Source organism: Lepisma saccharinum, chromosome 27, assembly GCF_977018435.1.
Source record: "Lepisma saccharinum chromosome 27, izLepSacc3.1, whole genome shotgun sequence".
NCBI lineage: Eukaryota > Metazoa > Arthropoda > Insecta > Zygentoma > Lepismatidae > Lepisma > Lepisma saccharinum.
The window spans coordinates 32,148,967-32,221,055 of record NC_139255.1 but is presented as its reverse complement, the minus strand read 5'-3'; the positions used below and the strand labels follow the sequence as shown (position 1 = coordinate 32,221,055).

Here is a 72,089-nt window from a genome sequence, read left to right as displayed (position 1 = left end):
ATCAAATATGGATAATCTTTGATTGGCAAATCCATATTTACATCATAATAAATGTCCGTTGTCTTAAGCGAGCTGTCTTCATTAGATAGTTACAGAAAGGTGAATACATTAGTTCAACAACGCCTTGATTGGCGCGTTCATATTTGCGTCACAACATGTAGTATCACGGACATTAACAATGACTTGAGGTAACACTATATCAAATTTTCTTTTAACACGGAATTGCAAAGTTACAAAATAAGTAAGGTCGTAACAAATTTGATGTGACTGAAATGAAATTATATGTGTGAAAATGGTTAACATTCATTTTTCAGGAAGTGTCTCCTCCCCTTCCCCTTCTGGAGATCCATGGAGTCGTTTAAACTCCGAAATTATGTTACATACTACTAAATTATTCTGGGATTTTCATATTATAAATATGAATTTATAACAAAAAAAATATAAATTCGAATGGTTTAACCAACGGCATGGGTTCGACGTTATGTGAAAAGTTTGAGAAAATTCAACCACAACTAAAAGCGGCCTGTTGTTTTATTTATATCTCCAACTTACAAACGACTTTTTACACTTTTGCGAGATTTTGCACCATTATGCTTGGGTTGGCTTCACTGAATACGCACCAGCGAGAGACAGGTCCTGCAAGAGGAGGGGCTCCAGCGTTGTCGGGTATGAATGGTTGACTGCAAAGGAAATTTGAGCCGGTGGTGCTTCTAGAAGGTTTTTTTTCTTCCCAGGAACAGGGAATTCTGAAGCAAAAAACTAACAGGAAGGGGAAAAAGGAGAAACCTAGAAATGAGCGGGATACGGGAAAACTAGATACACATTGATGTGCTAAATTCTTGTTTCTGTTTTTCGCTTGTAGGAGAGCATAAATATTAGAAATATTAAGATCTCTGTTTTCCGTTTATGTGTGAACTCAGCTGGTAATAATTGAGCTAAAAAGTTAAATAAATAAATAAGTAAATGTTAATGAAAACTGAAGATTGAACCAATTTTACAAATTTCATGTCAAATGTGAACTAAATATTTTTAATTACATAATCCGTGATTGACACACTCTTCGAACAACGTACGAAAAGCCTGTTTATGATCTTTTAGGTGCTAGATTTGCTTTTACACTATCCTAAGAAAGTACTTACATGTCCTTTGATAGACACTTCTGGATATATCCCTACAATTTGTGAGCATTTCTTTTATATTGTATTTTTTTTTACTAAATATAGGGAATTTTAAGGCAAGAGAGGGAATTTTTTATATCCGAAAGGGATATTCCCCTCACAGTCCGAAAGATCACTGCTTTCAGCAGTGACCGATTTTGAATCTGGTTTCTTTTTGTTTCCCCGTTCTTGTTGTCGAGGTATTGCTTTTGCGAATACCATCTATTGAAAGCGGACTGTCGGCCCTGTGCTGTGGTGTGATAGTGAAGTGCATTATGGAATAAAATGAGTGTGATTGTGCGGTGGGGTGGAGAACTTGTTGAAGACTCCGTTTTCCAGCAAGGATTTTACTGCCAAGAAGAAACTTGTGGATGTAGGTAGGTCCACCCCTTCCTTCTCTAGCAGGCATAGTAACAGAAACGAAAAATAAAGTGCGCCGATTTTGTGATTCAGGGTATGATGCTGATACTTGGTTATGCGGTTGTAAAAAGTATTCAGCACTTTTCTGTTTCTTTATTATTATTATTATTATTATTATTATTCATTTTATCTAACTTTGCATTTTTATCGTTACGTTACTCATTGTGATAGGAATAAGACTGACTTAATTATCAGTTGAAATGTAGGAGATACACAGCCTAGCAAAGAAAACACCAATCCCAGGGTTTTATCCAGAATTTTTAATTTTGTGAAAAATTCCAAGGAAGCGTTCTGAAAAAAATTGGGGGGGGGGTCGATGTGTGTGGATAAATCACTATACCGCGTTTGTTACAACCTGTCCCGGTTCCCGCGCTAGCTGGTCGCTGGCTTTTCTCCGTGCTGGGAAACAGTGGCGTGCCCAGGATTTTCGAAAGGGAGGGGTTATGTATACCTTTTCTTGGTAGTCAGCCCTCATTTTGTCATATTTTCCTACCTTTGACGTTATTTTTTTTAGGAATACTGGGCGAAAGGGGGGTTATAACCCCCATCAATCCCCCCTTGAGCACGCCACTGCTGGGGAAAGTCAAAGCCAGGCAGCGAATTAAAATACGCAACGTCTCAACAGTGTCTACGTAAGCGCCTCTCTTCTGGCTTCCATTCGCTCCTCGCTGCCCAGCAGACGATTTTTTCCTCGTTTCTCATTGGCACCGAAACTGTTGAGCGATCGCTAACGCGGGAAACGGGACAGGTTCTAACAAACGCGGTATAACCATGTCAGCCCAAAAATAAGCACAACGGGAAATAACCTTCATCATGATAGGCTTACACTGTTGGAAAGGTCACGCTCCGCCACGGAGAGGAAGAATTGCTTCCGCCCTTAAGGCGATCTCCTACCCTGGCGAAAAGTTTGAGCATTTTCCATGTAAGCTTATGGGGTAATTTTGGTCACGATTATCTCGAGAACCAATCGACAGAAGATTTTCAAATTTTAACTGAACACTGAGAGAGGATGTTTCTAGAGAACCACTGACTGATATTTTCATTTTCTACATCAACGTCCAGAAAATTAATTAATTCATTTTACTCTTGAAATATCGTATTTTTTCACTTTTCTTGACATGGCAAAACGGCTGGCAGCCGGTGGGCTCCCTGCAGGTGCTCGTACTTCTTTTCGTCATGCATAAACCAAATCAATCAATCAATTCTTTTCTCACAAAGTGTGTGAAGACCACAACTGTCATAAATTTAGTTGTTTAGATAAAATTAGGAGTTCAGATGAAATTTACTGTTATTAAAGAAAACCGAAAAAAACATACGCAAATATCGCGTATGGTACTCTTGGAAGAAATAAAGTGAAAAAATTCTGATTTGAAGTCAACATACTCTGTATAATGTTCAACGAAGCTAGATCTAGAGTAGAGTAGATTTTCGTAACGAACAGTTACGCGAGTGTCACTGTGGTGTTTATTCACGCATGGAAATGCAGAGCATATAAAGTTTTTATTACTATAGGTGCAAATTGATGGAACGATATTCACTCAAGAATCCGTCATCGCCGTGAAGGTGCCATGATAACGATCTAAAAAAAAATGAAATTAATCACTATTAAACTCCGCAAATTTTCAACTATCTCTGGTAGAACCTCTTATACCTATAGTGTGTATTTTCCCCAGTCACATTTCGCTTTCATAGGGCATATACAAAGCATTCCCTGACATTCACTACGAGACTCGGCGGCAAGCGGCCCGGCATCAGCGCTTGTCTTTCCCGGTGAACGGTTCCGCGACAGTCGCTAGAGTCGGCTATTAAAATTACAGTTTTCATATTGTATACTAACCTTGACTACAGAAGGTGTTGAAAATGATGTCCCTCTGCTGCAACACATTCCTGGCATCTCCGAAGGAAATTGGCATTTACACGTGCAAGTTCGTCTACTGTAATTCTCCCGATTTCTCCTACAATACTCTCTTTTAACTCACGGATGGTGTGCGGATTGTCTTTGTATACTTTATTTTTTAAATTTCCCCATTTTTTCCCCACTTTTATCGAAACTGACCCTGTTACTCTAAACTTTTTTACGAGGTTTAATATAGTGGTCCTATGTGAAACGGGAACACCAGGGAATTGCAAAACGTCGTCGCACTTCTCCACAATTCCTCTTTCCGAAGTAACACTCGACAAGATAAATGCTTTGTTGTAATGTAAACTTTTGTGGTGCCATATTAAGCCACAATCTTCAACACACGGACACGACACAACACAACTTCCGAGGGAGGATTATACTGGCGTCAGTCTGCAACGTCTACAGAAAGGGAAAGAGAGCGAAGGCAGGGAGAAAAAAACAGACTGTAGCGTGCGACTGTCGCGGACTCCGTTCACCGGGAAAGACAAGCGCTGACGCCGGCCCGCTTGCCGCCGAGTCTCGTAGCGAATGTCAGGAAATGCTCTGTATTTACATCCCTTCCCCAATTTATCCACACAAAATAATATAGAATATTAATAATATTTTAGCTATAAAACACAATGCTTAGGGTGAACAAATAAATTACAGCAGGAGGTGGTATTTTACACCCCCCTCAACTTCACAAGTCTTGATATATAAATAACTCTTGGTTAGATGTTTCAGATTTGAGACAAAGTTTTCATGAGAATCAGATCGAAGGCGCAGGGAGCGATTGTTCCCCGTCCCCCACACCGAGATGTTAAAAAAGGAGATCATACCTCCTCAACAATTAAAACTAAAGATCACCCCTCCTGAAGTAAAAATAAATTACCCGTGAACATAAGAAAAAATGACGAAACTTCTTTCTGATGTCTAATACTAAGTGATCAGTCAGCCACATTTAGACACGCCGTCTAAAAACTAACAGTAAAACTTAAACGAACCTAGCAGGCGAGAACTAAAAAAAGGGCCATCCACCAATGTCATCACTCATCCCCATCTTCGCAAATTAGCCAAGAGGCACAAAACGCGAAGTAAAATAAACTAAATCAACCAATCATTGCTATATGTTAGAATGTAAACAACTAAATATACACTTCAAGTTTGCAGCACTAAAAACAGAGTGCAGATAAGGGGTGCTATATTGAGATGGTACTTCGTCTCATCCTTATTGTTCTTCAACACAGAAACATAAATTAAGTCAATAAAACGCAAGGAGAGAAGTACAACTTACCAATCATATCCGATATGCCATATGGTGAATTTTCAGGAACCACTCCATCGTAGGACACTTCACTGTGTTAAAGCCGATCCCACTGCTATATGCTTCAAAATAGACTAACCCCTCTCCCCTAAGGCCCTTGATGAGGAGTCACGAGCGTCTTCCGCCGAGAGCCTTATTTTATCTTTCTCATAATTTGAAAAATATTTTGCCCAGTTGGAATGAAATGCCAATTTCCCACAGCCGCGGTGGTGGTCTAGTTGGTCTAGGCTGCCACGCGGGAGACCCGGGTTTGATTCCCGGCGTGGATGATCAAAGGTCGGAATTTTCTGGCCTTGTTCCCCTATAATAGGCTCCGGGCTTACCCAGCCTAGGGGCAACCCTATATTCCTTTTCCGGAATGTCTGGAGTAAGAGAATGCACACGCGTTCTGGGCTCACGTTGCGGCTATGTGCCTCGTCCAATGAACGCGCGAAGGGGAGGGGACCGCGCGGGAGGGGGCGACTCGACTGGTCCAGTAGTTCTGTAGTAAACATGACAGCTCGCAAGCCTACTAGGGGAATTCTGCATTCCGCACCCTTCCCCACCTAGTCTTGCCCCGCCCACAAGCTTTCACCTCTGCGCGTCGCTACTCCAGACATTCCGGAAAAGGAATATAGTTGTAAAGGCGGTCGGAGCGTGGTGCTATCACATCACCTCCAAAATGTCAGAGATCCAGAATGTGTGGGGCCCTACTGCAACATCCCCTAAATGTGCCTTCATGACACGGTGCTACATGCACGGGGAGTGAAATGCAACACACTATAACCTTTTAAGACACATACGAGGACGCAGTAACAATATCCTCAATGCATCGATCGCAATTTCTAGATAGCTTTCAAATTTCCGGAGAAGCAGTTAGGCCCGGGGACTCCTGTCCTGACTACGATTGCGGCCCCAGGCGCTGAAAGATAAGGTAGATTAAAGTAATTTCCAGAGAGGTTATTGCCAAAATTGCTGAAAGAGTAGATAGGCGAGTGTGTGGGGCGACCACTTTCACCTGTGGATCTTGTGTAGGTGTGTGTTTGGGTAAATCTCATTCCCAGGGAGGCTTCTTCAAATTTCTCCGATACTGATAAATAATTTGCACGGCTAAATTAAATAATAGCAAATACTGTGACATTTTACGACACGCAGGTAGGGCTGTAGTTAAGGGGCATAGGCGCTGAAATTTCTGAGGATGGGGGGCTAATGACTGAAACACTGAAAATAACTTTAGACAAGTGGCAGAGATGATCGAGGACGAAAGAAATATATTTTTTCTGTTAGGTTCAGAAGGGGGCGATGTAAAGTTGTTATTCCGCCACTCAGGGAACAGCACGTACGTTATCGAGATGGTACTTTGTCAGTCTCTCGTCTTGTCTTGAAGGAGAGATTTACATCCTTCTCGGCCTTGTCTCCAGTTGTAAATGCGTAGTGGGCCTCGTCTTGATGTATAAGTACCCGTTCTATTCGCTTCTCCGTCTAGATTTTACAGAGGTCCGTCTCATTTTTGGTCTCGTTTCGACTAGTCTCGGAGGACCTAGTCTCGTCCCGCATTCGTCTCCACTTTTCCATCTTGAACTTTTTCCTTAGAAGGCTCAAGTTCTATCTGCCCCCCTTGTTCTGAGCCAATGAATCCATGCAATGTACCTAGTCTTACCATAAATACTGTCCCAAAGTTTTAAGTAAATTGACACACAATGCTGAGAGATATTGTAATATCCTAATAACATTACTGAAATGGATGCATGACAAATCAAAATCACAAATCATTATTCAAAATGGGCACGCTTAGCACGCACACATTCCGTAAGTCTTTGTGGCCACGCATCAATCAAATTACGTAACACATCGACTGGAAAATGAGCAACTGCCTTGAGAAGAGACCGCTTTAAACTTTCAATATTGGGATGTCTCTTCTTGCAAGCCATCTCCTGAAGCTTGGACCACAATTTGTAGTCCAAAGGGTATAGGTCCGGACTTGGAGAAGGCCAATCCGAAGTGGAAATTATGTCTGGTACATTTGCCTCCAGCCACTGCTGTGTTGTTCGGGCCCCATATGTTGGGGCTGAATCCTGTTGCAAGCTAAAGTTCTGACCATGGAAGAGGGTGTTGTTGACATTCTTGACTAGTCTCTCAAGCACTGTCTGCTGGTACACTTTGGCTGATGTTTTGACCCCTTTTTCACAGAAATACAGCGTGCAAATGTTCCAAACTTCATTTCCACTTCAGATTGGCCTTCTGGAAGTCCGGACCTATACCCTATGGACTACAAATTGTGGTCCAAGCTTCAGGAGATGGCTTGCAAGAAGAGACATCCCAATATTGAAAGTTTAAAGCTGTCGGTCTCTTCTCAAGGCAGTTGCTCATTTTCCAGTCGATGTGTTACGTAATTCAATTGATGCGTGGCCACAAAGACTTACGGAATGTGTGCGTGCTAAGGGCGGCCATTATGAATATTGATTTGTGATTTTGATTTGTCATGCATCCATTTCAGTAATGTTATTAGGATATTAAAATATCTCTCAGCATTTTGTGTCAATTTACTTAAAACTTTGGGACAGTATTTATGGTAAGACTAGGTAGTTGTAGATGAGATTAAGAATTAAGCTCTTCTCAGTCCCCTAGGTTTACTGTTTAACATCGACCATGCCTCTACGTACAAAACCTGGTAAAAACAGGAAACAGAAGCAGCGGGATAATTCCACGTAAAGCCCACATCACACGGAACTGGATTTCCAGTAGGTGCCCTAGTTGGCGCTGGACTGGCTGCCAATTTGCTAGTTTTCGCCTCACACGATACTTATCAGCGTACTTGTCGATAGACTTTTGTTCCCATACGAGGGAAGTTGTAATGGCGGCCGCGTGAGATGTAAACAATCACTTCACATTTTTAAAAGCCGATAACTATTCAACCGAAAGGAATAACGTTTCGTATAACACGTTATTAGTAGGGACATTGAATTTTCGCGATGCGCGAAATCGCGAAATGTGAAAAAAAAGATGCAATTTTGAACATTCTGCACCAGGGGCGGCCGCTCATAAGGACTATACGGACGCCGCACTGCCGTGTGTAACCACAAGTGAACAAACATTACATTGACATTTATATATTAGCTTTTACATTGTCTTAATTGCAAATATTCCATTGCTTTTAGATCGTTGGTTAGTCGGTTCTGTATTCATTTTTCAGCGACAATTGCGAACTTTGCACGCCACCGTGCGGGGGAATACGGAACTTCCGAGAGAAATCTGGAGGGGCGCCGTCCTCCCACTTTACGAGACGTAGAGCATTCTCAGGCGCGGTCGCGAGGGGTAAGAGGCGAGGGAACTGGCGGAATAACACGTGCGGGATCTGTGGCTGGAAGGACGGAGGGTTTGTCGTCCGAAACCAACCCCCTAGGCGAAACTGGCCCTCTCTCCGGAGAACGGTAAACAATGAAGAGTTGCCAGAAGCAATGGTTAACACAAGAAGGAAAATTACCAACCGTAGAAAGAAATCATTCTGTATTCCATAGAGCAATAAATAATGCAATTTCCAATGAGGAAAGAAAATATCGGTAACTGAAAAAAGTACAGACAGGTGCTTGATATTTGTTATTTATCGTCGCTTTCTGCTACTTTTCGGTAATCACGACGATGAGGATAAGTGATAATTAAATGATGGAATGTCCAGGCCGGGATTCGAATCCAGGATCCATGGCTTTGCAATGCTGTATGCTAGCCACGGAAGTCGGCTACAGCTTCGTGTTACTCACAAAATTAGATTTAATTACATGTTTTGATTAGCACGTTTTGAAAAAACCCTGATAGTGTGACAACATTTCACAATTTCTTTTCGAGCCGGCTGTTAAATAAATTAGAAACTAGTCATCTAAACTCACCAAAAGCCGCTACGGAAACCTGTGTACTACGAATTTCTGAAAATTTGGCAAAATTGTCTGGCAACCGTGAGACAATAAAATGACTGCATGGGTAGACGATAGCATTGACACTTGTTGCAAAGAGAATACTTGATTCTCTTTGCTTGTTGTTTCTTCGTTTTCCATGGAAAAGTGAAGCTTTCTCGGTAGTGTGCTGTAGTTGTGCGTTTGTTGCGATGAGCTATGTGGAGAACTTGTTGGTGCGAAGTTTATCTACCAGAAGTCTGGATGAATAAAATAAACATAAAAAACCTAGGCCGGCCTAGACCGAATTTGAATCTAGAAGAAGCATGTCTGAAGAAGACATCTGGTAAGTTCGAAGTTTTTTACTGTAGAACTTGAGCTTCTGGTAACGCAGATATCACCTTTCCAGTGAGATTACTTTGCTGCCCTATTTCATATATCAATTAGTCATGTTGGACAGGAAACGTTTTTTGTGTAACATTTTTACTAGTAATTTTCACGTTCAATGCACGTAAATATTTGTCATTGTGCTTATCAATTTTCCCATCTGTTAAGTTAAAAAACAAACAACTAGATCTGTTAGAACTCTATTTCTTCTTCCATCTTTCGTAATCTTCGCATTAGTGTTAAATAATTATTAATTTATCATAATATGTGCAAACGTGCAAAACATGATATTCGGTAAAGACGAATATATCAATTTCTTATCATGTTCGCTGTTATATACGAAATTAATCAATTAAACTCACAAGCAGAGCAAATTTGTGAGCTGTCGCCCCCCCACTTTGGTTCACCACGAGCCGCCACTGGGACGAAGTGGTGTTTTAAGTCCATTTTATGTACAACTAGCTGATTACCCTGCGTTACCCAGGTATTTATTTGTCCCAATCTTCTATTAGACAGGAAAATAATTAATTCTAACTATTGTCCAAAATGAACTTGGAGTTGAACGGCATTGTGAGTGTCACTATTCATCTTAGCGACCCCGAAAACTATGGATTCCACATTAATATCGGTCGTTTAACATATCACCCCTTCCCACCACACCCTTAGTGGTGCCAGGGGTGTCTTGGAGTTGAACGGCATTGTGAGCGTCACTATTCATCTTAGCGACCCCGAAAACTATAGATTGCACACTAATATAGGTCGTTTTTTTATTATTTTTACATGTCACCCTCTTCATACTCCCACCCCTATGGCTGCTGGGGTGTGTTGGAGTTGAACGGCATTGCCAGTGTTACTATTCATCTTAGCGACCCCGAAAAGTATGGATTCCACACTAATATCGGTCATTTTCGATTATTTTTATGTCCCCCTACCCACCCCACCCCTAGGGGTGTCTTGGAGTTGAACGGCATTGGGAGTGTCACTATTCATCTTAGCGACCACGAAAATTATGGATCCCACACTAATATCGGTCGTTTTCGATTATTTTTGCATGTCACCCCCTCCCACCCACACCCCTAGGGGTGCCAGGGGTGTCTTACCCTCACAGTATTTCTTTCGAGATTGCAAGTGATACGTGTTCCAAGTTTGGTTGAAATCGCTCAAAGCGTTCGAGAGTTATGCTGGAACACACACACACACATCCATTTTTATATATTAGATAAGGCTAATCGGAACTAGACCTACAGTTTTAAGTGGGACTCTGTGGTCATCGAACCCGGGACCCCTTGATTACAAGGCGACGACGCTACAATTACGCCATCGTGGAATCTCCGTAAATAGAACAAAATTGGTATTTACTTTGGAAGACATCAAACCTAATTTCCTTACCACTACAGAACCAACCCAACGCATGCCGCACTGAAAGCGAAAGCACAGCAAATTACAGAAATGATCTCAAACAAATGTCGACCCATCATTCCCAGTTCAATTGTTGCATCTAAACAGCCTTTTGTCGAAAGTTTCATATGTATTTGATTTGGGAAAACTTCAATTCAATTCTACTAACTTTCCAGAAGTATGTCGACCTTGGTGGCGGAGAGGTTCGTTGTGAGTATCCCTTCATCAATTTCATTGTATCACCACTCATCAACGAAGTTGATGAACTAAAATCAAATCTCTACACACATACAATGAAGAAACTGAATAATAGCAAAACCTTCGACATTTTCTTTCCCAAGCGCGTTCATATAGAGCGGGCCATTCAGGCACTTAGCCAGGGGAGGGCTCGGGGGCTGAAGCCCCACCCGAAATCCTACAAATATATAATTTAACACTGCATAGTGGTAATTAATTTTACTTCGATTACTTAATTTAAACATCTTGTATAATAAGTTGTAATGTACTGAGAAATTCATCCTCAGGAATTCTACCCCCCACAATTTTTTTCTCTTTAGATGTCGGCTGCTGCCCTCCCCGAAATAAAATTCTGGCTACGGGCCTGGGGCCGTTAGAAATATTTTGCAGGAGGGCCCAATATTTGTAGATCCTGCACTGTTTATATATAGTAATAATTTCAAATTAAAATTCAAATAAGCTGACATGTAATACGGAAGAGATGAGAAGTTCTATTTTTAGAATAGCACACACGAATTTGCTGTTTTTATTTCTTCAGACTTTTATGGTTATTTGAAAGATATAGTATTTTTTAAAGCAGTTGATATGGTTCGGGGTGAAGGACTTGGTAATGAGGATTAATAACCAGACGGTGAACAATTAATACATTTAATATACACTGGACGTTATGTCCGAAGCATTCAAATACATTGAACCATGATATAACAAACATTACACAGAATATATCTGCTTATGATTTTTTCTTCTTCTTGCCGTGAAGACTAAGCCTTGTAGCCATACCTAGACCGTATCATCCCTCCAGGTGTCCCATAAAAAAATCAGATATGCTGATGACCGTATCGATCTGGTGGGCGGCGAACCCTGGTAGACCTTCTCGGAGATGAGTGAGGTGTGCTAGGACTTGGTCCTGGGTATCCGGCTCTGCCTGGGATAGGTTCTGGTACCGTTCCACCGGGGTTTGTTGAATTTCTATTTGGTATTGTAACGTTGAAGTCGTCGTCATCTGCAGTGTCACGTGAAACACGTCTCTTCAACCACCTGGGATGTACCACTCGTTTGATTCCATCTTCCAACATTATCTCGTAGAGGATGCTATCCCCAATTCGACGAATGACAACTCCTGGGATGTAATTTGGAGTACCATGCTTAGGTGATTGAACCCAAACTGCTGAGTTGATGGTGAAAGTACCATATCTCGATGAAGAATCGTTCTGAAATTTTGCTGACTTCCTCGGCTTGAACGGAGATTCACTCGACAGAGGCAGATTGTTTGGTTCCCACCAAAATCTTGGTCGGTATTTCAAGACCGAAAGTGCCGGCAGGCTTCCTTTTCCGCCCAGTCGCGTGTTCCGAAGGATGAAAAGAAGGTTGGCGATCCCCATATCAAGTTCAAGCGTGCTGAGATTGGGTTTGTCAGTTATAAGCTTGACAAGAGCGGTTTTGACAGTACGAACGTATCGTTCGGCTAAGCCGTTGCTAGGGCTGTGATAAGGCGGTGAAGTAACATGTTTGATGCCATTCTTAAGGCAGAAGTTACGAAATTCGAGAGAAGTGAACGTTGGGCCGTTGTCGGATACGATAGTATTTGGTATCCCTAGCGTGGCGTAAGATTGCATAAGCCAGCGGATCGTTTCCTTTGTGTCCAATGTGTGTAGAGGCCATACTTCCGTCCACTTGCTGAAGGCGTCTACTATCAGTAGGAACTTACGCCCTGCAAAGAAAAAATGGTCTACATGCCATCTCTCGTTCACGTACGAAGCGAGAGGCCATGAAGAATCGGGTCCGTTTCGGACCTTAGGAGCGTTTGCTCGGCATGTATTGCAGCTCGCTACAAAATCCGTAATCTCTGCTGACATGCCTGGCCACCAAAATCTGGAAAGACACAACTCTTTCATACGAGTTGAACCAATGTGTCCATCGTGTAAAGCTCTAAGAACTTCATTCCTTTTAACTGTGGGAATGATAAGTCTACCCGACCACATGAGCGTTCCCTGCTCGTACGTTAGGTGAGCTCTTCTTTCGAAGAAAGGTGCGAGCTTCTTCCGTTCGGTAGACGTGTCGTGTTGATCTGGCCAACCATTTACTACACAGGAGACAACTAATGAGAGCAGTGGGTCTTCTGAAGTGGCGTTCTGTATTGAGTCTCGAGAAAGAGGAGCTACAGCGTCTTCAATGGACCCGAAATATGCATGAAGTTCTTCTTCTCCAGCTGGTATTGTGTCACGTGTTTGCGTAGGCAACCTGCTTAGCATGTCAGCTACTTCTACCTTGCTGGAATGAATTATATTATATTGGTATGAAGATAAAAGTAGAGCCCATCTCATCAATCTATTGGATGAATGTTTTGAAATGGCTCGATCCGGAGAAAATATAAACTTTACAGCACGTGCGTCTGTAACAATCTCGAACTTGGATCCGAGTAAAAATTTGTGAAATCGCTTGATACCGTGAACTATGGCTAGAGCTTCTCTCTCTACCTGGGAGTATCTGCGCTCCGTCTCACTGAAGGTGGTAGAAGAGCAGGCGATGGTCTGTAGACCGCTATCAACTCGATGACACAATTGTGCGCCACAGCCGAAAGGAGAGCCATCAGTGATAAGTACCGGAAGATTCGGTCTCAATTGCTCCAGAAGGTTCGGTCTCAATTGCTCCAGAAGGTTCGGTCTCAATTGATTCAGAAGGTTCGGTCTCAATTGATTCAGAAGGTTCGGTCTCAATTGATTCAGAAGGTTCGGTCTCAATTGCTTCGGAAGATTCGGTCTCAATTGCTTCGGAAGATTCGGTCTCAATTGCTTCGGAAGATTCGGTCTCAATTGCTTCGGAAGGTTCGGTCTCAATTGCTCCAGAAGGTTCGGTCTCAATTGATTCAGAAGGTTCGGTCTCAATTGCTTCGGAAGGTTCGGTCTCAATTGCTTCGGAAGGTTCGGTCTCAATTGCTTCGGAAGGTTCGGTCTCAATTGATTCGGAAGGTTCGGTCTCAATTGCTCCACAAGGTTCGATCTCAATTGATTCACAAGGTTCGGTCTCAATTGCTCCAGAAGGTTCGGTCTCAATTGCTTCGGTCTCAATTGCTCCAGAAAGTTCGGTCTCCATTGCTCCAGAAGGTTCGGTCTCCATTGCTTCAGAAGGTTCGGTCTCAATTGCTTCAGAAGGTTCGGTCTCCATTGCTCCAGAAGGTTCGGTCTCAATTGCTCCAGAAGGTTCGGTCTCAATTGCTTCAGAAGGTTCGGTCTCAATTGCTCCAGAAGGTTCGGTCTCAATTGCTTCAGAAGGTTCGGTCTCAATTGCTGGCCCAGCTTCATCACTTATGCTTCTATCCATCTCGCTCTCTTCGATACTTGGCAGAGATTGCTCATCACTTGACCTGTTGTCCATAGCTTCACTGTCTTTTTCTCTTTCGATCGTGAATATCTATTCTTTTTCTTGCTAATCGCAAAATATGCGTATAGTGCTAATTGATTTTTTCGCTGCACTAATTCCATGGAAACTCTTTATCGATTTTTAAAACATCAACAATCAATAATATCCATGGCATTGCTCCTTCCCTGTGCAAGATAATTGGGATGTCTTCCAATGTTTCGAAGTGTTAATGTCGGGAAAGTATAAAGAAGGGGAAGTTTAAAGTTTTCTCAATCGGTGACAGTGGCTTTAAAAGAATTTAGTCTTCTTAGTTTACAGGAAGTTTCTTCCAGTTCCAAACCCTAAATCCGAAATACACACATATATACACGCACACAAATGTCTTAACAGTGTTATTTCTGATTGACGTGTATATATTAGTTCGGCTTACCTATAAATAGTCAGATATAAATCTGCTTAATACGTTTGAAGAAGTTGCATAATCAAGTTAATTTTGTTTAAAGTCATTTTTGACATCATCTCGTAATCAAGGGGTTCCGGCGAAGGAACATTGCAGTGTTTCGTGCACCATTTTGAACTGCAGATCCAGTCCCGATTAGCCTATCTGGCCACAAGGTGTACTTAACAGAAAACTGGTCCCGGGTTCTAATCCCCACCTGGGTATGGATGTTGTTTGTGAGTGTCCCTTCATCAATTTCACCATATCATCAGGTAACATGCATAGGAGGTAAAAATGACGTGATTGGCCTCCCTCTTGGGGTGTGTCTTCAACACGTAAGGCTTGTAAGTCCACCTTACAAGTTGAAATTATTGAAGAAAACGTATTTCATTCCCGTATTTATCGCTTGAACACACACAGAAATAACAGACTGCAAGTAGAACTTTTAACCAAACAATTGAGGACTTGTTTTGATTCGAGTTGTTTCTCTGTAAGGCTTCTTGAGAGGACTTACGTGCGGGTGAATGGAAGAAATGATTTGGACTCGCCCATGGCGGGTGTGTTTGCTTACTTAGTATCTTCTCAACCAATCACAGGGCGCCCCGATTCTCAGGCACTGTAAGGCGCATTACCAGTGGGTGCTAACTGGCGAGATTTCTGTCCTGCGTCTGCGTCTGTTTGCCACGGTCGGAAGAGAACCAAGAAAATCGACTCCCCTGTTGTTGCAACGATGCTTGACGGGAGGCGTTGCTAACAAAACAGGTGTCATTTTAAATGTGTAAACTAACTATTAAGTTCACAAAGAGATGGTTTAATGTTGGATATTACCTTCATTAGAAGCAGCGAAGTTAAAGATAAAAGAGGAATGTCTTGCAATCCTAGATCCGGCAGCGCGCGCAAAGTTAGGCGCGTGCATACCAGTTGCCCGTAATGTTAAAAGCATACGCGTAATACTTAGCGTTATGATTTACAGATTTGTTTTACCTTTTCCTTCGACTAAGTTGCTTGATATGCTTTTCAAAATGTGCGCAAATATCGTAACCATGATAATGAGTAATATTCTCGAATGCATTTGAATTTGCAAATTGTATCCTACTCATTTCCCACAAATGGCTTTTCAGTGAAAGAAAAAGAATAATAAGAATAAAAATATGACATGGCTTTTCCAGAAGAAGAGTCTGTGTCCTTATCTAAGCTGTATGCGAAATTTGTCAATTGCTACCAGTTGAAAGTTTAGCTACAGGTAATTTATTCTGAAGCCGAATATCGAGTAAAGAGTGTGTTTGAACTTCATGAGTACCTGCGTACTACCCATTTGAATGAAGCTGTTGAACAAGTGTACAAACTAACAGAATTCTTCCTCACTGTTACTGCCTCAAGCTCGTCGGTGGAAAAGTAGTTTTCTGCACTGTAGAGGATTCATACATTTCAACGCAGCACACAGACACAAGGAAATCTGACTTGGGACTGATATCCATTGAAAAGGAGCTGCTAAAGAAATTAACCAGAAACTCCCGATTCTACGACGACGTGATTCAGGTGTTCAGACTAAAGGATCGTTGGATCGAGTTACAGTATAAATGAGAATTTTCATTAAGTAATACATACATATGCTATTATTGTTAACATAGAGTGTGTGCATTTTGTGTTTGAAATTGAGTAAGCCCATGCGTGACTTACATTCAAATAGATTCTATTTAGTTAAAATATCTTTGGGTTTTCTTTATCCAATATTCAGATCAGGTTTATCTAAGGAAGCCTTACACCTTTCATAGAATCACGCTACGCCACTGGTGTTCAACCACTAGTATCATAACAGTAACAGTGTACAGTTAGTTGGTAATTACGGAAATTTTTGTAATTATTATAATTACTATGCCGAAAGTTTGCTCAATGATAAAATGTATGTGTGACACACGTCCAATTATTGTTTTTTTTATTATTGATGGTCATTTATGTAATTATTATAATTAATATATAACTGCACATATTTAAATAACAAAGGAAGCGGTGATTCAATGCCAAAATGGATTCTTGAATTTTAGTGAAAGAAAAATGGGTGGACCTCTGTGAAAATATTCAATACTTCATGTTGTCATGTTCTCTTTCTTCGGTGTTAAAATTCAACATCTCAGTAGCTTTGTTTTGTCTGCGAAGTTTACATGAATGTTTTCATGTTCAGACATAATTTATATACTAGCATATTGTAACACATCCCCTATAACACATCCATAAAACCTTCTATCTTTCAACTACGGTTTTGATTTATAACTCTTGACTGGGGCGTTTTCGGACTGGACTTCGTTATCTCGTGTTGATGCTTTTGTCTCCCTCCCCATCATCCCTGAACTTTTGTTACAGGCAGGGGCGGCCGGTCATAAGGACGATACGGACGCCGCACTGCCGTGTGCAACCACAAGTGAACAAACATTACATTAACATTTATATGTTAGCTTTTACATTGTCTGAATTGCAAATATTCCATTGATTATAGATCGTTGGTTAGTCGGTTCTGTATTCATTCTTCCGCGACAATTACAAAGTTTGCACGCCACCGTGCGGGGGAATACGGAACTTGGAGAGAAATCTGGAGGGGCGCCGTCCTCCCACTTTACGAGACATAGAGCATTCTCAGGCGCGGTCGCGAGGGGAAAAAGGCGAGGGAACTGTGGGAATAACACGCGCGGGATCTCTGGCTGGGAGTACGGAGGGTTTGTCGTCCGAAACCCACCCCCTAGGCGAAACTGGCCCTCTCTCCGGAGAACGGTAAACAATGAAGAGTTGCCAGAAGCAATGAAGTTAACGTAAGAAAGAAAATTACCAACCATTGAAAAAAAATATTCTGTATTCCATAATCTTATTCATTTACGAGGGTCACTATTTATATTTTGAGCCTTGGCAACACTGATTGAAGTTAGGCGCAATTTGACGTTTGCACGGAATCGTCTGGCATTGTTGACCATAACGTACTTCAAATGTTTTGTCAATAGCTTCATTTGTGTTGTTTATGTTGCCTTGGAGATTGCGCGACAACAATAAAATGGAATTAACTCGTCAACATTTTCGTGCGATGATTTTTTACGATTTTCGACGTGGATTATCAAGACAAGAGTGCATCGATCAACTTACTTCCACATTTGGCGATGAAGCCCCATTCTTTGCCACTGTGAAACGCTGGTATAACGAATTTAATCGTGGCCGCCATTCGCTCACCGACGAGATTCGCGAAGGTCGTTCAAAATCAGTTGTTGTTCAAGAAAACATTGATGCTGTGCAAAACCTAATAATGCAAGATCGTCATGTGACATACTGTGAGATTGAGGCAACCATAGGCATTAGTTCCACCAGAATATATAAAATATTACATGATCATTTAGCTGTGAGAAAGGTATGTTCTCGTTGGATCCCACACAATTTGACAAAAACTCAAAAAGACGCTCGCGTCAATTGGTGCAAACAAATGCTCAATAAATACAATCGTGGTGCTTCAAAAGACGTATATAAGATTGTAACAGGTGACGAATCATGGATATATGCATATGAGCCGGAACGTAAACAGCAGTCGACTGTATGGGTGTTTCAAGATGAACCCACTCCAACAAAAGTTGTTCGCGCTCGAAGCACATCGAAACAAATGGTAGTCTGTTTTTTCGGGAAAACTGGTCATGTGACAACTGTGCCTTTAGAGGAACGTAGAACGGTCAACTCTGAATGGTACACAACAATTTGTTTGCCAGAGGTCTTCGGTCAAATACGGAAAACAAACAAACGCCGTCGGATCATTCTTCATCAAGACAATGCCAGCTGTCATATATCTCGTCTAACAACCGACTTTATGAACAGTCAAAAAATCGAATTGATGGGTCATCCGCCGTACAGTCCTGATTTGGCACCCAATGACTTTTTCTTGTTCCCGAATGTCAAGAATAAATTGCGTGGGCAACGATTTTCGTCGGCGGATGACGCCGTTGATGCGTTCAAAAACCATATTATGGAGGTGTCTCAAGAAGATTGGAAAAACTGCTTTGACAAATGGTTCGAACGAATGCAAAAGTGTATTGACCATAAAGGAGAATACTTCGAAAAACAATAAAGCAGTTTTCAATGCCAAATTCCTGTATTTTCATTGTTAGGCTCAAAATATAAATAGTGACCCTCGTATGACAAGAGTAGAGCAATAAATAACGCAATTTCGAACGAGGAAAGATAATGTTGCTAACTGAAAAAGTACAGACTCTTGCATGATTTTTTTATTTATCGTCGCTTTTTGATACTTTTCGGTAATCACGACGATGAGGATGAGTGATGGTATAATGAAATTGATGGAGGGGCACTCACAAAGAACACACATACCCATGCCGGGATTCGAACCCAGGAGCCCTGGCTTTGTAATGCGGTATGCTAGCCACGGAAGTCGGCTATAGATTCTTGTTACACGCAAAACTATCGTGTAGCTATATGCGTTGTATTTTTTTCTGAATTTAGTGAAAAGTACATTTGGATTACAATGATGTGGAGTACATCATGTAGATTTAAATACATGTTTTGATTAGCACGTTTGAAAAAATTCCTGATAATGTGACAAAGTTCTCCAATTTCTTTTCAAGGCGGATGTTAAATAAATTAAAAACTCGTCATCTAAACTCACCAAGAGTTGCTACAGGAACCTGTAAACTACAAATTTCTTAAAATTTGGCAAAATTGTCTGGGAACCCCGAAGCAATAAAACGACTCTTTGTTTTCCATGGAAAAGTGAAGCAGTGGCGTATGCTGGTTTTAACTAGTGGGTAATCTCAGACACTTGATTCATCCACTCACTCCTGAAGTCTCCCTGCAAATTTACCTTAACATTCATATAGGATTTACGAATGTATGTGTGAAAAATGTTACCTTATTGTTGCGACCACTGTCGAATGATTGTTGTGATTGCACTTGCAGTTAATCTACGTTTAGAATTTCAAACAATAAAACAAGATAATATAATAAATCTATAAAAAAACCTGTAACAAAGAGTATGAAAGGAATTCGGTAGTGAAATAAAAACCCTCAATATTAATTGAAGTGTAAAATTCAAGTTACCCCAGTACCCAGTTACTCGTGCATTCCTGATTTTTGTTTTTATACACGGAAGTTTGAGTTCAAGACCTGTGGTACAAGAGATTCTACTGGCCTACCTACATTAACTATTTGCAATTTCTCCGGAAAAGACCCCTTTCCAAATATTTTCACACGAAAATATTATATTATATCCATTGCCTTTAACTTTAAACACAGCACTAGCACGAATACTAAACCACTAACAATTCAATTCCCTGCGCCAATCTTCTATTGTGGTTCCATGGGCGTCCGGAAGGGGGGCAAGGGGGGGCCGTGGCACCCCCCTGGAAAACGAAAGTCAACCAAAAATTACATATAATTTAATTTCAGCCACAATAATGTGTGTTAATTATTGCATGAACATGATAAATTCAAATTTAAGCAATGTTTTTTGAGGGATGAACACTATTATTGGGGAAACTATACCATGTTGCCCCCCTGGAAAAAAAATATCTTCCTTGCCCCTCCCTGGAAAAAATCCTGCGGACGTCCATGTGTGGTTCCTTATTGCTTGACACAGACTTCATATTCCCTGCGATGCGCGAGGTTCTATAAGTTGGAATCATTGCGTTTTTTGTTTATATATTTACATTCAAACATCTTTTATCATTATGATCATTATTAATCTAGAGAGGGGGGAGAAGCAACTTAAATTACCTAATATATGTGTACGTATATATATAATTTATTTCTGATAGCTTTCCCTTTTAAAAATTATTCATTTCTGTGAAAGAAATACTCTCACTGGTTTTGAAGGCTACAAAGAAAGTAATCACGCATTTTAAAATACAAAAATGAATAAAAGTAAGCATATAAATAGTTTAATTACTTCATTAATCGATTTATTAAATTGTTATTTGATGTCGCTTTTCTGCCACTTTTGGCTAATCACTACGAGTGATGATATGAAATTGATGAAGGGACATTTACAAAGAGCACCCATGCCCAGCCCGGTATTCGAACTCTGGAGCTCTCGTAGGGAGCTGTGGCAACCACTCCGCCACAGAGGCCGGTGTAATTTCTTGAATTTCTAGTTAAAATTTTAATTTATTTAATTACCGTCATCTTCAATATTAAAGCTTTTTTTTTTTTCCTATGACAATATCTGTTGAAATAGCAGATATCAGGAAGACAGAAGCAAATGTAAAATGAGAATTAACATAGAATTGGTTCGCAAATGTTGTTCACATTTTCCTGTTTCTCGCGCACTTTCAGATGTATTTTCTCTACTTTCCTTTTCAGTACGTAATTTGCGAACCCAGAATTCTGTTTCCTGAGAAATTTCCCTGTCGTAAACAACACAGCTCCTACGATACAAAGGCCACCGGGGAAGAATGGCAGAAGAGGTTGCCAGCCGAGGGAACGGCAAAGGCTCTGGGGTGGAGAGTGCGACCGATGCACTCTCTCCAGAAGGAGCTTACCCTTGCCACGGAATAACCGCGCCTGAGAAGCAGTGTTTCCTTCCCCTCCCGTCAAGGGATTTAAAGGGAGCCGGTGGAATCTCACCCTGACGTCACCAGATTCCACCAGCTGGAGAAAGTGGCTGAAAGCCTCTCGGACATTCAGCGGCAAACGTTTGAAAAACATTCGCGCGCTGGAAGGAAAGAAATATGCGAATCAAAGACTGGTTCGGAAGAATATTGCGAAGAAATAAAAAACAACTTTTTTTAAAAATTATAGTCGGGTCATCTCCGATTACCTAGGTGACCCAGAGTATACGCCGCTGAAGTGAAGTGAAGCTTTTTCGGTAGTTGTGCATTTGTCGCGATGAACAGTGTGGAGAAATTGTTGATGCGAAGTTTTTCTACCAGAAGTCTGGAAGTCTGGATGAAAAAATAAACAAAAAATCTAGTCCGAATTTGAATCTAGACAAGTGTCAAAGAAGGGAGGTCGTGAGTTCACTAGCAAATTTCGCGTTGAAGGACAGAAGGATAAATTTCAGTTACAAGCATGTCTGAAGATTTCTGGTAAGTTTGAAGTTTTTACTTTAGAGCTTCTGGTAACGCAGATATCACCTTTCCAGTGAGATATTTATTTTGGTGCCCTATTTCACATATCAATTAGTCATGTTGGACAGGAGACATTTTCTGTGTAACTTTTTACTAGAAATTTTCACGATTAATGCACGTAAATATTCGTCATTGTGCTTATCAAGTTGTGTAAAAATTAATATCCCTTCTTCTGAATTTTCCCCTCTGTTAAACGACTAAATCTGTTAAAATTCTATTTCTTCTTCCATCTTCTTCGCATTACTGTTAAATAATTATTAATTTAAAACGTGTAAAACATGATATTCGGTAAACACGAACGTATCAATTTCTTATCACGTTGGCTGTTATACGAAATTCATCATTTAAACTCGCATTACTAGTAGAGCAAATTTGTGCCGGCCCCCGTGGCGGGGTGGTTAGCACATCGCGCTACGACGCCAGGGATCCCGTGTTCGAATCCCGGCCTGGGCATGAATTTTGCGAGTGTCCATTCATCAATTTCATCATATCACTCATCCCCATCTTCGCAAATTAGCCAAATGTGACACAAAAGGCGAAGTAAAATAAAGCAAATCAATAGAGCAAATTTGTGAGCTATCGCCCCTCCACTTTGGATCACCACGAGCCGCCACTGTTCTGCACGTAACTACACCCCCAATGATGAAATATGCACGAGTTTTATTCGCGAAGTAATGCGAAATGTGTGCTTTTGCACGAAATGAACGCTTTTTCGCGAAATAACCGTGAAATATCATCAAATTAAGTAGAAAACACGCAAAAACCGGCAATCGAGGTTGTGCGCGCAAACTGTCGATTTGTACACTACGCTTGCAGCTGAAGAATGTTTTTTCTTCGATCACATAAGGAAGGCGCTGTAAATTGGGATTTCCCATGCACATAATCTCAGTTCGAAAACTTCGCTCCCTGTCAAGCTGCATTCCTTTCTTCCCCCGAATGTCTACTCAACTTCCAGTTTCATTGAACTTGCTAGCTGTAGCAGCGATAAGGTTAGTCTGTTCCTGCACATCAAGGGAAACAATGGTGTCATTTGTGTTCAGTAATGAATGAATTTTGTTTATCATTATGTGATTTTCAACATGTGTTTGTGTATGTGCAGTAGTGATTACTCTTTATTTTATTTGTTGGACAGCAAGGATATCCTTTAAATACGAGGCGCATCCAGAAAGTAAGTTTCCCTATTTTTTTTAAAAAAAACAACACAGTTTCAGGAAACCATTTATTGGCAACAGGTACAGCAAAGGTTCAGCTATTTTTCAACATAGCAACCACCAGAATTGAGACACTTGTCGTATCGTGGTATCAACTTTTGGATCCCACTGTCGTAGAACTATGCCGCCTGTGAATGGAACCAGCGTGTGACAGACGTCTTCAGCTCTTCGTCGTTGCCAAAACGCTCACCGGAGGACAGGAATTTCTTGAGGTGCAAGAAAACGTGAAAATCGCTGGGAGCCAGATCAGGACTGTAAGGTGGATGATCATATAACTCCCAGCCAAATTCCGTCAAAACAGCTGCTGTGCGCAGAGCCGTATGTGGACGAGCATTGTCATGGAGGAGCACAACACCTGCAGTAAGCATGCCACGCCTCTTGTTTTGAATGGCACGTCGCAATTTCCTTAGTGTTTCACAGTAATGGTCAGCGTTCACCGTTTCACCTCTGGGGAGGAAGTCAATGAGCAAAATGTCCTTCCTGTCCCAAAACACGGTGCACATCACTTTCTGTACCGACAGCGTCTGTTTGAATTTCTTCTTGACCGGAGATCCACTATGCCGCCAATGCATTGACTGCTGCTTGGTTTCCGGGGTGAAGTGCGAAATCCACGTCTCATCGCCCGTGACGATCCTGTCGAGGAAATCATCGCCGTCATCATGGTACCGTTGCAGGAATGTCAGTGCTGCTCCTGAACGTTTCATTTTGTGTTCGGGTGTCAGGTTTTTCGGCACCCACCTGGCACACAATTTTTTGAACAGCAGGCGCTGCGTGACAATCTCATGCAACACGGATCGCGATATCTGCGGAAAAAGGCTACTCAACTCCGTAATCGTGAAGCGACGGTTCTCTACGATGCGCTGCCGCACCAGCTCAACCAGATCATCAGTGATGAGGGACGGACGCCCACTGCTCTCTTCATCATGGACACTTTGACGACCTTCCGAAAACTGCCGACACCAGCGACGCACCATCTGCTTACTCATAATGTTCGGCCCATAGACCTCACAGAGCTGACGATGAATGTCAATTGGCGCAATGCTTTGTGCATTCAGGAACTTTATCACCGACCGAACCTCGCATGCGGCGGGAGAAGGAATACGAGCTTCCACTTCGGACCACTGCTGCTTCGCTACTGGCGCCGGGCGGGATCTGTCCGCCTGGCATATGATTGATACGTCTTAGCTCTGCTGCCCTTGCGCAATTTACACGGCTCATTATGTTTACTTTCACGGGAAAAAAAATAGGGAAACTTACTTTCTGGATGCGCCTCGTACATACAATGAATAAATCACTTGAGATATGCAATTTAGAAATGAAGTGATTTTGTGTTGATGTTTTCTTTTTGGTTGGACAGCTAAGTACTTGTGTACAAGTACTTGTGTATGTGTACAGTATATAAAAATGAAGTAGTTTATCTATTTATAGCTCTTTTGTATGTTGTTTCCTCTCATAATGAAAAAGTGTGTGCCAATTTTTTTTCCACCGCTGGTATATACCGCTGATCTAACATTTTATTTACCGCTCTCCTCAGTTTTTATTTACCATAAATTTGTCTCCCTAGTTATTAGATACAAAACAATTCCGCTGCTTAAATACATACTTTACAACGTTTACTGTACAATAGGGTGTATCGAAAAAAACTTTTTTTCGAAATGTTAAGGTGGCTAGTGCGGAAAAGTGGCCATTTGTGACCAAAAACACGTCTGATTTTTTCAGATTTTTTGGAGGTCGTTTAGGTGGCGCGCATCGACCTTGAAGTTTTGATAGTGATTTGGTTATGCAACACGCACAATTTCATAAAAATGTCATTATTTGGCTATTTCATGTGTTTCTTCTGCATTATGGTCGTTTATTGTTTTGTTTATGGCAAATATGTTACATTCGTGCCTTAGGGGTGGTTTCCTATGCTGTTTACGTATGCTTTGGTCAAAAATTGTCAATTTGAGGCTAAAAGCTCCATATTTTTCTATTGATGGTTTCCAATTGGTTTCGACTGTGTTTTATTCGAAGGTTTTCCGATATAAAAGACTAAATAAAATATTTTGGCTTTCTAATTGCTAACAGTTCCTCAATTACTGTCCAGCGCTTCGCTTATTTTCATAGCTTATTATGCTTTGAAAATAACCCAGAGCTCACCACGAGGAGGTGGCTGGACTGCGAGCTCCACCCACCCAAATGATGTTGGCAAACATAATTTTACTAAGGGGCAGGCCAAGATTTTCTTCTAGTTTTCTCCTTGAACTTTATAGTTACTTTTTGTTCGAAATGTCGGCATATGTTCTCTAGATTCCAATTTCGCTTTGATGTAGCCATCACGTGCGCTGGCGCCGAAAACGGAAGAAGCAGCCTCTGTGATAATTTTCACAAGTCGCTCCACTCCTTGTGTGTGGCAGGGGAAGTCTTGAATTTCCGCTATATTTTTGTTTTTATTGTAGTCATCCACTTCTTCATTTGTAATATTATCGGCCAACGTAGGCTCGTGGAGGGAGCATGAAGCCTAATCAACCATGTCATCAAATTCCAGAGGTGTCGGGCTCCGTCAGTTATCGATTGTTCCTTCTTGATCCCAAAGCACACCGGAGCGTACACCTTCATTATGTAGTATGTGGAATTTGATCTACTTGTCCCGATTTCTCCCACACCACTTGAGAGATCTGATTAATAGGGTCATTCAACAAAACGCATTCTTCGCCCATCCTGAAAATCTCCTGCTGGCTTTAATAACCGACAAAATCCCAGAAATAAGAAAGCAAGAGGATTGAAAAAAAGGCAAAAGAATTCGCACTTTTGTTTTACCAATCATCAATTTTAATGCAGACCAATACTATGACATGGTTGATTAGGCTTCATGCTCCCTCCACGAGCCTACGTTGGCCAATAATATTACAAATGAAGAAGTAGATGACTACAATAAAAACAAAAATATAGCGGAAATTCAAGACTTCCCCTGCCACACACAAGGAGTGGAGCGACTTGTGAAAATTATCACAGAGGCTGCTTCTTCCGTTTTCGGCGCCAGCGCACGTGATGGCTACATCAAAGCGAAATTGGAATCTAGAGAACATATGCCGACATTTCGAACAAAAAGTAACTATAAAGTTCAAGGAGAAAACTAGAAGAAAATCTTGGCCTGTCCCTTAGTAAAATTATGTTTGCCAACATCATTTGGGTGGGTGGAGCTCGCAGTCCAGCCACCTCCTCGTGGTGAGCTCTGGGTTATTTTCAAAGCATAATAAGCTATGAAAATAAGCGAAGCGCTGGACAGTAATTGAGGAACTGTTAGCAATTAGAAAGCCAAAATATTTCATTTAGTCTTTTATATCGGAAAACCTTCGAATAAAACACAGTCGAAACCATCAATAGAAAAATATGGAGCTTTTAGCCTCAAATTGACAATTTTTGACCAAAAGCATACGTAAACAGCATAGGAAACCACACCTAAGGCACGAATGTAACATACGTATTTGCCATAAACAAAACAATAAACGACCATAATGCAGAAAAAAAACACATGAAATAGCCAAATAATGACATTTTTGTGAAATTGTTGTGCGTGTTGCATAACCAAATCACTATCAAAACTTCAAGGTCGATGCGCGCCACCTAAACGACCTCCAAAAAATCTGAAAAAAATCAGACGTGTTTTTGGTCACAAATGGCCACTTTTCCGCACTAGCCACCTTAACATTTCGAAAAAAAGTTTTTTTCGATACACCCTACTGTACAAGTATGGAAGACTATTTTAGTTGTTTCAAATGTAAACACCGTGCATTCAGCATAGATGGTGTAACTCAACGTGCCTTTCATACTATATACGTTATACATTGGTGGAGTAACACTCGGAACCCACAGACAAAAGCGCACCTTTGCACACTCACAGATTATCTTCACATGGCGAAACTTTGCTCTCGTTGGCTGTTCCACAGAATCCAGTCGAGGAAAGCAAGTAGCAATTAGAACATGTCCTATTCCTCCAAACCAGTCAAGCAGTCAGCCAGGCGGCCATGATTGCTACCTAGAAAGTTAGTTCAGTGCCAACTAGGGCATTCCTACTAGAAATCCAGTTCCGTGTGATATGGGCTTCACGCTTGATTTCTGAGACGTGGCTGCGATTCTAATCCTTGCATCACGTATCTCTTGCTGGTAGCGAAAACGTGGAATTACGTTCATCTAACTAACGCACAAAATATTTTTCCAATTTTTCTCGTAACGAAAGGTATGTTGGAAAAAATATAGTCTCATTTCTAACACGCGACCGGGGGGGGGGGGGGGAAGTCGCCGCCTGCCCCTCCGGTTCCGACGTCCCTGACCGTTCCAGCAAAATTGCATTCAGTGCATCATCACCAAGTCTATTTCATTTCTTATTTTTGACATCGCCCATCCAAGAAAATATTCGTTCCCTATCTGCATTTGCCTGAGGAAGTGAAAGACAAAGTTGGGCAACTTGACTTACTTTTGAGAACAAAGGGTTGTCGTCGAAGTCTGTCATTTTGGAAATTTCGTAACACATTTCATCTACTTGCTTTCCTTTTAAATATATTCTCTCATTTCTGGACTGAGAGCAAATGGTAAATTTCGCCATCAATTGCTTGCTTGGTTACCATCAGTGGCGGCCGATGAAGCCCCCCCAAACAAATTATATTTTGTTGCCATTAGTGCAAAAATTATATATTCATACTCCCGCTATCTTACTGCGTCCCGTTGCGCTGTGTGGAGCTTTCAAACTCATTTGGCGCGCGACAAGCGGCAAACTGGTATATGAACCCTCTTCCCACTCGGGGAGTGCCAGTACATCTCCATGTGCCTCCCCGATGGCGCAGTGGTAGCGTCGTCGCCTTGTAATAAAGGGGTCCCGGGTTCAATACCCGGTGGAGGCACAAGTGGTTCGGATCCCACTTTAAACTGTAGGTCCAGTCCCGATTAGCCTTACTGTGCATAAAGTGGACTTAAACAACAAATCAAATAAAAAAAAATCATCATCTCCAAGTGAACTCCAATGTAAGGTAAGCACTGCTTCCACTTCCCTCCCTGTTAGGCCCTTGTCAATGCTAAAAAACGGACTGCATTCACTGCAATGTACTGTGGTGCTGCCAAGTGGTAGAAATTGAAAGCTCTCACACTATGATACGGCAACACTGCGCATACGTAAATAGCTATCACTCTCCCTTTAACAACAAGTGAATCTGAACGCTGCTTCTCGACACTGAAAAGGGTTAAAACATTCCTCAGAAACACCATGGGAGAAGACAGACTAAGTGCACTGGCTATGTTGTCCATAGGAAAGGGAATGAATGAACATATCCCAGAGTTCAATAGAAGAGTGATTGACAAGTTCGCTACAATGAAAGACTCCCGCATGGAGTTCATCTTCAAATAGTTAAGGCAAGGTATTCTTTTTTTTATGAATGCAGCCCTCCTAACAATAAGTAGCATGAGCCGCCACTGGTTACCATCTACGAAAGTAGGAAATGCATCGCACACGCTGGCAATGATAGGCACTATGTCCCTCCCTTCAGCACAGAGGGCTATTTCAGGTATTAGGAATGAAAGGGACTTGAAGAAAGGCTCGTTATGTGGTAACCTCTTTTTCATTTCCGTAACTGCTGTCATATAAAAGGACAAACAACGCCGTCGGAACGCATCTTTCTCAGCTTCCCTCCCTGGAATCCTGTCCAACTTAGATTGGCATTCATCCCCCAAGTTAAATCTGCCCGAGGGGAAGAAATATCCCTGGATCAGCTTCGTGTATATTTGTGACATCCTTCTTAAGTTCTTAGCTGATTATGTAATTTTGGCCCAGCTGCTTTATTATGCGTTCACTCTGTTGGTGCATAACATGCACAAGCACTTTTTTGGACTGGAAAAGAGCATTGAATGAATTAAACATATTCAATGCATATTTGAGGAAAAAGAAGTAGGCTTTTGTAAATGGATTTGTAAGGTTGCGCAAACAAAGCAAAGCACTTAAAATTGTGTCTGCTTTTTCCGCAAGAATGAAAAAAATGTTCTAAAGCAGTCCACTGATCAATATACGCTTTACACAGTTATGTAGTGCTAGCCACCGTGTCTGAGAGGGTTTTAAGAGCTTTTGCTGTAATCAAATGTGGCAGAAAGGTGAAGTAAAATAAACCAAATCAGCAACAACAATTAGAATGCGTGTTTTCTTGCCCAAATTAATACATGACTGTTTAGCTTACCCATTTTTTTTATTGTAGGCCAAATTATTAGTATATTTAAATAAAACACTACTAAAACGGGAGCGAGAGAGAGCATGAGCAAATATTTGTTATTTAATCATTATATATTCCATATTTGAAAAAAAGAAAATAAACCATAACACTTATGTCTGCACATAATACAAGTACGTTCCCATTCATATACAAATAAAACTACGTACATCCCATATTATACAACATTTAAAAGGTTGTGTAAATACAGAGAACATAAGTATTGCAGAAAATTTTCCCCTGAGTTCTTTAGAGGATTTACAAAGAAATCGAAGGGAAACCAATCCTCTATCTATCCTATAGGAGATAGACTGGAGGACCTGAAACCACGGGCTTTCAACCATGGGAGCGGGGGGCGAGGTGGCAAGGGAGATACAGGCAGAAATCTTCCCTTTCATTTCGGGCTGTTGTCTATACCTGGATCTGATAAGGCAGAAGAAGAGCTAGGGTATTCAGCCTTGCCAGTTGATCATATCGAGGAACGAGAAGCACGTGCAAAGAAGTGTTGCATATGAACTGAGGCTTGAAGATAATAAATATTGTGATTTGAAAAAAATTAAGAGACGTGAGATTGATTGATCTATCACTGCTAGACTAGCTACTCCTCAGTGCACGTCACTGAAAAACACCATTGTGTTGTGTTATCCAAGAAAAATCAAATTAATTAAATAATATTATCTACACTTTGATGAATTGTGTAAAAATTTGTAACACATTTTTTGTAGGCCTACTTGCTAAAACATTAAAACATGGGTCCCTACTCCATCACGGATTCAATTTGCTTCAAATGAAAGACTCTTGCATACGTTAATCATTGTGCAAAATATTGTGTTGTTGAAATACATGTGTTTCACATCCGAAAAACAAATAGAATTCCCTTAATTGATCAATGACTTCTTGGATTAAGTGTCATCATTAATATTTCATATGAAGTTTTCTTTACATTATGAAAAATACCTTCCTTAATGACTATCGTACTAAACCAAACGATATAAGGGCCTCCTTCGCCTTACCCCATTTCCACGGAACGAGGTCTCTGGGCCTCTTATCGTCACCACTTTTTGAGCAGAAGCATACAAACCCCAAATATCAGGGTTTTTTTTATGCTGATACTGATTTCTGCCAGTCACAGAATGGCTTAAGATATATGAATAAAATTAGGAGAGTGCACTCCATAGCAGAGGAGTTGACATAATTATTTGTCAAAAAAATTAGGTTGTGCCTGAGGTACTTAGACAACGTCTGCTACAGGCACAATGTATTGTCATTTTCTTGAACCTATATTCATAGGGTGCCACCTGATAGCACAGACAACTTTCACAGCACGTACAGGACATCACGGCAAGCAACTTTTCTCAGTCACTATTTGCTCGTGTAATTCTTCTCTTGATGTTACAAGCAATTGAAATATGGCATCTTCTGTCCTTAATGTATGCAATCCCATTGATAGCTTCGCAGTTGCAAATGTCATTTACTTTTACTGCCGTTTAAAATTCTGAGAGCAATATACAAGATGCTATGGAAACAGTCAGGGTTAAGACTTAACTTTTCATTTATAAAATGGATATCATAACACACACCTATGTTGCTTATCTTATTTGTGTATGCAAGTGAAGCGAGCAAGAAGATTTTACGAAATGTACTTTTATTTGTATAAAATTTGAAATCGAGGGGGCAATTGGCCATCTGTGCCCCCTGCAAGTGCCCTTAGCCATCTGAAAGAAAAATGCAAGAAACACTTGAAAACTAATTCCATCTTGAGTATCCATTTGTCCTGCTATTCTTAGATTCTCCTAGTCATGTTTCTTTACTTCAATGTTTGCCCCCCTAGATTGGACGTCAAGAGAGTTACTGAAGATTAGGCACACACAGATGTACTACGTAGAAAATTTCAGCAAAAAATGCAGGCTCGACCAGGACTCGAACTCGGGTCTCTGGCACACTGTGCCATTGCTCTACCACTGAGCCATCACCCCCTTAAACTCAAGGCCATTTCGGTCAACAACCTCCCCGGGTCGAGAAAAGGAGGGTGGAAATTCTCCACACCCTGCAAAAATGATACTTAGTTGAGCTTCTAGCTGTGTACTGTGAACGTGTGCTTTTACAGATGGATGTGCTTTCGCCTTACATTTAGTGTTTTAGTGGGTTTTTTGTACAAGAAGTAAACTTTTGAGGGCATCATACCATTTCGTAGTTGTGTGCCATATTGAAAAGGCAATTACCACAATGAGTCAACAGTGACAATGTTTTTGTTTCCAAACCATCCAGAAAGCCGAGAAAGATGGATTAGAGTTATCTACAGGAAATATTTTTCTCCAACAAAAACTTCCAAGGTAATTTCAAGTAGCTAGTGTAAGATGCATGTTTTGTTTGAAATGGCATTTTCAAGTTGCCTTTGTATACTCCTAAACAGCTAGAAATTTCTCTCCTTCGTTTAAAATTATTACATGAGTAATTAACTAGACAAGAATCTATGTTCTATTCATTCTTATAGACAATACTACTTTTCTCTAGATGTAGTTCTCTTTATGATATTCCTCCACTTGCACATACGCCTATGCTTAACTTAAATAAACAGAAACTCACCCTTGACATTTTTTCTCTTCCCTATAGCACCCTTGTTTAGGGAGGAGGGGCATATGAATTTTATAATGTTCAGTAAAGCTAAGAGACACATCATTTCATCGTGACACTTTAGCAAACATTTTTCCAGTCTGAACAACATATTAGTTGTTGTTGATTTGTGCATTATAGTCGAAATATTCCACTTGAGAAAATTTACTACACTGTCACAAAATACAGACTTACAAAATTTAATATTCTGTGTCCAAACAACAACAGTGTGTTAGTGTTTATCTTGTGTAGTAGTTATGCTGTCTAATGTGTTTCTGTTTGTCTTGTGTAGTATCGGTGGTGTGTATGTACGTATCTTGTGTTGTAGTTGTGCTGTCTAGTATGTTTGTGTAGTAGTTGTGCTGTCTAGTATGTTTGTTTTTGTCTTGCGTAGTAGTTGTGGTGTGTAGTTTGTTTGTGTTTATATTGTGTAGTAGTTGTAGTGTGTTTGTGTTTATATTGTGTTATAGTTGTGATGTGTTTGTGTGTGTCTTGTGTAGTAGTTGTGCTGTCTAATGTGTTTGTGTTCGTCTTGTGTAGTAATTGTGCTGTCTAATGTGTTTGTGTTTGTCTTGTGTAGTAGTTCCTCCATTCATATTGGGGGTTAGGCGTAGAGGTGACAACTCTGCACTGTAAAAAGACATGTCAAGAAACAGAAATATAAGGCCATGGATGTTCCCAAGGTAGTCCCCCGTTCAGATCTCTGGGTGGGGACTACTTTGGGAGTCCCTGGACTAAGGATAAGATCTACATTAGGAATAAGGATATTAAATTAGGCACCTGGAATGTTCTGAGCATTTACCGGCCTGGTTAATTAAGTTAATGAGATAGTTAAGTATAAATTAGATGTAGTAGCTGTCCAGGAAGTTAGGTGGCCAGGAGAAGGGAATTGTAAAACTAAAAATTATACTTTTTTCTATGGTGGTACTGAAAATCATAATTTTGGAAGAGGCTTTTTTATAAATAATAGAATTATTTCAGCTCTTAAAACAGTAGAATTTATTAATGATAGGATATCATATGCAGTTTTACAGGGTAGGTGGTGTAAAATTATTTTAATAAACATACATGCACCAACGGAAGATAAAGATGATAATACTAAAGATGATTTTTATACAGAGTCAGAACAGGTCTTGGATAAATTTTCTCAGTATGATATGAAAATTCTGTTAGGTGACTGTAATGCACAGATTGGCAAAGAAGAGACATTTAAACCCACGATTGGTAAAGAAAGTCTTCATGAATTAAGTAATGATAATGGTATAAGATTGATTACTTTTGCAACCTCAAAGAATTTAATTGTGAAAAGTACCACTTTTAAACATAAAGATATCCATAAATATACCTGGTCTTCTCCAGATGGTAAAACTCATAATCAGATAGTCAAAGAATTAAGAAAGATTACCAAATTAAACTGTCAAATAGATTTGATGTTTTGCAGGATTTAAATGATGATGATGAAAATATAAATCAAACAGACGTAAATAAGAATTGGGAGCACATACGTAATGCAATAGAATCAGCAGCTAAAGAAAGTATAGGATACCATAAACCGAGAAAAAGTAAGCCATGGTTTGATAATGAATGTCATAATCTAATAGAAATAAGAAATCAGGCTAGACTTAGGTGGTTAAATAACTCTGATGATACAAATCTAAACAATTATAATAGAATAAAGCGAGAAGTTAACCGCACGTTTAGAAGTAAAAAAAGAGATTACTTGAAAAGCAAAATTAACGAAATTGAAACAAAAAGCGAAAATAAAAATATCAGAGATTTATATAAAGGTGTAAATGAGTTTAGAAAGGGGTGGCAACCTAAAGTAAACTTGATAAAAGATAAAGACGGTGATTTTCTAGCTGACCCAAGCGATATTCTAAATAGACGGAAGAACTACCTTAATGACCTTTTAAATGTCCATGTAGGAGATAAATCAGAAGTGAATGAAGTACACACAGCAGAACCTTTAGTTCCAGAACCTAACTTGAATGAAGTTAAAGATGCTATTAAAAGGCTAAAGAATAACAAAGCACCTGGCATTGATCTAATACCAGCTGAGTTAATTAAACATGGTGGAAATTCATTAATATGTCAAATTCATAAATTAATTTGTTTAATATGGAATAAAGAAGAAATCCCTCAACAGTGGAAAGAATCCATAATTGTTCCTGTGTTTAAAAAAGGTGATAAAATGAACTGCAATAATTACCGTGGAATTTCTCTACTCTCAACAACATATAAAATATTATCTAACATTCCTTTAACAAGACTAACACCATATGCTAATGAAATTATAGGTGATTATCAATGTGGATTTAAACGTAACAGATCAACTACAGATCAAATTTTTCACATCAGACAGACACTTGAAAAAAAGTGGGAATCTGCTCAAGGTCCCGGGTTCGATCCCCGGCCGGTTCAAATCCGGGAACTTTTCTAACGGTGAAAGCGGCCCCGGCGCCCACCCAGCGTCGAATAACATGGGTACCTGGGGGAAACCCTAGGGGGTAAAGGCGGTCAGGGGCGTGATGCTGATCACATCACCCCCACTCACGACCGGATCAAGAAAGTGTGGGGCGTTACCCCCACACCCCCTATACGCCTTCATGGCGTGGTGCTATGCACAGGGGAACACTTTACCTTTTTTTATCTAATCAAAATGTCCATCAGCTATTCATTGATTTCAAAAAAGCATATGATTCGGTCAAAAGAGATAAATTATATAATATATTAGTAGAGTTTGGAATACCTAAGAAGCTTGTTAGTATGATAAAAATATTCACCAGTGAAACAGAAAGTAAAATTCGTGTGGGTATTAATATGTCTGACAAATTTACAATTCATGATGGGTTAAAACAAGGAGATGCATTATCTCCATTACTCTTTAATTTTGCCTTAGAATATGCTGTTAGGAAGGTAAAAGAAACTAAAGAAGGACTAAAATTAAATGGTGTGACTCAGTTGTTAGCATATGCAGATGATGTAGACTTACTGGGGGATGATATGAATACAATTAAGAATAATGCTAAAATATTTTTCAAAACTGCTAACGAGATAGGTTTGGAAGTTAACAAAGAAAACTAAATATATGCTTACAGGCCGAAACCAAGTGTTAGGTAATAATCGAAATCTAATTATTGATAACAACTCGTTTAAACCAGTTTCCAAATTCAAATACTTAGGAGTAATATTAACAAATGAAAATTATATTAAAGAGGAAATAAAAAGTAGGCTTAATTCAGGAAATGCATGTTACTTCTCTCTCTTCATAAACTTTTGTCTTCTCGTCTAATATCTAAGAAACTAAAAGTTAAAATATACAAAAGAGTAATTTTGCCTGTAGTATTATATGGATGTGAAACTTGGTCCCTTACATTGAAAGAGGAACATAAATTGAGAGTATTTGAAAATAAGATCCTTAGGAAAATATTTGGACCTAAAAGGGATGAGGAGACAGGTGAGTGGAGAAGGTTACATAATTTAGAACTACATAATTTGTATTCATGTCCAGATATTATTAGAATAATTAAATCAAGAAGACTTAGGTGGGCAGGCCATGTGGCACGAATGGGAGAGGAAAGAGGAGTTTACAGGATTCTTGTTGGGAAACCTGATGGTAAGAGACCTGTAGGAAGGCCAAGACGAAGATGGAGGGACAATGTTGAGATGGACCTAAGGGAAATCGGTAGGGATGGAAAAGAGTATATAGAACTTGCTCAAGATAGGGAAAGATGGAAGGCCTGTGTTGCTGCAGCCATGAACCTTCGGGTTTATGAAGGCTAGAGAGTTAGTTAGTTAGTTCCCTCTAATATTTAGTTGGGTAAGCTTATAACAATAAAGACAATCTAGAATAATTTTGTACTTTATAAAAATGCTACGTTGCTTTTCAGACTCTCTAGGCTAATCACGATGATGAGTACAAACAGTGAATTGATGAAATATATCAACAAACAAGCAGTGCTTATGAAGCCAAGGACAAGTCAAACTTTTCCAATTCGAGAAGAAACCGAGAAAGAAACATTCATTTCAAACTCGTGGCGAAACCTAGAACGGCCCAACATTTTTGCAGTTCATAAAGAAACTGAGAACGAGACAAACAATTACAACTCGAGACTAAACCGAGAGTGTAACATTCATTTCAAACTATTCCGATGCGAAACCAAGAAAGACATTTGTTTCAAAGTATGAAAAAAACAAGAACGAGACAAACATTTTTAATTCGATATGACACCGAGAAAGACGTTCCTTTCAAAGTATGAAAAAACCGAGAATGAGACAAACATTTTCAATTCAATACGAAACCGAGAAAGACATTCCTTTCAAATTATAAAAAAACCGAGAACGAGACAAACATTTTCAACTCGATACGAAACCCAGAAAGACATTCATTTCAAACTATGAAAAACCGAGAACGAGACAAACATTTTCAACTCGATACGAAACCCAGAAAGACATTAATTTCAAACTATGAAAAACCGAGAACAAGACAAACATTTTCAATTCGATATGAAACCGAGAAAGACGTTCCTTTCAAATTATGAAAAAACCGAGAACGAGACAAACATTTTCAACTTGATACGAAACCCAGAAAAACATTCATTTCACTATGAAAAACCGAGAATGAGACAAACATTTTTAATTCGATACGAAACCGAGAGACGTTCATTTCAAACTATGAAAAACAGAGAAAGATGTTTCTTTCAAAGTATGAAAAACCGAGAACGAGACAAACATTTTCAACTCGATACGAAACCCAGAAAGACATTCTTTTCAAACTATGAAAAAACTGAAAACGAGACAAACATTTTAACTCGATACGAAACCCAGAAAGACATTCATTTCACTATGAAAAACCGAGAATAAGACAAATATTTTTAATTCGATACGAAACCTAGGAAAACATTCATTTTAAACTATGAAAAACCGAGAATGAAACAAACATTTTCAACTCGATACGAAACCCAGAAAGACATTCATTTCAAACTATGAAAAAACTGAAAATGAGACAAACATTTTCAACTCGATACGAAACCCAGAAAAACATTCATTTCACTATGAAAAACCGAGAATGAGACAAACATTTTTAATTCGATACGAAACCGAGAGACGTTCATTTCAAACTATGAAAAACAGAGAAAGATGTTTCTTTCAAAGTATGAAAAACCGAGAACGAGACAAACATTTTCAACTCGATACGAAACCCAGAAAGACATTCATTTCAAACTATGAAAAAACTGAAAACGAGACAAACATTTTAACTCGATACGAAACCCAGAAAGACATTCATTTCACTATGAAAAACCGAGAATAAGACAAATATTTTTAATTCGATACGAAACCTAGAAAAACATTCATTTCAAACTATGAAAAACCGAGAACGAGACAAACATTTTCAATTTGATAGGAAACCAAGAAAGACATTCATTTCAAACTATGAAAAACTGAGAATGATACAAACATTTTCAGCTCGATACAAATCCGAGAAAGGCATTCCTATCAAACTATGAAAAAAAACTAGAATTTAATATGTTTTTAATGTAATTGTATTTTACTTACATTGCGTAATTGTGCTTTATTTTTGTGAGGGGGCTGCTTAATTTAGGAGGGAGGAATCTTTGCGTTTAATTGCGTGAGATTATTCTGAGATTCTAACATTTTGCTTAGAGGTGATTTATTTTTTATTTAATCTGCTTAGTTTTGATGTAATTGTAGCTTACTTACATTATGCATTTTTGCCAGTAAATTTGAGAATGAGCTCATGAAACTTATGTTCTTGGTGTTTTAATTTCCATCAGACGTTTTGAGGTAATGACATTTCAGAATGATTTTATTTTTTTATTGTGATTTTAAATTTTTTAGGCGGTAGATGTAGATTTTAAATGACCTACTGGAATATAGTCAGCCAGGGTGGGTAAATCCAAGTGACACATGAATGACTTTGTCAGTGAATAAGTTAGAGCCATGCATTGCAGCTAGGTTAAGAAAAGTGTAACCTATATTAATTACACTGTGTACGATTATTATTAACGAAGTTTTTGTTATAACAAACAAAAGATAAGCAATTACTTTAAATTTCAAACATACTTTACTGAGAATAATATCGAAAACACACAGAAATTAGTGCAGTTGTGAGTATTGAATTTATTCTCTCTCAAGAGATTGTTAACAAATCTACATCAATACACACAATAAAAGTAAAATAAGAATGCAATACAATAATAACTATGAAATCTAATTGATTTATATTAACATAATGCACAAACTAAACAAAAACTTGCACATAATAAAACTACTTGAACTATTTCATAATTTATTAACACCCTTAACCAGTTGTTAAAGAAATTAGCTTCTTTGCAATATCTGATATGTATGAAAGTAACAAATTAATTTATTTTATGTAATTAATATTAATAGTATTATTATTAAAAATAATAAATTTTTAATTGAGTAATTTATGTTTACTTTTATTAACATTACAGGGTTTGTCCGGAAAGTAATAGGACTGATTTTTTTTCGCCGCGACTGTACTTCGGAGCGCGCGCGCAGTGACTGTATTCGGTAGAGGGGGTTCCTACCTAACCTACAAGCGGCTAGTCAGTTGTCTCCGAGCACCCGGAGAGTCAGGACAGGCTGTACAAATATATAAATTGTATAATATACACGTATGTTTGTGGGTGAGGGGATTTGAAGATGAAGAACTTTTTCCCCCCAATAGTTTTCAATAATTTTGCACCCTGACCCATGCCCAGACTGGAATTTGAACCCAGGACTGCTGTGTTGTAGCAAGATGTGCTAACCACTCTGTCACATTCTATGTGTGAAATACACCACAGTGTAAAGACATTTGTTGATGTTATCTTGAATACCCTCTACTCAAAAATTGCCATCAAGAGCTAAATTATGTGGAAGTTCTGTTCAATGTTTGACCACATTTTGAGATTTAAAATAAATGTGCATTTTATGCAAAACTGTACTCATGCCCTCAAACAAGTGATTGAAAATAAAATAGTTTTGTGCAAATAATATTCATTTAGGATGTTTCATGTCATAGTTGTAATGCACAGTCATAACTAGCAGAGATGGTTCAATTTTTAATTGACATGTTTTGGAATTTCTTAGTTGACACACATGTACACTCATGTCCATCAGTTAAGGGATTTGCGAGATTCACTAGAAAACCTTGGGTCCTGCGATAATGGATGCACGAAAACATGCCCCGGCAACACAAACACATGACACACACATCAAGGCAGATCGGTACGATGCTAGCTATGTACAATACAGATTCGTGTGGCTGGAACAGTCCGTGTGGGAAGAGGTGTTAAGTAAATTGTTTCTGACTGCATGTTGTGTGTGTTTAGCCCACAGTATTAAAGTTGTAGGGAAGCAGGAAGGCACAGCGAACACATTTGGATGACATTACCCGTGGCTGTTTCCTCGGCAGATTAGAGGCTTGCTAAAGACAGTGAGAAGTGGGTCAGGAGTTGAATGTCACCAGTAACATCATTTCTCGTCCGTGGAGATGCTTCCAGGCAGATAGAAACTTTCAACTGCACTATGGGCATGGAAGACCATGTGCTACAACCCAGCGCCAGGATTGTTATCTTGCTTTAAATGCCCGAAGATATCCAACCAGCACAGCACCTGCCCTGGCTAGAGACTTTGCAACAGCCTCTGAGACTGTGTGGGCATGTTTTCGTGCATCCATTATCGCAGTGACCCAATGTTTTCTAGTGGATCTCTCAAATCCCTTAACTTATGAACATGAGTGTATAAAAATTGTACGTAAGAATTGATCAACTTGGATCCACTTCAAAAATAAATGTGTTATACCTATGCTCCACTACTATTGATGAGATATGTTATGATTGTAGATCCAGATGCCGGGTCTACTATGTGGAAATGAGGTTGACTTTTCCAAAAGGTCACTCCTTACATCCCCGTTCAGTTTAAATGGTAGCGACTCTGGTCCCAGATGGAGACCACAATTGACTCTGTGTCTGAAATGTCAGGTAGTTGGAGCAATGTACCGACATGCCACTAAATGAAATATTGCTTGCTCAATTAAAGTGATTGCAGTGTCTCGAAAGTAAACTAACTGCCTTCTGAAAGTTTGCAAACCCACTTCAAGTCAATTATGTCAACAGTTTTGGAAGCTGTTCATAATCATGTCATTTTCCCTTTCCGAATTATTTTTAGATACACAATGTTTAATTATAAAGAAAATATATTTAAGTGTAATCTCTTTGAAACTTAATTTATGAGAGGTAGTTTGAACAAAGCAGAATATTGGTGACAAATAGCATTATGGACATGAAGAAAAAAATACTGGCTCTATTTATCAATGTCCCGACTTGTAGCAGTGTACCAGCTGAGAAAGCTCCTCATGTGAAGTTCATGCCCTGCATACCAAAAAAAACTAATTTCACATCATCTTTGCTGGTGTACCCAGACAATACAACGTGAGCACAAAAACACTCCCTGGTTTCAAGATGTCATAAAATTAATAGTTACTTGAATATTTTGATAAAATTGATATCCAAAGCTCAGTTAACTCAAAATATTTTAATCTTTCTTTTCAGAATCGCTAGTTGTGAATTCGGTAGCTAGAGGGCAGTAACATCGAAAATGGCGTTCACTCCGCAGCAAAGAAGCTGGTGCATGTTAGAATTTGTCAAAACAAGCAGTGTTGTGAGAGTGCAGTGTGCATTTAAACGGAAATTTAATGTTGATCCACCTACACACAAATCCATTCTGCAGTGGCATAAAACATTTGTTGAGAGAGGATGCATTTGTGATCAAAGAAAAGAACATTCTGGCCGACCGTCCATCTCTGAGGAAATTGTGGAGCATGTGCGAGAAGCTTTTGTACGCAGTCCCAGAAAATCAACACGTCAAGCCAGCAGGCAGTTGCAGGTGCCACAAACTACCGTAAGCAAGATTTTACAGAAGCGTTTGCGTTTTCACCCGTACCGGCTGCAATTGGTTCAAAAGTGATATCCACATGACAAGGTAAAGTGACGTGAGTTTTGCGAGACTATCCACACTTCTGACAAAGATAATTTTTAGTGATGAGGCGACCTTCCACTTGAGTGGAAAAGTGAACAGGCATAATGTTAGGATCTGGGGAAGCGAGCATCCGCATGCCACTCTTGATGTGGAACGTGACTCACCCAAGGTGAATGTTTTTTGTGCAGTGTCAGAGCGTCAAGTGTACGGTCCGTTCTTCTTTGAGGGGCCAACAATCACAGGTGAAAGCTACTTAACAATGCTACGTGACTGGTTAATTCCTCAACTTGCTGCAGAGAGAGGTGACTTACATTCTACAACAAGATGGAGCGCCCCCACACTGGCATCAATCTGTACGCAGCTTTCTGAATGACAATCTCCCACACCGTTGGATAGGACGAGCTGGACCCAATGATCAAAATCTATGCAAGTGGCCCCCACGATCACCGGACATGACAGTTTGTGACTTTTTCCTTTGGAGGTTCGTGAAGGACCAGGTCTATGTACCTCCACTACCCACAACCTTGAATCATCTTCAGGAACGCATCAGTACAGCTGTCAACTTCATCACACCCGATACTCTTGAGAAGGTGTAGTTGGAGCTGGATTATCGTCTCGATGTTTCCCGCGTAACAGGTGGCACGCACATTGAGCATTTGTAATTCCAATGAACACCACAAAAACTTTATGAGTTTTTACAACTACTGTGAACATTTCTGTAGAATACTACTTTTGGTATTAAAGTTATACCCTTTCAAAACCAGGGAGTGTTTTTGTGCTCACGCTGTACATTCAAAGTTTGGAAGAACTAGAAGTCACCAGGTGCCATGTCTGGAGTCTGTTGTTCTCTGTGTATTGGGAATACTAGTCAGCAATCACCTTTCATACCATTAACACAGTACAACAACAGAATCCCTTCATCTTTACCCATGTCAACTTCCACTGCAATAATGTGTGCCTTCTTCATGGGAGTAGCCCACTTCTGCCTGCAGACAAATGACCAGATGACTACCTGTAACTTATGATGGTATAGTTCCCATTCGTACATTGTATTAACAATATTAGAAATATTTAAAACCTTAAAAAAGACTTAACGTTGGTTAAACATATAACCGATTAATGTAAGACTTTTCCTCCGGAACGAATGAGGATAAAGAATACTTCACTCCTCTCTTAAGTAATAGACTGTTCTGGACTTTTGGCGCACAAAGACTGCAGTCGGCAGTTAGATGTTATGATGTTGCGTCTTTGCGGTTCGTGTTCGCGCGCTCGTTGCTGGCAAAACTTGGAAAATTTGCAGTGACACGAGCAGTTGACATTTTGATATTTCGTTACGTTGAAATGCTGAATTGAATAGTGAGTTCGATCCCAAAAACGAACTTGAACGGTGAACTTGCAGCCTGGAAGAAGGAAGAGTTGCAGCGTAACCGGATCGGATCGCCTTCTACAGACTGAAGCGGAATGATCAGGAAGTGCATTTAAGAAATTAGGAAGATACGTCAACAGTGGTTTTGTTAGTGATAAGTGAGCCTTATTTAAGTGTCGAGAGCCCTCGTGAATATGGTTTATGGATTATTAGCGTCGATCAGTATAAGGTAACAAGTACAGCGCTGAACTACAAAAAAGCTAGCTAAAACCGTGAGTAATATTTCCAATGTGTTACATTTTTTTTATTTTGTGTTCATTTTATGCAAGGTTTATACATTGAAACTTCACCGAGACAATCAGGGCATTCTCTGTATATCCCTGTATCTGGATTTTCCGGTGTAAACCAGGTGAAGGAGACTTAACAAGGGCCTCCTTGCGCTTGTTTAAGTAAAAATAGAATTTGAGTAATAAAAACATGTGAAATGTAATTTTCATCTTTGCTTCATTCATTTAATCAGGTTTTGTAAAAAACTGAAAAATCCTGCTTGTATCTTGAACGAAAGCAGGCAAACACATTTCAAAACCAAAATACTCTTTTTAATGTTATAAACAGTAACATGTACAGTGTTGTTGTATTTATCAATGAGAATGACTTGTATTTTTTTTAATGTTGTTCTTACTGCGAAACAGTGGTTATATGAATACTCGAGACATTTTAACCTAGTAATTATGTACATACTTTTAAAAATACCAAATAAAAAAAAAACATTTTATGAAGTCACTTATATTTCAGGTACTTTAATCACAATTTGTTGACATACACACAAATACACAATTTACTGCAATATTATATAAAGTCTTACCTCACTGGAACGTACTATCGCCTTGTGCTAAAAGAAGTTTCGCTTGTGTCCACTTGGACCCCTGAAGTAATTGTATGAAAGGATGGAAGAACAGGAGTGACTACAGGTGGAGGAATCACAGGAATATCTTTGGCATGGTTCAGTGCTTCCGTGTAAACCATACTGTTCACTAATTCCTTGATCTTTGCTTTAACTAACGCTGAACCGACCGTGGACAACTGCTTCATGTGAGACACAACTTTCCTACAGAATTCCATTTCCTCACATTCATCAGGAAGTGGCTGTGGAGAAAGAGATTTTGAGCGTGGTTGAGGACAAGATTTTCGACGTAAACCATCGTCCTCTTGTGTTCTGCTGATACCAAAACATTCTGATGAAGCTGATCTTGGTGGAACAGACAATGTTGAATATTGTTCAGGCACATCAGAAATATTATGAACAACTTGTGCCATACCACTTAGTGGGTTATTTTGTGTTGTAACCCCAGATTGATACAACGACCTATCAGGATCCATCTGATCATTTCCTGCCAATTCACTTGAATACTGAACCTCAAATAAAACCTGCTGGATTCTGGTTTTGGCTAAAACTTTAGCTTCTGGAGACAGAGTTTTAATAATTCTTGCAATATTTGCACAAAATGCATCATCGTCATTACCACTGTACTCACCACTTACCTCACTTTCACATTTAACAAATGTTTCTTCACTAAACGTACTAGGGTCATTCGCATCAGCATCATAGATAGGACTTTCTTCCTTCACTAAAGCATTCATCTGAACCGCCATAAAAGAAGCTTCTTGTTCATCAGGACTCCCATCATCATGTATAACAGGCAAAGAGATGTTATATGCATATGGAACCTCAGAAACATCGATAAATTCTGGTTCTTTCATGAGATCCACTTCACCTTTTGGTTGACAATGAGTAGAAGATGCTCTACCTTTCCTATGGAGAGAAAGAAAAAACTTGTTATCATGAGATTTCTTGGTCATCTACAGCCTGTAAGATATCATATATGGTGACAGAATATCAAGACTTGTTTGTTGTCAAGGTAGATTCAGTTTTGTTGATTTATAACTGATATAATGCGAATGAATAGTAGGGATGGGCCAATATGAAATTTTGGTCGATACCGATAAGTTCCGATATAAAATTCCAATGGTCCTTGAAGAACCTGAATGGATCATTGACAACCTATATAAATGCATGTTTCGAATGACTGCAGTGCAAAAGAAATTGCATATTTAGACATTTACTTACTGTATTAAAAAAGTAGGGCATGGAGATTATCTTTAGAAATTATAACAAAATGACAGAATTTTGCACTAAATTACAAGATATTTATTCTTACACGGATATGCCTATATCAATGTGGCAGTTAGCAAATCCTAACTTTGTAGTCCAAAATGGTATGTTGGTAATGCCGAAGTGCAGAAAAATAGGGAATCGATCTGCGCGCAATCTATTAGAGTGCGCGTCAAATCTCCTGCATATGACCTTGAACGACTGAACAGCACCAGCGAATCACGGACGTGCAGCGTTGCCTAGTTCAGAAGCTGTTTCACCTCGCTACTAAATCGTGTACCTGGCGCTCGGATATAAATAGATTATTTCAAGTGTCAGTAGTTCAACAGATGGAAAGATAATGAATTTGCGAGTATGTACGAAAAACAAGCATGATTGTAGCTTATACCGTTCCCTCTGTAGAAGCAATGTTATTATAAACGTATTTGCATTGTATCCTTTTTGCTCTCCCTTCGTTCCTGTTGCATTCTGAAACTTTCCGATTAGCTAAGGGAACAGGGCACGTTCGTTCCCAGTGATGGCAGAAGAAGTTGACGAAGAGGATACCGTCATTGTTCGTTTTTTTTTTTCATGTGTTTAGTGGGTGTGTGCAGCATGTCGTTGAGTAAACCAAGTGGTAGTGATGGCGAGAGAAGAGGGAAAAATACAGTGTTGTACGAAGCCAGGCACGACAGGTGATTTTTCAGGTGTACATTTTTTTTAAAAAAAAAAAGTGTTCGAGTGACGAACAAAGAAGTAAAATTGACTTTAAGAAGTGCCAGGATCTAACAGCTCAAGCGTGTGGTGTGAATCAAGCTACCGTTTCTCGGATATGTTCGGGGGCAAAACAATGTGGATCGGGGCCTGCTCCAATGTTTCAATAACCTAGACTAGAAAGCACATTAATATACCGAAAAGAACGACAAATTTAGATGACTTTGAAAAAAGACGTAGTTCGTAGAACAGTCTTTGAAATTTACGATCGTGGCGAATTTTCTACTACCAAAAAGATAACGTACTCTTTACGGGACAAAATATCTTACAAAGGCTCTACAACTTCCACCTTGAGAATATTGAAATAATTATGCAGTCCCTAATCAGGTATGTTCTTTTCTCCCATTATGTTTATTATATGTTATATTATCTAATGTTCCGTGCTCTCCGTGACAAGGCGTTTCGCTGTCTCTTTCCGTGTGAGATTTCGACATGGCACCGCTGCAGTGCGCTGCTATTGGCTATCGCCATATGCAGGAGATTTGACGCGCACTATAGTATAGTTTCAAACCACGTCGGTTGACACACAGGCTGGTGTTTAAATATAGAACTACAAGCGCGCCCCGCTCGAAAGCACATTATTGCATCAGAAACGATTGGAACAATGGCTGCATATCCATTCTGTATGCTTACGAAATAAATTAACAAAAGCAAGCACTACAGATTTGGCTTTCTTCCAATAAAGGTCAATTCAATTCCGTGTGGGGAAAATGCTTTTATGAGTAAGCGCAGATACTTTGTTGTAGAATAACTCTTGAAAAACTCGAAAGTCAAAACATTAATAATACCTGTCTATTGATATAAACACTATTAATATGCAGATATTGTAAATTTGACTCCATGCTTTGTACCTCTCTTGCATGTTTGTTGAGCAAAAAATTAACATGTTAGTGAGCATGCTTTATAGGTCAAGTTCTAGAAATATGAAGGTATGAATAAAAATAATTTTAAAATTCACTGTAATATTTCCCCGAGAAGATCATTCAACAATAAAGCATGAATTGAAGGCAACACACATAATAAATAATTGACAAGAAAGAAAAAAAAAAGATCCGTGACCAGGACTCAAAACTCGTATTACAAAACAACACGCTCCAAAAGGTGGTACCACTGCACCAAATTAGTGTTTGGAGATTGTCTCGCCTGGTAGATGGGATATCCCGGTCACAACTTCATCAAGCAAATTCTAGCAACTACGCTGCTTAATTTCCATATTTGCATGGACATTGGTAAGCTCTGACAAACAAAACAAGTCTTCTTCTGTACCAATTTAACAGTTTTATGAATCATATCTTGTTTAATCTGAGTGAAGTTGCGAGTGTGGAACTTCGATAGCTGCACGAGGCAGCCATGTGGCTCAGTAACTTCCAGTTAGGCTGGTAACTGCAAGAAGAAGTAGCAGTAAAGATAATCGCCACCAGAGTTCCAGTTACAAGCTAACTGTACATTGTAAAACCAAAATTTTCACAAACTTCCAGTTACGTGCTAACATGAACCTTAACTGTACATTGGAAAACCGGCCTTTATACACATAACTCTACATGGACTTTTTTTCATTCTACATTATGTGGGTGCCCAACGAACAGTTTGGAAACAAAGTTAGAAATCATTTCTTGTTTCACAAATGGCCATTAATATCATGACCTGTTGCCCCTCTAGTTTTAATGTGAGGTGGCAAGTCAATGAAAAAATAACAATTTTTTCAGCTATTACAGAAGGTTGTTTCATGTCGATGGCAACGATTTCGATGACCAGGGAACAGCACATAGGCACAGCACAGAGCAGCCAGAGCCGATAGGACGAAAGTACTGTGTGTTGACTTGCAAAGAAGATGGTTGGTGTGAGAGTGAGTGTTTATATGGCACCGAAAATTTCAGTCTTTGGGGGGGGGGGTACATCTGTGTCCTTTCTGACGTTGGTTATAGTTATAGCCAGATAATTAAACAGTGCCAGGCGAAAGCCTTCCACGTGTCAAAGAAGGGCATCAACGCAGTGTTGAATTGCCATAGAGCTTGCACCGTATTAGTTGCTCGAACCAGTCAAAGTGGGCCTCGGACATATTGGAAGCCCAAGCGTTCCCCTGATGTTGTGCGGAAAGTGAGATCCTTGGTGCGACGTGAAAACCCTGCAACGCAAAGAGCGATTGCACAGGCAGTGCAATGTTCCCCTGCAACTGTAAATCGCATCATAGCCCAAGATTTACAACTTGTGCGGAAGCACAAGGCTCAAGTTCATAAGCTGCGTGCCTCACATGTCCAGGAGAGGAAGACCAACAGTCGGAAGCTCTACGAACGCCAGCTGGCTGGGGACCGCTGGAAGTATGTGGTGTCCCTGGATGAAGCATGGGTGTATCTGTCGGGATGTGATAAAAAAAGGGCCATCTACTATCGTCCACGTGATGCAAGAGGTCGATCTGAGTGGGTACGAGAATGTACTGAAAATTTTCCACGTGGGTTCATGGTTGTTGGTGGTTACTGCTATAACGGCAAACTTTGACTGCACAGAGTGGACAAAAAGGCTAAAATAAATGCAGCCTATTACCAGACGAATATTTTGGATCCACTTTACAGACATGATATCCCTTCTCTCTATGGCAGCGACACATCTCGCGTTGTAATCCACGAGGACAAGGCATCCAGTCATACGGCAAAGTCCACTCAGGCATACATGGATCGGATGGCACATGAAACGGGCATTCATGCAATCCCCTTTACAGACATTCCTGTGAAATCCCCCGATGCCTCTCCTATGGATTTCTGTGGGTTTTTTCCGTTGTTGAAACGAGCCTTGGGAAGCAGACGGCCCCGCACAATTGAGGGTATTTGGAAAGCTTGTCAGGAGGAATGGGATCGTTTGGACCAATGTGTTCTTCAACGCAGTCTTATCCAATGGAAACTCCGCTGCAGGGCCATTGCTGCAAGACAGGGGTATCACGTGGAGCACCACCAATGGTTGCATCACAGATTTTCTTAAGGTGAGGTGGGTTCTAACTTTGTTACCATGGACGTGAAACGACCTTCTGTATTAACCCCAGGAATGTTTTGAGAATGTTGATGCAGGGTATCTATGTATTAGGGATGGCCAGATTCAAGCCCTTAAATATCCGGATAGCAGGTAATAATGGGCCTGGGTACTTGGTTCCAGGAACCAGACACACATACCCAGTTCTGGGTTCCAGATTTGAGTACCTTTGGAACTGGATAAGTTAGATCTGAAAATTGTTGACCCTACCTAGATTCAACCTCTGCTTATGTCTTGCAGATTTCTCTCAGGAACACCCCCAACACAGTCACCCTTTGAATATGATGTTAATATTGTACGAGGGGCATACTGAAAGTAATGAACAATAATTTTTCAAAACCAGAATCCACCAATACATGCAAACAACCCCAGCTATAAATATAGTTAGCCCAGATAATAATAAAAGTACCCTACCAAAAACAGTATACATCAATATATCATCACAAAATACAGACTTTACTGAATGCATCGAGGTAGTTTGACGTCATTAGCTTTGATCGTGTGAGCGCATGCAGTTGTTTCAAAATGGCTGACAGTAATGTTTCGTTTCCAAAATGTGCTCTGTTGAATTCCTTGTTATAGAGGGAATTCCTGCTGCTGAAATTCAGTATAGACTTCAGCGAACATATAGAGATGTATGCATGGGTGCTAGCAGTGCTAGAAGATGGGTAAAGCATTTTAAAGACGTTAAAGAACATCTTTCACCAGATTTTAAGAAACACGAGCATCAAAGATCAGCCTCAGAGCGGTTGCCCCCGAACTGCCTACATGGAACACAACATGGAAAGAGTTCACAACATCTTTAAAGAAGACAGACGGGTCAATGTGGATACAATTGCAGCAGTACTTGATATAGGACACAGGGCAGTGCAGGAAAAATTTGTTGCTGCTGGGTCCCATGTTTATTGACGGCAGACCACAAGGTGCAGCGAAAAAACACCGCTCAAGAACTTCTTCAGAGATATCGCAAGGAGGGCGATGGTATTTTATTCAGTATTGTGACTGGTGATGAAAGCTGGTTCCATCTATATGAACTGGAAACAAAGCAGCAGAACATGGAATGGTACCATTCTACATTGCCAGCAAAAAATAAGGCCAAGACAGTGACGTCTGCTGGCAAAGTTATAGGCAACATCTTCTGGAACACAGAGGGTGCAACAAACAAGGTCGACCGCCCATTGCCAAGGCACACGACACACCGGCTTGGTCCCCTCGGAAGACCAAGACCGGGCGTCGCTGCCTACCAATTATCTTTCTGTTATAATATATACCACGACTAATTCTCATTTCCGGCGGGGCATGAGAGTCCGCATCCCAAAGTTCGGGTAAGGGTCTGCTTTTGAATATTAAAAAAAAAAAAAAAAATGTTTACTTAACCAAGAACCTTAACTCTAAAGTAGGTAACCTTCCTTACGCTTAAACTTCCATCGTAATCGCACCCACATCCCACTGACCAGTGAGGATACGCATGCGAGTCGCGAGCGAAATCAGCATAATCTAAACTGACATCTTATGGATTGATAAAGCCTCCGCCTCACTGACCAGTGACAGCGGAACACTTCATCAAACCAAAAGGAGGCCAGTTAATTTGTACTTATAAACCAAATTTACTATAAGGAAATACCCATTAACGATTACAAATTTATTTACATCTCAAATTTCCAATATTCACAATTCCCACATAGTTAGGTTAAAAGAAAAATATACAAACTTCTGATCAAAAGAAAAACTACAACCATGCCAAAAGATAAAATTTAGATCATTACAACTTCCATATTATAGTCAAAACTTTCTATTGAGTAAACATAAAACCCAGAGAGCACTCTCTTATATAACATGTCCACATCCCATCATAGAACTAACACAGCTGTAGCTTGGTTTCAATAAACAGGTAACAAATTATTAACTAAAGGTCGACAAAATTACTATTAACCAAAACCAAGGAAAAATTTGCATAACATCTTTCCGTAAATTTCTATTCGTGCTTCTGTCATATTTTCACATCTGCATTATGTTCTCTAGAACTCATGAGGTAAACTACCATCTTCAGGGTCAACCTCCAAAAACATTCACAACAAAATATAAGGGGAGCCTTTCTCTACCCAATATCAAAGCCATATCTCGGCCACAAATTACAAATGTCCACGTGGAATTCCTTAACATAATAGGGGACTCTATGTCTACCCTTTTTGGCTACTCACATTGCAAAAGCAAAACAATAGACTTTTAAATTAAATGAATGTCTAGAAAAACATATACTTGACCGGTTTCAAAAATACATCTAATATAAACCTAAATAAGAGAAACCAATAAACCTTCCTCAACTTTCCGGATACTCAGACTTTAAAACGGACCCGTAAACTATATAAGCTATCAGATTTAAAAGACACCCTCTGACCAGAGGTATGCTCTCGGATTAAACTAAAAAAGAATCAAATTTATTTAATTGAACCTCCTGACCAGGTGAATTCAGAATGATTTAGAATAAAAATTAACTTGACGAGAAGGATGTATATCTTTGATGAGCCTAATTTATTTAATTTGAATTTACATCGGAGCCACACTGACCAGTGCCAACTTCGACAGAATTTAAAATTTATGAATAATTTAAAAGTTTATATTATTAAGATTAAATATTTATATATAAATTAATTATTTATAAGCCTGCCAAAATCCCCTTTAAGGATCATGCTGACCAGCACAAATCCTGAAAGGTGGCTTACGGAAAACCTCGGACATTGTGGAAGGGAGAGCTGACCAGCCACTCCCCACACAACGCCCGTATTCTCCCAGCCCTGGACCTCGACAAGCGATTTAATCACCTAAAGATTCCGGAATATACTGATATACTGATTATTTTGCCAGCGAAACTGCTGGTATTTATACTCGCGGGATTGCGCAATTCTATACCCTGAATAAAAGATTTAGACACATGGAAAGTTATTTTTAGCGTTGAAAAAGCATATCGGACACAATGCAGCAAAACTTACAAAACCGCACAGCGCCGAACGAAAAAGAATCCATTGTTGATAAGAAAGAAAAAGAATGCAAGCTTCAACTTGCTTTGCATTCTTTTTCGCTTGGCAGAAACTGCGTTACAATTTTAACAAGGATAAAATATACATTCAAAAAGATTAGATTACAAAAGAATTTATATGAGGGCTATCGAAAAGTAATTTGAATAATAAAGAAGTTTACCAAAAATTTATCAATCGTTACAAGGGGTGCATTCTGGTTGAATTTCTTGAACCATAAATGCTCGCCATTATATCCAAACACTTCACAAGTTCCATCGTGCATTGCGGGATAAACATTCTAAAAAGAAAATCATTCTTCAACATGATACTGTACACTCAGCAACTGGAACGGAGCAACTATCTTCAAGCAACTGGAACGGAGTTCAACTGTAAGGATATTTTCAAGCTTCCAGAAAGGTGGGGAAAATGTGTACAAAGAAATGGAGAATTTGTTGAAAAGTAAAGAAAAGTCTGTAGATTATCATGTAGTATGTTTTCTTTAATAAAACCAAAACTCTGTTCATGAAAAATTGTTGCTCATTATTTTCAGTATGCCCCTTGTATTATAATAATAATGATAAGCATAGCCATTATAATACTTTCTATTAAGGTTATTTATACTATTCAAGTTTTATCAATGCCCTGACCCCCCCCCCCCAAATATTTCCGCAGACACCCATGGTGGTGTTATTCCTTCCATTTTTACATATTCATATATTCTTTATTCTTCTTGTCAGAAATAGTCACGAGCTCAAGATTCGTTCTCAGAAAATACATTTTAAAAAATATCCCTAGGTTTGAAAACTGCAATGAATTTCTATATCTTGAAAAATCAGCTCTTTATATCACATGAGTCAAATCAAAACCTTAATTTGTTTTTGTTTTCTAACTACTGTAGTAGGTTTCTGCGTGTAGGGTTGCACAAGTTTGATGCAATTTAGAATAGACCAATTGCCGATCCACATATATTTTTTTTAAAGTCTAAGTTAGTGCCTGTATACCTCAAGAAGAAGAATATTTGAAATCTATGTGCAGTCACTTTGAGCCACTGCGAAAGTCTTTCCACCCATCTCCATGCAGACTCATGCCATTGTTGAACTTCCTCCTCTATTTGTACACTGGCTGGCACGGTAAGCATGCATACACACATTGAATTTTCATTTGCCATAGAAATGTCTAAGTTTTAGGCTTCCGGAGGACAAGGAACGACTGCTCTTTGCTGGTGCATTTGTATGCAGAAGGCGCCATCTTTAAAATGACAAAAATGGTGTTGTAAAGCTCACTTGATCAGTGTTGCAACCTTGATGTAGTTTCGTAAATAACAGTAGATATCTCAGGTAAATTTGAGCTGTTTACCGTCTGTCCTGTAATTTTTGTTATACTTTTAAGGTTTTAATTTCACTATCCCTTGTAAGTTGCCTACAGAATTCAGGTTTTTGGCATGGAATGCATTTAATATGTTCTAGATATTACTACTATGAAATATGATTTCTAATACAAAATGTGGCACGAAAAGAATTTGCACTTACCGTATAGTTCGCAACACTGCAGTATCTTCCTCCTGTCTCTGTGGAAAAGGTACCTCAACATCACTCGCAATGTTCCTTTCTCTACAAAATAGAAAAAAAGTGAATTAATAAAAATGTATATATAGTATTTAAAATTATACATATACACACAGAAATATATGGCACTGATTCAAAAATTCATGCATTAAGTTTTAAGTTACGGCTTGTATGTGAAATGTTTGGATTACTTCTTCAATAGCACTTACGATACCATATTCTAATGGAAGGGTCCAATTTCTAGAGGAAATAAATTTCAGTCGTGCAATACGAATGAGTTGGTTTTAATTCCTCTTCATGCACAGTAAGGCTAATTGGGACTGGACCTACAGTTTAAAGTGGAATCCGAACCACTGTGTGCCTCCACCAGGTACTGAACCCACGACCCATTGATTACAAGGCAACAACGTAAAATATTTAAGATGCTATGATTGATACGGAAATGGAGTAAAATCATTATATCTTCCTATTTTCTTTATGAAAATGAAATCAAAATGGGGTTCCTGTACTCATAGTGGCTTGAATTGCACCTTGAGCCAACCTAGTCCATACCTCACAGCTTTCTATGATTCACAAGTTCATTGTGGGCCAAAATCTGTCCGAAGGTTTTTTTACCTGGATTTCTGAACAAGAATTAACTTCTATTGTTCTCATGGAATTATATTAACACTGACATTTTGGAGTTCCTGACAGGAATCTCATCCTGGACTGCTTGCACAAAAGTCAAGAGCACTAACCATTTGGCTAAATGCCACACATGAAGTAAACTAACAAATATTAACCACCTAAACTTCTGTTCATAATAATTAGATTAGATATGAGTTACTAACTTCTTCTGTGACACTTAATTGTAGAGGTTCTATTAATTTCCATGATAGTGAAGCAAAGAGTTCCCAAGCGGATGGTGGCAGAGGCCACCGAATTTAATAGAACCTTTAGAAGTAAGTTTCACAGAAAAAGTAAGTAACTTACTTACGTCTAATTACAATATTTTTGGTTAATGAAAATAGAACAACATGAATCTTCTGGCTTCAAATTTCAATATGATTATAAATAAGCATATAAACATGCAGAACATTATTGATTGGTTGAGTTTATTTTTACTTTCCTTTTCTGCACTTTCGGCTAAATACGAGGGCCACTATTTATATTTTGAGGCTTGGCAACACTGATTGAAGTTAGGCGCGATTTGACGTTTGCACGGAATCGTCTCGCATTATTGACCATAACGTACTTCAAATGTTTTGTCAATAGCTTCATTTGTGTTGTTTATGTTGCCTTGGAGATTGCGCGACAACAATAAAATGGAATTAACTCGTCAACATTTTCGTGCGATGATTTTTTTACGATTTTCGACGTGGATTATCAAGACAAGAGTGCATCGATCAACTTACTTCCACATTTGGCGATGTAGCCCCATCCTTTGCCACTGTGAAACGCTGGTATAACGAATTTAATCGTGGCCGCCATTCGCTCACCGACGAGATTCGCTAAGGTCGTCCAAAATCAGTTGTTGTTCAAGAAAACATTGATGCTGTGCAAAACCTAATACTGCAAGATCGTCATGTGACATACTGTGAGATTGAGGCAACCATAGGCATTAGTTCCACCAGCATATATAAAATATTACATGATCATTTAGCTGTGAGAAAGGTATGTTCTCGTTGGATCCAACACAATTTGACAAAAACTCAAAAAGACGCTCGCGTCAATTGGTGCAAACAAATGCTCAATAAATACAATCGTGGTGCTTCAAAAGACGTATATAAGATTCTAACAGGTGACAAATCATGGATATATGCATATGAACGGAACGTAAACAGCAGTCGACTGTATGGGTGTTTCAAGATTAACCCAATCCAACAAAAGTTGTTCACGCTCAAAGCACATCGAAACAAATGGTCGCCTGTTTTTTCGGGAAAACTGGTCATGTGGCAACTGTGCCTTTAGAGGAACGTAGAACGGTCAACTCTGAATGGTACACAACAATTTGTTTGCCAGAGGTCTTCGGTCAAATACGGAAAACAAACAAACGCCGTCGGATCATTCTTCATCAAGACAATGCCAGCTGTCACACATCTCGTCTAACAACAGTCAAAAAATCGAATTGATGGGTCATCCACTGTACAGTCCTGATTTGGCACCCAATGACTTCTTCTTGTTCCCGAATGTCAAGAATAAATTGCATGGACAACGATTTTCGTCGGCGGAAGACGCCATTGATGCGTTCAAAAACCATACTATGGAGGTGTCTCAAAGATTGGAAAAACTGCTTTGACAAATGGTTCGAACGAATGCAAAAGTGTATTGACCATAAAGGAGAATACTTCGAAAAACAATAAAGCAGTTTTCAATGCCAAATTCCTGTTTTTTCATTGTTAGGCTCAAAATATGAATAGTGACCCTCGTAACACCCACACCCAAGCCACGATTAGAACCCAGGTCTTGTAGCATTGTAGCACACTGTGCTAACCATTCTGCCACAGAGGTTGGCATGCAGAAAATAAAGTTTCGTGAAATTGTGTTTCAATTCTAAACAGGCACTGAATTCAATTTTTGCTTGGAAACTAATCACACAACTTCACATCATGACAAAGTGCATATTCAATTTACACGCATGTTGACAATTACAGGGTAGCTACGATTTTTCTATTAGGAAATTCCCTGACATTTCCAGGTTTTCCAGTACAAAAATGAAAGTTTTCCAGTCATGATTTTTGCTTTTGAACCTTGTGTTTTTCAATTCAATATATAATCTGTTAATTATTATGAATATTCACTAAACTTTTTTTTTAAGCAAATTTCATTCTACACACACAAGACCACGTGAAAATTCGAAGAGTAAAATGTAAAATTACAATCGGCATCAAATGTTTTGGGTGCTACAATCATGTGCATCTAGCCTTCAGGCTAAGGTAACAGAGGTACATTATTTCACCATAACAGATCTCCACAATATAAAAACAAACAGAAAAAGTTCATAAACCATACACAATTTTTCATTTTCTGGTGGATATATAGTGTCGTAGAAAATTATGCTTTTTTTTTGCTTACATTTATAAGTACACAGCATGTGGAGAAATTTTTGTTGCACATAGAAATTCTATAGGAAATGCCAACAAGACTAAGATCTATAAAATAATAAGACGATAACTTCATCTTCACCAACTTTCCGATGATTATTATCATATTGTCAATGTACTTTAGTTATCAAGTTTAATTTGATATTTTTCTAATATTATAAAAATGATTTTCTTTTTTTCACAGAAATTCGAAGGAACCATAAATTTGCACAAAACTGAGAATCATAAGAACAAAAGAAACAAGTTTCTAAACTGAATCTCTTTTGGGAGTGGAATCACAAGAACCGAATGCAGAAGTGGAAGTGAACCGCTTGTTCATTTTGCAACTTTTTCTCGTGCAGACTCCAAAATGGACATAAATTCCAGACAATCTGCAAAATTCCCTGACATTTCCCTGTTTTCCAGATGCGTAGCAACCCTGCAGTTAGCATTAACAATTCCAACAGAAGGAAAAAGACTGCAACGACAACAAATATTACTGTTCATCTCTGCATTTGAATGTGCATTTATTCACGTAGACTTACCTTCCTCTCTTTTGATAACTGTATTACTGAGGAACACTAACAATAAGAAACAAGCATAAAGAATAGCCACAGTGAAACACCCATGTTCTGGTAAAGACTCAAGATAAAAACTTATGCAGGCAAAATACTAAGTTGACATGGTGCTTCGCCAATTTCTAACATTCCATTAGTGACCTCAACTTCCCCCATGTCCACCCCTACACCAACTAAAAGGACAAAACAACGAGGGTGGAGGTTAAAGCACGAAAGTCGTGGACACTCAGAATAAAACTCAGCATTGGGCCAACAGTTTTGAGAAGCAGACTGACTAGCAAGTAGTCCAATATAACAGTGAGCTATACGATGCATGCTTTTAGAACCGTTATCGGGCGGGCCCACGCAGAGGGTTTGCGTGGCGATCAGCCAATGGCAGGAGTGCAACGTTGTACAGTTAGGAGACTGCGGTGCGGAAGTTAAAAGCAGTGTTGTGTATTTTTCTTGCGCGCAAGAACTTTTCATAAAACTCGCCACTTTAAGGTTCATCGTAAGATGGGGAAATACATTTTGAACCTGACTGTCCAAGTCCCATGAATTTCCGTTGCATACAGCCGTGACTCGGAAATGAGTGAAATCAGTGACACGGAGACCAAGGAAGACAACGAGAGCGTTGATGAATAAATACCTTCAAGTTTCTTTCAGGTATAGGTTTCTCGTATATGGTACAGTGATATGATATTCTAATCCTGTGTAGAAATATTCACTATATTATTTCACTGTACTCATATACACTGTGCATGCATTATCAAAATAATCGCGAATTTTCTGTCCTTCCCTTGCACTAGCAGTTAGTTTGGCAACAGCGCAGTAGCACTGGCTGGGTATTGGCCGAACTCATGTTGGAGGAGTAAACCCACTTTCCACCACCCCATAATAAAAAAAAACCTGGCCTATGTCAGGGGTTCCCAATTTTTTTCTTTCACAGTGCCCTTAGTATTTCAAGATTTTTACATGGTGTCCAAGTCAGAATGTAGGCCTATCTAACACTTGTAACTTGCAACACTCAGTTAGTGTGGTTAGGTTGGTTGCCTTCGGTTAAAAAAATGAACATATATTTCAAATTCAGATACATTTTATGTGTAAAAAGTACTAAATAAGCACATATTTGGAACAATCATATTATTGATTGAATTTACAATTGTGATTAGTGGTACTGGTGAGCCTGATGTCCACTGCATATATTCTTAAATGTTGATATCTAAGCAGACAGCCACCCTTATTTCCTGTTCCATGATACTTGCTCATTATCACAGAAATTGCAGTACAGTACTCAGTAACTGCTAGCAATTGCTTTTTCCAGTGGTTCCTTTCATAACAAACACTATCTGTTCCAGGGTGGTGTTTGTTGTAAAGGGGCTTCAGTACACACAGGGAAAAAAAGGGACAAAAGAACTCCACAGAGGATTATCCTGGCTGTGCATCCATGTGCCAGCATCGGCCTGCAAAAAGCAGTTACCGGGGTGTACTACGAGGAAATGAGGTTGAGCTATGGGCAATGGTATAGTGCAGTTTCCTGTGTGCCCCCTCAAAATAAAATATTGGGGGCCTGCATTTCCACATTTTGTTATGAACCTATGTATCAGTGCAGTAGCTTCTGGAAACTAAATCAGGATGGTCTCAATCTCTGATAAACAAGTGGAAGAAGAAAAGGGAAATTTGAGGCTCAAAGCTGGTGGTTTCATATAGTTGCACGTCTGCAGTAATTATGCCACGATTTCCAAAAGCTAAGCAAAGAATGCCAGCAGGCTAAAATTATGAAGGTTTTAAAACAATTAAGTAAGGATTGGAACACTGGCCGGGAAATCGGTTTAAGTACAAAAAATAACCCAACAACTTGCACCTCAAAATTGCGTTAGTCATAATTTAAATTTGGTTGTTAATTCTGTAGAAGGTAACTGGGAAAGAACCACGTTTTTGTAACAGTTCAGAATGATGTCTATATTATATATATATATATATATATATATATATATATATATATATATATATATATATATATATATATATATAGTAACAGTATTCTGCGATGGCAAGAGTTAAAATTTTGAACAAGAAATAAGTCGAACCCAACTCTCAAAACACTTAATCAGGGTGTCTACTAAATGTCTGTTTTTAAATTCCAGGTTTTTTACAGGTTTGTCCAGGTCTATTTATATTATTTTCCAGGTCTATATTTTTTTAAACGAAGAAAAGTTGTTATTGTTAATAACCCCTACCAGAAGGCCAGTTAAGAAAAATTTGCAGTAACTAACAAAAGCAAGATGAGTTCTCGCCTTTAACTGGCATGTAATTCATATTTCTTGGTAGTAGTAAAGTGGAACCTCGATTTTTACGTTTTTCAGGGGACCAAACTGGAAAAACTTAAAATGCAGGAAAATGTAAAATCGAGGTAATTTTTATAGCATTTCACTGCGTTGGGACCATGAAGATTGAATGTACGAGGCGTATTTGGAAAGTAAGTACCGAAAGGGTGTAAAAAAAAAAGTAAAATAGTTTCGTAACCTTTTTTATTTGCATTGCATTCTACAGACCTTAAACTACTTTTCTATGTAGTTTCCACCATTGTTCAAGCATTTGTCGTAGCGTGGCACTAGTTTTTGTATCCCATCATCATAGAATGTTCCCACCTGTGACGAAAGCCATCCATGCACTGCTGCTTCAACATGGTCATCCTCGTCGAAATGCTGACCAGCAAGAAACTTCTTCTTCAGATGAAGAAAGAGATGGTAGTCACTTGGTGCCAAGTCAGTGCTGTTGGCGGATGAACAAATTGTTCCCAGCCGAATGACGTGATGAAATTTTGAGTTTGTTGGGCCGTATGCGGACGAGCATTGTCGTGAAGCAACACATGTCTTCGCTAAGCATTCTGCGTCTTTTGTTTTGAATTGCACGACGCAGCCGGATTAATGTGTCACAGCAGGCATCTTTGTTGGGGGTCTGTCCTCGAGGCAAGAATTTAACCATTCTTGCATTGAGAAAACAAATCACAGACCGGACTTTACAGTCGGCGGGCCGATTGATTTTCTTGAACACTTCAAACCTTCAGAAAACTACGAAGAAAAAGCATGACCTGCTCCCACGCGTGCCTGTGGCTAACTAACTGATGAAGGACGTCAGCGAGAACTCACACGGTCGCGACTGCATCGCTACAGCGGCAATATTTGCAAACGGTACTTACTTTACGAATACGCCTCGTATTAACAAGCAAGGAAGCCAAATGAAAAAAGTGGGGCTATTGGCCTTCGGGGGAGAATTGAATCTTTCAGTTTAACTTTAATATTAACTGCTCAGTGTAAAGTCTTGGAGCAGATGAATATCACTTCTAAGTCATTACAAGCAGACTCTCTTGATATGCCTGCATACGATCTCTTACGGAATGCTCTCTTAGAAATGACAGAGCTTCGGGGATCATTTTAATCACTTGTTGAAATGGTAAGTATATGTTCCAAGTAGAAGGAAATGAAGTGAATTATCTGACAAAAGAATCAAAAAGGTAAAGAAGCACTTTGACAAACTCTGTCCAAAGACTTGCCAACCAAGAGAGCTGGTAAAACGTATCAATATTTTCCCCGATGATAGTCACAACTGGACAATTGTTTTAAATGCACAAAAGCAGTTGTACACACATAGAAAGTGATACAACCTTCCAATGGCGTGATCACGTTTACTTTTTTCAGTATTCAGCCCTCATTTTGCCATCTTTCCTGTGTTTGATGGTCACGGCCACTGCAACCTTCATTTTGTTAAGATCTATAGACACTGAACTTCGCAAAGAACCTTCAAAATTTACAAAAACATTTCCAAACCTTTATTTCAGTCACAAATATTATCAAAAAGTTGTTTCAAACACAAGATAAAAAACTTGAATGATGTGAAAGAGCTTGCTCATATTCTTGTGATACACCATAGTTCATTGACTTCCAGTTATCCTTATAAGTGAACGGCTTGTTTCATGTACAGTCACCAGCAATAAAAATAGGACAACTGGATCCTGATTTTTAATTTCTCCTATCGCCGAGATTGGCAACACACACACAACTTACTGTTCCTCTCACAGTAGCAAAAGCAGAGATGAGTCAGGAACATCTTAGTGATATGGCTTTACTTTAAACTGAAAAATAATAGAGCCCAAAAAATCAAGTTTAACAAAGTAATCGATGCTTTTGCGTAATCATTTTTCAGGTTATGTACACCTTACTCACTTTATGTACTATAAATAAAAAAATATATAACTTACGTTATATATTTACTTACGTTCAGCATTGAATACATTAGAGAGTAAGGTTAAATTTTATGGGAGATACGTGGAAGACATTTTAGTTATCGGGAAAGAAGGAAGTTTGGACAGTTTATATAAAAATCTAGATCAAGAAGCAAGAATCAAATTTACTAGGGAAAATATGAAGGATAATAAAATTACCTTCCTAGACTTAGAGATTCACAAAATAGATACAGAAATAGGAACTGGCATCTTCCATAAGCCCCTAGAGGGAAAAATGTACATTAGTAAGGAATCTGCCCACGCCAGTAGGATTAAATATAATGTCTCCCTAAACTTCTTCATACGTGCTATCAGATTATGTAATAGTAAAGAGAGTTTAAAAGGGAAATAGACTGGATCTATAACGTAGGTAGGAAAAATGGGTATGGAAATGAGGAAAAATTTACACAAAGCAAGAAGGATATATTCTAAACAAGAAAGTAAAGAAAACAGTAATGTTAGTAATAAAAATGAGGAGGTAATGAAATATAGATACGTGGCTACCCCATACTTTACAGGAGTGTCTCAGAAGATAGAAAGAACAGGGAAAGAATTTGGTATTAAATGTGGGATGAAAACACCCAGGAGCTTAGAGAAATATTTTACCAGTTATAAAAAAGGAGGAGGGAAAAAGGAAAAAAATGAAGAAGGGAAAACAGGGATATATAAGATTAAATGCCAATGCAAAAAAGAATACGTTGGACAAACCGGCAGAAGTATCGGTATACGTTGGAAAGAACACGATAAGGATATAAGGGAAGGGAATCCTATCGATGGCCATCTGCAAGCAAATAAGTAAATATGGCATTTCAGACGAGTCCCATATGTCAAAATGCCGTGGTCCCTCTGGTTGGGCCAGTACACTACTGATCATTACCAAAACATGTTACTGAGTATCCACTCGACAACCTCCCACATATTTTTTTTAAAAAAAGAAGAAGAACAGTCATGAAAATACTTGTGGTGGCCGTTGACTCCTACAACAAACCTAACTCTATCGACAAGAAAAAATAAGATCAGAGTCTTATTTAGTGCTCCCGTCAAAGAATTTGGAATTCAAATAGTGTCATTGTTGACCCAAATCTATTTCGTAAATAGCTTTATAAGTGACACTATTGAATTTCTTAGGACCACACAGAGAACATTCCAGGGCTCCTAAACCACACCCCACCCACCTGTCACATTGTGCGGGTGGCCACTGCTTTTGGGTGCCTTACCAGAAGGTCACCCCTTACACTGCTATGAGAATGAATGGATCAACAAATTCAAGTGAAAATTATCACAGTCTTTTTTCGACAGTTATGTCATTCTGTACAATATAAAAAACACACACACACAGGATGCAATCATTTGTGACTATTTGCATGAACATACCTGGCCAATAGGTTCACAATCTGAGACCACAGGCTCAATTTCAAGTTAGACGGTAGTATCCATTTCAAATCACTTGCCGCCACACGATGATTATCCGCATCAACAGACACAATCATCTTGGAGTTCACTCTTACACTACATATTGTGAATACTCCGTTCCCGTTATCATTTTCATAATCAATGTTCAATAAATAAAAATATACACCATCGTTCGTTACTTTCATGTTCCATTTACCAAGTTTAAGCTTCATAGGAATCCCATTCACAAATTCATCAAAACTTTCAATAGAATCAACGGACAAAAATGCACCGACTTCCCTTCCCGGTTTCTGTAAGAACTTCAGTCGCAACACAGTCATATTATGGCGATTTCTCTTAGATCTCAATGAAGGCTGCGGGAGTTTCTTGAATATATGTGGCACCGCTCCATCCACTAATTTTGGATAAGTAAGGTCAACGCAGCATTTATTATCAGAAGAATCAATATATACTTCCGATTTAATTATTTCCGAAGGATCAAAATGTTTCGAACACACAGCAGAAATCTTGGTGCAGATGGGACCCTTGTTCGGGATGGCCTGTATCCATGCTTTCCTTAAACCTTCCTCTTTGGAAAATGAAAATGTTGGTATGGGACCTTCATTTTTGAGGGTGCTGCAGTAATTGGATTTGCATCCCAGCACACAGCAACGTTGAGGCATCTGCAAATAAAAGCATGAATACAGACTACTGGTACACCACCAAGTTAAGGATTCCTTCTGTAAGGTCAGCATGATCAGTTTTCTCCTGATGCAAAATATATATATATATCAAGAACCATTGTGTTTTCCCTTAGTTTTCGTAAAAGCTACCTTAGTTTCAAAAATAGAATCAAAGAAAATTTACACTGTCCTGACCCTTTTCAGTTAAATATTACCCAGCCGATTCTGAAATACAGTAAAACCTCATTAATCCGGACTAATGGGGGGGATAAGTTGACCGGTTTAACGAAAGTCCAGATTAACTGAAATAACCTAAAAGAACAGTAGAAAGTGCATTAAAACTATGTTTATAGCAACAAAACACATTTATTAAGGTGTATTTAAAGGGCATAGGCCTAAATACACTATACAGTACAGTAAAACGTAAAGCAATATGGCAATGCAGTTCATCATATGCGATACCCATATTATGATGATGTGCCCGGCGACTGTTGGCTAGAAGTCAAATCTTGCAATCTTTTTTTTTCCTGTCTGGATTAAGCGAAGTCCGGCTTATTGGCATCCGGATTAATGAGGTTTTACTGTATATATATTATGATTACCTCCTGATGATTGTCTGAGGCCACCCTTCTCAGTACATTTCCAGTGAACCCTTCAGAGTGCCAGGACCTTGAATCGGCTGTTAGTTATTTTGGTATTTCCACTCGCAGGGTCGTAAAAAAAAAAACTGGGTAAATTTCACCCAACACGTGCTCATAGATTTCTGTTTGGTGTTTCAACATGTTCCGTTTTTCTCCCTTTTTTTTATCAATTGAATGATTCAATGAAAATGTTCAAAATTAATAAAATTACATTAATCAAAGGTATTACTATTTACATGCTTTAAAACAATTAAAATTCAGATATAAGAAGCAACTTTCTTCTGTGTGTTTTTACCCAGTATGCATCCTTGTGCCCTGCCAGGTTAAACAAAAACTATCCACATCAGTTTGCCTTTGTTACTTTTCATTTTTTATCACAAAAATATGTAAGTTCTCCAAATGGATCAAGTTTATTCATCAAATAAAGGAGAGAGTGAAAATTTACTTTGCTATTTTTCAACACTGAATTTTGAACTGAAAACCATCGATATTGGTTAAATCTTGTCACGTTTTGGTAAAATATTGTTACTAGATATGATGGTGGCAGCATATTGCAGTTCTTTCATTCTGATTAGCCTTGATAAAGATAGTTTGTTTCATTGTTGTTTTTTTATTAAGTCCACTTTACGCACAAGAAGGCTAATCAGGACTGAACCTCAGTTTAAAAATCCCTCTACTGGATATCGAACCCGTAGATATACAAAGTGAACTTACTCGTATCTTACCACATCTGATGCATGGGATATCTTGAGTTTATTCCACAGTGTATTTTCAGTGATTTGGATTCCAACTTTAACTGTTTCTTCTATTCTGATTAGCCTCATCTTATAAAGCAAACTGCTACTTCCATAAATTCATATCCTTCATTTTGGGTCCAGCTGAATGTGCGTGCCAATATATGTGTTTTATCATCATAGGAAATATATGCATGCGTATGCAACCTAAAATAAACTCGTATGCTATTACTACATAGAACAATTAATATTATTAAGAACTTCTGTTTCTTCAGTGGCTGAAATTCTTTAATATACTCAACATTTCAATGTACTGCATGTACACATTTTACATGAGGCAATAATACAATGAGATGAAAAAGACATAACTTTTGTCCATTACAAAAGATAAAGGCAACAATATTATAACAAAGTAGAAGATAGAAGTGTTTCTTTTTAAAGCAGCCATTAAAGAATTATTTTATACAATTGTTGTTCTTCAATGTACCTGTGTTATAAGAGTATCATACAGGCCCATATATGATTACACATACATACATATTATGGAATATCATTTCAATGTGACAATAATCATACACATGTATGTAAAATATCTGCCTTGGTAGTAGCTATCAGCCCTCAATTATCTATTTCATTTTCATATATCACTGTGTATTGGTAAGAGAGACTAAACTACATTTTAACATGGAGATGATGACTACGTTCACTTAAGTTTCAATTTCACTGCATCTTTCAATTCACGATTCATATTTGAGGGCATACTTCCACAGACAAATTACGGTTATGCAAGTACTACTGGGTTTTGAGTGCATACCGCTCATCTTGCCTGTTCGAGCGTTATTTGTTCACGCAAAGAAGCTCTCAATTCTGTTCGCTATCCAGTGTTGTCTGTGCAAACTATTTGACGCTTGAGCAAAATCCTCTCCATGCAGCACTCTATTGTGCATATATCTTGGTAGTGTAAAGTTAAAAACAGGGTGAAACATCAGCAAGAATAAAAATCACTTAACAGTAACATTTACTGTATTATTATGTAATATGCAAATGGAAACGCTCTTGCACTTGCTAAGCAAGTTAAGTAATCATTAAAATTTCAATCTCCGAGAAACGTCTCTAACTCATGTATTCAGTGATTTTTAATATTCGTACTTACCGATTCTGCATTGCGAAAGATTGTTAAAGGTGGGATTTTGCTTTATAAACGAAAATAATTTATATTTTCGACATATCAAGTAATTATTCTTCGTTGTTTTTTCGCTTCCGTAACATGCAATATGGCAGCCACAGGTTGACTAGCGTTGTCGATCATCAGTGGGTATGCAGTGTTTCCAATCTTCTTCACCGAAAAATACCTACTTTCGTGTTACTGATTTTGTATTTTTTCCTGTGTTCGAAAAACCCCATGAACCATGCATGCATAGCCTCACACATCATTTACAGATAGCCCCACGAACCATGCATGGATAGCTCCACAAACCATTTATAAATAGCCCCATGAACCATGCACGGCAAGGTTAGGTTAGGTAAGGCAAACATAGTTAAAATTGCCATCTTCTTGCAAAACAATGGCATGGTTGGAAACATTGACCGGGGGTTATGTCATCAAATGCATGGAACATCTGATTCACGTAGTGGAAGGTAATGGAGGCAAGAGCTTTCGTGCATCGGAGACACAATGTCGAAAAATACATGATTTACTGGCCGAATAAATTAAAGGAAGGGAGAAAACACCTCCACAAACCATGCACGATAAGGTTAGGTTAGGCAAACACAGTTAAAAAAATAATTAAAAAGGGTTTACGACATAAACAGCCACTATGTATCGAACAGATGGTTTTCAATTTCAGGAAATAAAAAGCGTGTTTGGAAACACTGACACTGGGTTACGTCATCGAACGCAGGCAAATAGCAAGGAAATGGCAGCAATCGCCTCTGCATGTTGGAAATATTTCTCAGGAAAGAAAAAGGAATTCTGGGTCAGAAAGCTTAAACGATCAAAGAAAACACACGAACTTCCACAACATCAGAGAAATTGATTAAAGTAAGTAGTTTCTTCTGTAAAAATGTAGCAATCCGTTCGACATGGTTAAAATTTGGTGTCGTGGTAGTAACAGGATCTAGAAATTGCAAAATAATTGCGAACCATTGACGCTAGCCCCACGAACTATTGACGTGTGGTTAGGTTAGGCAAACATAGTTAAAATTTGGTGTGGTAGTATCACGATTATATATATTTCATTGTGAAACAAAAAATTTCGCGAAAATCTACGGTTTCCATTCCGAAAACTAACTCTTTATCTTCGCTTATTTTGCAATTGGTAACAGTTTACTATCCTTCGGACACATATAACTTCTTAGTTTCGTCAATTTTTGACATTTGTACTTAGCTATTTGTTTTGCGGAACATTCCGTGAATGGTTTTTTGGGGCTATCCATCCCGGAATCGGTGGGAAATTTAAACAAAAAAATACCTTCGTTTGAAATTTTTGAGTCCAAATTTCCCACCGATTCCGGGCTCGCCCCTGGGGTAATTGACATACAGTCCCCAACCGCTAACGTGGCCCCGCCTCCACTCCGCTCCATCTTTCTCTATAGACTCCCTGTTAAAGGCATGATTAAATGTTAAGTATACCCGAAATGCCTGAAATTTCTTTATTTTCTTCTTTTTCACATAGGTACTTACATATTCTGCATTCCTAAGGATTCTTGAAGGTGCCATTTCATTTTTTTTCACGGAAATAATCTATATTTTCGATTCTGAAGTAAGTTTTGTTAGTTTCTTTTTCCCTTCAGTAACATGCTAAATGGCGGTCACAGTTTCACTTCCGTAGTCGGCATGCAGTGTTTCCACCCCACTCCACCAAAAAATACCTATGTAGCCCCACGAACCATTTCCGGTAAGGTTAGGTTAGGTAGAGTCACGTATAGGTTACAAGTTAAAAATTTGTTTTGAAAAAATATGCGTAGCCCCACACACCATTCTCGCATAGCCCCACAAACCATTTGCGGAAACGTACCTTCTTCAGTTACAAAAACACGTGTTTGGAAACACTGACCGGGATTACGTCACACACACAGGCTACATCCACCTGGAAGTAAATGGATGCAAGAGCTTTCATGCATTGGTCACACATTTATATCGAAAAATAGATGATTTACTGGCAAAATTGAAGAACAATACGAGAAAACACTTCCCCCGAACTTCCACAATTCTAAAGAAACTGCATTCTGTAAGTAATTTTTCCTGTAAATTTGAAGAAATTTGTTTCGGGGATACTTAAATTGGTAACGATTAGATAAGCCGGAGACACATTTCTTGAAATTTACAGGAGAAAAGATGAGAAAGTACTTACGGAATTGAGTTCTTGTGGACTTTTTGAAGCCGGGGAAATTGTTTTTTCGAATCGTGCAACTTATTTGGCCTGTAAGTAAGGTATTTTTAGTCATTCATGCATCTCCGTTGCACGATAGCTCATGCCACCATTGCCGTCGACTACGTGAATCAAATGTTCCGTGCGTTCGGTTATGTAACACCCTGTCAGTGTAGCAATCACGCGGTAGTTTGACAAGATGACGTGTCAAGGTTGCGTTGTGAAAATGTTCCCGGATATTGAAGACCCATGAGATTTTTTAATTGAACATGGAATCGTGAAGGAAGAAATGGAATGTCCTAAATGTTCTAGTATATGTAAGCTACACATTGCACGGGATGGGAAGTGGCTCTATATGTGTACGAAAATTGTTTTTTTTTGTTTAAATTTATTTTTCTAAATTTTCCTAACCTAACCGTCCGTGAATGGTTTGTGGAACAATTTTCGATTAAAAACATTTAGTGAATAGCTTGTGCAGCATTTATAGATTCATAGGTTTGGAATGAAACACTGCACATCAGCTGATGACAGACAACGTGAGTCAAGATTTGGCCGCCGAATTAGCAACGACAAATAAATAATTATAATGTTAAAAATAACGCTTTTTTCATGGAAAAAAAGTGATCCCAACTTGAAAAATGTGTCGCTATGCATATGAGGTAATTAGAAATGATTTTTATTTGAAAATAAACGAGTTAAATGTGTCTCCGGCATATCTAACTGGTACCCTTAAATTTTACCTTTTAACTTCAGATTCATGATTTGGAGGCCTCAATTAGTGAGTATGCCAAATATGAAGAAAATCGGAGAGGGGTCCGGTCATCTTAAGTCGTTCCAAATGACATTATTGGGTTAGGCTTGTAAGCTTTCTTTCTCTTGCAATTAATAATATATTTGGGGTGTATTTATGTTAAGAGACAGGAAGTTTCTACAGCGTTGTGCGGTGAATAAATAATAATTTTGCAGTGTAATACTACTATAAGGTCGGAAAACGTTAAAATTACGTACAAAACATTACGTACCGCAGTTGATAATTATAACATGGGCCAATGTATAAGGTCTATGATTATAATAATAAAGTTAGTAATAAGGGAATTCATATGGGAACGCAAGTAAAGTGCCAGTGAAGAAAAACACAGCTAATCTCAAACGTAACGTTCTATGAGGAATATAATTTAGAACTTACATATTCGTTCGTTTCTGCTTTTCGCGTTCGCGACGTAACTTTTGTGCTATGGACCTTTTGCTGGGCATAAGTAAACCTAAACCCCAAGTACAGCCCCAAGGCCTAAACCCCAGCACGTATCCAAGCACAGATTAGAAATAGGTTTTGCTTCACGTTTTTTTTTATTTTTTGTACACACTGAATGCATCGCTTGAATATGAAGCCACGTGAGAAGAGACGAAACGACAGTGTTGCAATACCCAAATATTAAACACCAAGCTCTAGACTAGAATGTTTACAGTCTATAATAGCCATTCACCAGGCCAAGGCGACATTCATGAGCAATTACACATTCTAATATCTACCCGTATGACCGCGCAGGAGAAGATCCCTGACGGAAGTGAAGTGACGTAGCAGCAGGCGACTCCACTATTAGGGTCGGGGGCGTACACTTTGAGTGAAAAATACATGTGGGCTCGCTGTAACCGGTTCAGCGACGCAAGTCGTTTAGGGTTACCAGAAGTTCTCTTTTGCCCGGCCAAATCCTATTTTTCGGGTATAGTCAAACCCAGATATTTCTGCCGCGATCGGCGCAGAAGGACGGGAGAACCAGTGTTGCTAATCTGCTCGATAGAAAAATCGCCAGTGACGTGCGGTGACGTCGACACTTGGGGTAGCAGTCAGTTGCGTGCTCAAGGGGGAGGGGTTGGTGTGGGTCACACACCCCTCCTCCCTTTAGGGCCAGTATTCCTACAAAAAAGAAGAATGTCAATAACAGGAAAAGATTGCAAAATTATGAATGAGTACTAGAGAAAAGTACACGTAACCCCCACCCACATTCGAAAATAAAAAAACTATTTGATTTGACTCTAAGCCAGAGATCCTGGGTTCGAATCTCGGATTGGCCATTTGTGTTCTTTGTGTGTGTCCCTTAATCAATTTTGTCGTACCAAAGGTGGCGGAAAAGCGAAGTAAAATAAACCAAATTGAGCAATCAATCAATGATTTGATTTCATTTTTGTTACTTAGCGTCGCTTTTTTGTCACATTTGGTTAATTGCGAAGATGATACGATGAAATTGATGAAGGGACGAGCACAGGGAACGCCCATGCCCGGGTCGGGGTTCGAACCCGGAACTTCTGGTGTCGTAGCGCGCTGTGATAACCACTCCCCCACGCTTGGTTGATTTGGTGACAGGTAACAGAACACAACACACTTTTTTGTAGTTTCTTCAATGATATTCATTTGACTTTTTGAGTTCTGAGATACATTTTTCATTCCAAATTATTTCATTATTCACTGCAACACATAGGACAAGAATGCGCACTCATCACGGGTTCGAATCCTGGCCTGAATTGTTCATGTCCCTTAACCAATTTCATCATATTATCACTCAATCCTCATTTTCGCGATAACCAAATGTGGCAGAAAAGCGAAGTAAAATAAACCAAACCAACAACAATATGAACACGCGTTCTCTTGCCCAAATAAATACATCCGTATTTATGACTTTTAGAGACCAAGAGTAGTATATTTAAATAAAACACTACTAAAACGAGAGTCAGAGAGAGCCTGAGCACATATTTGTAATTTAATCATTATATATTCCATATTTGAAAAAGAAAAAAAGAAAGAAAGCATAACATTATTGTCTGCACATAACACGTTCCCATTTCATAAATAATAAAACTACATCCCATATTATACATACGCACATATTGTACAACGTGTAAAAGGTTGTGTAAATACAGAGAACATAAGTAGAAAATTTTACCCTGTGTTCCTTAGAGGATTTACAAAAAAATTATGAGAAACCAATCTCCTATCTGTCCTATAGGAGATAGACTGGGGGATCTGAAAGCCTGGGCTTTCAACCATTGCAGCGGGGGGCGAGGGGACAAGGGAGGTAGAGGTAGAAATCTTCCTTTTCCTTGGGCCGGCCGTTTCTACCTGGAAACTGGCCAGGCGGAAGAAGAGCGAGCTAGGGTATCCAGTCAGCTTTGCCCGCGGAGAACACCGATGAACGAGAAGCGCGTGGAAAATAAAGTGTTGCGTATGAGCTGTGGTAGCATTAACAAGACAATAAATATTGTGATTTGAATATAATTCGAGATGTGAGATTGATTGATCTATCTCTGCTAGACTAGCTACTCCTCAGTGCACGTCACTGAAAATCGCTACAGTGCGCCGAGGCACAGCTGTCCGTAGAACAATGAAATTAGAGAACTCAGCTCTATCTAACGTTGAGTTTTAAACGCCATGCATTGTAACCAGGGCTTGGCTTTATATGTACATACATATGGACTAAAACTGCTAAATGTGGACTAATCCTTGTGTAAAATTACCGAAAATGATGTAAAGAAGACTTCTTCATAGTGATGTCAAATAAAATTAAACAATTTATCATTTTCCATTGCATTAATACCCTGGTGGCATTTTAACTGTTCACTCCCAATAAGCCCGTCCACACTGGTACTGGAACTGCAACGACATGTGATGTACGACTGACACTACCACTGGTTTGAGAACTAATAACACTGTTCTAAACACGTTTTGTTACAGAAATGAGAGTACCCAATCTTTACTACAGTAATATGAGGATGCTGATTACGGAAATGTTTAAAGTAGAGGAAACAGAGTTGGGCTATGCTTTCCCCCAGTTAAGAGAATTATCATAAAACATCACCAGCATTAAGTTAATTTGCATCTGTCTTTCACGGCATCTCTCATCTATGTTTTCATGCTTTAATTTCAAAATTTGAATTGTATTAATTCTTCCCAAGTGGCCCCCTGGCCTCATTTTGCGGGCGCTCTTAATATATTTATTAAGCTATGCCCACATTGATTATGATTAATTGTTATGTAACATGAATTATGCTATCTTGAAAATAAGAGCCATTCTTAGAAAATGAAATTCGTATTCGTATTCAAGAGGTCAATTTCAGTAAGAACGAGTGTTTTAAGGTGTTTTATTTGTCATCTCAGTGACCGAGTGAGTTTAGTGATCGACACGGTTTCGCCACCGAAGTTTTAGGTTCGAGTCCTGGTTCGGACAGGATTTCTCTGTGTGCGCCTCATCTATATTCCGATCGCAAAAACATTGTCTGGTTCCAAAAGTCTATCCAGCGACCTAGACTCACAAGTACAGGACTTCCACAAGGAGCTCCACTATATTATTTAATACACATACACAGTCCATACACCATGAACAATTAGAGGGTTTTGAAATCATTCAATATGCAGACGATTTCTGGTTTTGTATAACTACCCCAGAAGCAACACAGAGAATAGCTATGACACGATTAATACACAAGCTGCAAGAATAGTTTTATCAAGTAGGATTAACGTTCAACCTTAGCAAATCTCAAGTCATCATTTTTAATTATCGTAGTCAAAATGTATTTCCAAACAATATTAACAATATTTTTCACAACCCAGATGTATCTACATGCATTTTGATCGTAAAAACAATTGATTGGACCCCGCATATAAATCATTTAATAAATAAAGAAAAATCTCTCCTAAATATCCTTCGTGGTTTGGCAACCACTAAATGGGGTAGTCAACCCACAATCGTGTTACCATTTTACAGAAACTGCTTTCGTTGCTTGTTTGATTTTGCGTCTTTCAGTGACGGCGGAGCGTTACCAAAATTGCTACAAAAA

The 72,089-nt window shown here is 39.1% G+C and overlaps 1 protein-coding gene across 6 annotated transcripts; it reads right to left on the bottom strand.

The window, feature by feature from the left end:
- Positions 1-42,787: 42,787 nt before the first annotated feature.
- Positions 42,788-68,664, bottom strand: LOC145980121 (uncharacterized). 6 transcript variants are annotated; one of them, XM_083113129.1, is made up of 5 exons: positions 68,446-68,664; positions 63,869-64,095; positions 61,813-62,513; positions 52,499-52,579; positions 42,788-43,818 (listed from the first exon to the last, which is right to left on the bottom strand). In XM_083113129.1, exons 3-5 carry the CDS (start codon positions 62,511-62,513, stop codon positions 42,885-42,887), a joined length of 1,716 nt encoding a protein of 571 aa, XP_082969255.1. In that variant the 5' UTR covers positions 63,869-64,095; positions 68,446-68,664; the 3' UTR covers positions 42,788-42,884. The 6 variants fall into 6 exon arrangements, with proteins under 6 accessions (XP_082969255.1, XP_082969258.1, XP_082969254.1 ...); XM_083113132.1 differs by lacking the exons at positions 63,869-64,095; positions 68,446-68,664 and adding exons at positions 66,906-66,977; positions 67,242-67,666; XM_083113128.1 differs by lacking the exon at positions 63,869-64,095 and having other exon boundaries at positions 68,446-68,663.
- Positions 68,665-72,089: the final 3,425 nt, after the last annotated feature.

Bases quoted from the DNA above. Each gene is read 5' to 3' on its own strand.
- LOC145980121 (XM_083113129.1), bottom strand. From the start codon at position 62,513: ATGCCTCAACGTTGCTGTGTGCTGGGATGCAAATCCAATTACTGCAGC. The intron at 52,580-61,812 runs GTATGTTCATGC...TCTATTTTGTAG, and splicing joins ATTGTGAACCTATTGGCCAG to AGAAAGGAACATTGCGAGTG. The intron at 43,819-52,498 runs GTAAGTGCAAAT...TTCTCTCCATAG, and splicing joins GCAGTGTTGCGAACTATACG to GAAAGGTAGAGCATCTTCTA.